Source organism: Protopterus annectens, chromosome 1.part1 (genome assembly GCF_019279795.1).
Source record: "Protopterus annectens isolate FY-2018-M chromosome 1.part1, PAN1.0, whole genome shotgun sequence".
Classification (NCBI taxonomy): Eukaryota; Metazoa; Chordata; order Ceratodontiformes; family Protopteridae; genus Protopterus; species Protopterus annectens.
The window spans coordinates 656,131,774-656,203,862 of NC_056726.1; positions in this window are offsets into that span (position 1 = coordinate 656,131,774).

Consider the following 72,089-nt stretch of genomic DNA (forward strand, 5'->3'; position numbering starts at 1 on the left):
TTCTAGCACCTCAGAGATGCAATAGGTGAACTGGCATCCCTCCAGTTTCCCTGAAGGTGAACATGCAGTGTGTGTGTGTGTGTGTGTGTGTGTGTGTGTGTGTGTGTGTGTGTGTGTGTGTGTGTGTGTGTGTGTGTGTGTGTTTGTGTATGTAAAAGCATCATTGATTTCTATCTGTTCACAAATACACAATAATGATGTGCACATACGTAACTCTTTTCGGTACAAAATGCAGTTAAGTAATTATCTCTCAAAAGTAAGGCTTAAAATATATCAGAAAACATTCAAACCTTTAGAGTTTCTAGGGGTCTGCTGGTCCTTGTGGAAGCATGGAGGGGTTTAGGTGAAGTGGCAGTGGAGTTTTTAACTAGATTGCTTAATGAAATCTTGGAAAGTGAGAGGATGCCTGAGGAATGGAGAAAAAGTGTTTTGGTACCGATTTTTAAGAATAAGGGTGATGTGCAGAGCTGTAGTAACTACAGAGGGATTAAATTGATCAGCCACAGCATGAAGTTATGGGAAAGAGTAGTGGAAGCTAGGATAAGAAGGGAGGGGATGATTAGTGATTAGGCGGTATGGTTTCATGCCAGGAAAGAGCACTACAGATGTGATGTTTGCTCTGAGAGTGTTGATGGAGAAGTACAGAGAAGGTCAGAAGGAGTTGCATTTTGTCTTTGTGAATTTATAGAAAGCATATGACAAGGTGCCTAGAGAGGAGTTGTGGTACTGCATGAGGAAGTCGGGAGTGGCAGAGAAGTATGTAAGAGTGGTACAGGATATGTACGAGGGTAGTGTGACAGCGGTGAGGTCTGCCGTGGGAGTGACGAATGCATTCAAGGTAGAGGTGGGATTACATCAAGGATCAGCTCTGAGCCCTTTCTTATTTGCAATGGTGATGGACAGGTTGACAGACGAGATCAGACAGGAGTCCCCGTGGACTATGATGTTTGCAGATGACATTGTGATCTGTAGTGAGAGTAGGGAACAGGTGGAGGAGACCCTGGAAAGGTGGAGATATGCTCTAGACAGAAGAGGAATGAAGGTCAGCAGGACTAAGACAGAATATATGTTTGTGAATGAGAGGGAGGATAGAGGAATGGTGAGGATGCAGGGAGTAGAGGTGGCAAAGGTGGATGAGTTTAAGTACTTGGGATCAACAGTTCAGAGTAATGGTGAGTGTGGAAGAGAGGGGAAGAAGAGAGTACAGGCAGGATGGAGTGGGTGGAGAAGAGTGTCAGGAGTGATTTGTGATAGACGAGTACCAGTAAAAGTGAAAGGGAAAGTCTACAAGAGGGTAGTGAGACCAGCTATGTTATATGGGTTGGAGACAGTGGCATTGACAAAAAGGCAGGAGTCAGAGCTTGACGTGGCAGAGTTGAAGAAGTTAAGATTTGTACTGGGTGTGACGAGGATGGACAGGATTAGGAATAAGTATATTAGAGGGTCAGCCCAGGTTGGAAGGTTTGGAGCCAAAGCCAGAGAGGCAAGGTTACGTTGGTTTGGACATGTGCTGAGGAGGGATGCAGAGTATATTGGGGAAAAGATGCTAAGGATGAAGCTGCCAGGTAACAAGAAAAGAGGGAGGCCTAAGATAAGGTTTATGGCTGTGGTGAGAGAGGACATGCAGGTGGTTGGTGTAACAGAGCAAGTTGCAGAGGACAGGAAGAAATGGAAACAGTTGATCTGCTGTGGCGATCCCTAACGGGAGCAGCCGAAAGAAGAAGGGGTCTGCTGGCCCTTCATCCTAAATTGCATATGTAGATTTTGACATGGACTTTGTGATGGCCTGTTCCCTCGACCCAACCATTTTTAATCCAGCCCTGATCAGAGGTGTGTATAGAAGGTTGCTGTAGCTTGTGTGAGGGAGCTAGGGATGGTGTGCATTATTTTAATTTTCCTTGCACTCAAACCTCAGAGGTGTGCACAGGTGGTCATTATAATCTATGTCAGGGTTTGGGATAGTGTAGTAACTTTTTATTTTAGTTTTCTCACAGACCTCAGAGGTGTGCACAGGTGGTCACTATAGCTTGTCTGGGGCAGTCTACTGTCTACGAGCAACAAGATGGAATACAATTTTATTTTCCACATTCCTCACATTTACATAGGAGGTACATATACAGATGGTTGCCTCTGGGGTGTGGGGTAAGGAAAGAGGAGACATATGATGCTATATGTATGACAGCAGTCACTTTAAATACATGATTGTTGTCATTTGATCGTCTGCTTTCATCTCAGTCTAACACAACAGGGATCAACAAACATTGATTGTCTTCTCTTCTGTGGGGGGCTAAGGAGGCAGGCAGTATTTGCAGATACATTGTATGCATCCTTTCAAACATTTGTGTTGTTAGTTCATTTTGAGTTACTATTTTGCCTGCTTTTAACATTAAGCCCTGGACACCACATATGTCTTCCTTGAAAGAAAAAAATAAGACTGAAATTATTTTCTCATTCATTTTTTACTCAAACCACCCCTGCATCAAAAGATAGGGAAATGTTCTAAAAGGCACCTCAGAGTATGTATAACCCTATGGCTTCTGGGGGGCTTGGTGGCCTCAAGACCTCTAGCTTATTTGAATTATTTCGTACACAGTTACTACTGAGATATCTTGGCCAGTTAAGGTATGTTGATAGGAGGAATAATAAAGTAAAGCTGATGGTGAATTTCTTTGCTTAATCATAATTTGTGATCAATCCATCATTAGATGAATAAATTGTTAAAAAAACAACTTTAAAATACACTTCCAAGCATACAGGGAGTTGTGGCTCTTTGAAAAAAGTTGAACAGTAAGGCAACCTGTAAGTGGTTCATCTCCCAGTACAGTGTTTGTAAATGTTTAATCTTCTAAGCCCCTGCTTACACTTATCAAGGGTACGAGATCTTGTCAGAGATTTGGGATGCATGGCTAGGCTTAAAAAAGCCCTTGTGGTTGTGAACCTACTAAACACATATGAACCTATGAAAATGTGAGAAAAAAGGGACAAAAAATAATGTGTATGGTGTATGGGGGAGGGAACAGGTGAGAACCATTGAGGATGTGTGTGTGTGTGTGTGTGTGTGTGTGGGGGGGGGGGGTGAAACAGTAAGCTGTCAAGAGTGCCATGGAGCCTTTTGCCTAGTTCACCATTTCAACTAAGGCCGGTCTTGTACATAGGGTTATTGTATTGTATCACCAATGCAGCTAGTTGCCAGCCACTGTCAATGTCCCTCTTTGATATGGGCCAACATAATGAGGAACACAGGCCTGTCAAATTGCAAGAGCATTGTAACTGCAATTCAGTCTGTGCATAGTACTCCAAAAACTGCATGAACTAAACGGTTGCTTAGAAGTGGCAGCAGTGACAGGGTGATACTTAAACTTGAATTGTCCAGGAACCCCTAAGTTGATACTTGCTGGGAACCCCACAATGCTAACACTGGTCCTGAGTATCAGCTTGAAGCACACTTAAGTTACTGGCTATGACGTATTTTAAAAATGTTGCTCAAATGGAATCAGTTATTATTTTAGACATAATTTGCATCACACCAAGAAAAAAATAGTTGCTGTAAAAATGTGGTCTGCTATAAAAGCTTTCTGATTATAAATTTGAACTTTCTCAGTGTGTTTAACAATGACTGTAGTGGAGAAACAACAGGCTATCCTTGGTCAACCAGAGATCCACAGCTCTGCAGTATCCTTATGAGGATGGCTTTCAATAGAACACAGGTTTTTGCTGCTCTGCTACATACAAATCCCTGACTGAGAATAGGGTCATCATATATAGATGTGAATGTGATTATGTATATATATTATTATAGGAATAAGAAGAATGAATATGTGAGAATGGTAGATAAGAATTTATTTATGTAATATGGGTTGTTTGGAATGAAAGACAATGAAAATCATAAATCATACAAAGAACCCCAAACAATTCTGGAACTCTATAAACACCCTTGCCAAGCCTGGTACCACAAATAACCCTTGTCCTGACACTAGAAAATCTGAACAAGAAATTGCCAAACTATTTAATACCTTCTTCACCTCTTCCATTGCTGAGTTGACCAAAACCTTCCCCAATAACATCTCCCTACCCACCTCCTCCCAAGCTTCCACCCCATCTCCTCCCACTCCCCCTATTTTTGAACTAAAACCTGTATCCATCAACCTCATAAAGAAATTTATCTATAAACTTAAATCTTGCACCAATGCTCCTGACAACATTCCATTCTCCTTCTTAAAAATTGCCTCTGACAGTATTGCTCTCCCTATCAGCATCCTGATCAATAGATCACTACTCGAGTCATATGTACCAAAACTATGGCATTCTGCTTTTATTCTTCCACTCCACAAGGGTGGTAAAAACTGTAACTTCTTCTCTCCCTCTACTAGACTGACCCTGGCCACTACATATCTTCTCCCATCTCTTCTATATGGTGATCCTCTGCTTACTAATCTATCGTCCACCCTTACTTCTAAACTAGAAGTATGCTACAACAAAATCTCCAGGTTTGCCACAAAAGCAAAAGCCTCCTCTCACCACTGCTCCTCCCTACTAACTTTAAACTGGCTTGAACTCCCCAATCAACTAGACTTCCTCCAAATTGTCTCAGCCCACAAGTTACTATTTCAACCCACCAGCTGCCCTGCATTATCTAATATCATCCTACCTTATAGCCCCCCCAAGACCCCTTAGATCCACCCACCAAAACCTCATTACCATCCACAAACCTAAGCGCCCTGCTGGTCAACTTTTACCATCCTTCACCCTAGCTAAAAAATGGAATGCCCTGCCCTCCACTTTGAGGGCCTATGACAATCTAAACACCTTCAAAAGACTACTTCGCTCCTACCTGTTTCTTCACAGAAAATGTAACTGCACTCTTCACCCCATACCTCCCAACCTCCCCTCTTCCTTCTCTCCTGGCTAACCTCCTTCCCTTCAGTCCTCTCACTTATACCCAGACTATAATGTATAACCAATCTCCACCCAGCCTCTCGCTCTATGCCTCTCATCCTTTCCTTCATAACTACTTTTTAACATCTTAGCTACTAAGTATTGGATACCTTTTCTTTCTACTACCCGACCTGGTATATAATTGTACGACTACATATTGTATGCAATGTAAATGAATCTTTTTTCCTTTTGTAATTTCAATTTGTTATGTAACTTAGCAATGTGATAATTCTATATGTTATGTAACTTGTTATGCGGAGCTTTGCAGCTTAGAAATGTGAAAATTATATATTCTATGTAACTTGTTATGTGGAGCTTTTCTCCCCAGGCCTCCACTGAAAACGGGCTCTCGAGCCCAGTGGACCTCCCCGGTCACCAAACTGGAATAAATAAATAAATAAATATAAATTTTGTTTTATGGGAAATGGATTTTTGCAGCTATATTGGGTAAATTAGAATATACTTGTGTAAGGAGTGGGGGCCAATTATGGAAGAATAGCTATAAGTATGTTATAAGAAAAATGAAAAAAAGTAAGAAGTAGAATTGTGTATATATATGTGCCTGTAAATATGTACATAAACAATGATTTGATGTTCTGTTAGATAAAGGACACCTATGCTTTTCAGTAGGTGCTGTAGTATCTTTTACAGCCCCCTGAGCTCCCCCAGCTCAAGCAAATGTGACCTAATTTAACCATCTCATCCAAAGGATGGCACACTCAGGAGTATAGCACCCCCACCTCCCCCCATGCTCCACTGCAGTGTCACTGATTGAATCAAATTTGCCTCACTCTTTACATGCCCTTGTGGCAGCCACATATCACAATAACGTAAAACTTTTGGGTCTTTTAACATAACATTTAAGGGCTTACTTATATTCACTTGAGTTACCCTACGGGCTTCATCAGCTGTTAACATCAATAAATCGAATCAGAAAACCATAAAAATAGATGAATATATATCAACTCCACTGTTCCATAACAGTGGAGAAAAGTGAAAAAAAGCATACTACAGTGCACCAGAAAGCACACTACGGATGATCAGATGATCTATTCTTGTTCTTTTGTTCATAGGTAAGTACTTGGCTAGCTGCCCTCATTGACCATTTTAAGCACTGCCAACTTCCTTTAGTGAAAATCAAACCCTGTACCACTTGTCTGTGAAATAAACACCTTAACCATTATGCCAACCGAAACTTGTTGGAATGTATGATAGCCAATTGTAAGACCAGCAATATTTATTTAGACAATATTATGCATATTGTTAGACAACACATTTTCAACTATCCCGTGTTAGATTTAAAAGTATCCAAGGAAATTCTTTAATCTGTTTAATAGTATCTTTTGCATGGAATAACAGTTTTTGTGATGTTCTATAACATATAGCACTGGGTAACTTCTCACAAAATTGGGGAAGAGCACTGAGATATAAATTTGTTCTCTAAAGTCAAAAGATCAGTTTTTCTAGTACTTCACTCTATTCGCAAAACTCAACATATACGCCCACCCTGTATGTGTTGTTAGGCAGCAGATGATGCATCAAATAATTCTTATCAACCATCTTTGGAGTGTTCATGTTTGCCACATACACTAGTGACTCATAATTTAGTGGGATGCCATCTTGGTCACCTAAAATAACAAGTTAAGTCCCATGCCCATTTTGTGTCCTGCTGGAAGAAGAGCCAGTGAGATGAACTTAATGACTTCACCTTAACAGGAACTTAAGGTAACATTGATGCCAGTAGTGAATATGAGCTGTTATACCTTGAAAAACTTGGCTTACTCAGCTGTAAAAGATTATTTCAATGATTTCCTTTGAAAATGTAACACTGCAACTTCATTTAGTGTAGTTTTGTATGTCTCCTGATAATCCTACTTTGGCTTTTATAAAAATACAGATGTTTTCTTTTTTCTCAAATCTTTATTTTATTTTAGTTTCATAAATCATATTTTGATATGCAATAGCAAAATTTATTTTACTATAACAGGTCAGCATTCATAGACAGATAAAGCCATTTAACATTCAAATATCAGGCAAATAGATTTAAAACTTGTTTTCTTAATATGAAAAGAAGATATACACCAACAAAAGAAACATGACATTATTAACTTTATTCATTCTGTATGTTGCAACTGGCACAAAATTGAAAATCAGTGGTTAAATAGACTTCCAGATTCAGCAAGCCCTGCACGGCATGCAGGAATTGTGCAGGAGATCCTGGGGGCAATATGGCCGCCATGCCATCTAGGAATAAGCTCCAGGGATGTGCATGGACACTCCTACACTATTTCTGCATGGACACAGCTTCTGTATGCAAATTACCCCATTTAAAGGTGAAAACCATGGAAATGAGGTGAATTTGTGATCCAGGAAGACGTCAGCCGGCCGTGCAGAACTAGTGTAATTTGCAGAAATGTACTCGCTTAGTAACTGAGTACATTTCTGCAAACTACAAAACGGAGCTGTAACAGCTCCAAATAAAGGGTGTATATAGTATGTGTAAAGCATGCCAATGGCCAAATATATGGCCACTGGCATGGAAAACAGTTGGGAAAAAAAAACTTTTATTTTCTTTTAGCCAATTTCAGCTGTTTAAGCGTAGGGCTGAAAATAAAAAAAAAAAAAAAAAAACCTGAAATAAGCATTCTAGCCATAATCACTATTTTGCCATTATTCTCAATGGCAGGCAGAAGACAACATGGGCACTGAATAGTGGTTGCTAAGGGGGAAGGCTCAGTGTGGGACCTGTAACTATGCATTAGCAGGCAATTCTATGCAAATGAGGGGAATGATACTGAATTCCAGATTTCCCCTCAATGCTAGCCAGCACCCAACCATGTAAGTGCAGGAATAGCATGGTTCAAGCCTAAGAGTTAGCTGACATCATAGGGTGTGTGTCACTCATACTGTAAGCTTACTGGAGCCCTGTGGCTAGGGTTTGCCCTTAGCTTAGCAGAGCTAAGCAAGGAGGTGTGTCTAAGGCTGCCTAGCACTCTTTACATTGCCTAAGCGGGTGTGCGCACTGCGCACCGGGTTTTAAAGGAAAAAAAAAAGTAAATCAGGACATAGCAGCTCTCTGCACATCTGAGCACTGTGTTTGCACGGCGTGCCCCTGGGCTTAAACAGGAAGGCAATGGGAAGGGAAAACAGCAGTAGGAAGGTAATCAAGGAGAACTAGCATAGCTGGCAGGTGAAATGTATCAGAATCAGCCAATTACACAGGCAGCAGCCCAGCCCAGAACACTACTATAAACTATGCATCACCTTTCCCTCTGTTTTTCCCACATACTCTACACCAGCAGTGTATACAAGTGGGGAATTTTTAACAAACAAAAGCAACAAAATGATAGAGGCTGCAGCAGCTATCATACATCAACATGAGGAAGAGGCTGAGGGTGGTGAGTATGAGAATGCTGTCGACCAACCCACAGTGAGGAGACAGAGAAGAGTGTACAGACCCAGGGTAACCTACCAGGGGCTGCATAAGCTGGAGATAGTGGAGTGCTATAGAGTGGACAGGAACCTCCTACAGCAAATTGTTGAACTGTGCCGGCCACACCTGACACACAGAACTAGCAGAGGGGAACCCATCCCAGTGGATACCAAGGTATGTGTAGGCCTAAGAATACTAGCCACAGGTACCTTCCAAAGGCCAATGGGGGATATCATGAGGATCTCACAGGCATCAGCATCCAGGGTACTCCACCAGTTTCAGGATGCCATGTCAGCACATGACGGTGAGCACGTATATTTCCACAACAGTTGTGAGGCATTGGCCAGCAATATGCATCTCTTCCACCAAATAGCAGAATTCCCTGAGGTAGTGGATGCTATAGACTGTACGCACATATGTATCAAAGCACTACCCGGTTAGCAGGGTAGTGTCTACATCAATTGCAAGGGCTTCCCGTCCATCAACTGCCAGGTCATGTGTGATCCCCAAGACATTATAATGAATGTCTGTGCTGGCTGCACTAGAAGCGATCATGACACCCACATCTGGCATCTGATGCAGCTGTACCAGAGATTTGCCAATGGGGACATCCCTTATAGTCACCTAGTGGGGGATGCTGGTTACACACTGGAGCCATGGCTGATGACACCCATCAGAAATGCACACACACCGGAACAAGAACTCCATAATGAGGTACACGCACAGATCTGAATCATAATAAAGCGTGTGTTTGTGATGCTCAAGTCATAGTTCCAGTGCCTGGACACATCCAGTAGAGCCTTGCAGTACTCACCAGCTACATGTACCCAAATTGTCATTGTATATGCTATGCTACACAATATGATCCTGCAGAAACAGCTGCAGCAGAAACAGCATGGGGTAGGGCCACATAGCCCCCTACCATTGCCAAGGCCTGCACAGGCACAGAGTGACTCGGAGGAGGAACAACCTGAGCCTGCAAAGAGTGACTCAGAGGAGGAACAACCTGAGCCTGCCCCAGTAGGCAGAAGAAGGTGTGCCCAGTATGCCCTGGCCTTGGCAAAGAGGCAACACATAGCACATACACTGACACAGTAGGGACCCAGGGAATAACACTTCTCTCTGACTCGCACATACAGTAAAAGGGATGCCAAACATGACAGTACCTGTGCTTAACCATGTATAAGGAGTGTACTATGTGCATCCAACATAGTCAGCCCTCCAGCATCATCCTCAATACTGGCACAGCCACAAGGTAAGTCACTCTTCCTACCAATTGTCGAATGGAGTAGCATATGTTGTTACTTGTATCTATGGTATGGATGTGAGCATACAAGGGAATTGGGTGGCTAAATGGGATGCCAGCAAATAGTAGACACCTATAGAGGCAGCATGGGATCTGTTACAAATACTGGTGTCACGATAGTAGCCAGTATTAGACAAGGTGATGAAACCCACTGCAGGAAATGTGCTGGGCCATAAGTGTGTCCATATGACACACACATGCCAGTCAGGGAGGCTCACATACCCAACAACAGTCTCAGCCAGCAGGACAGGTATAGACAAACATAAACTAAGGCTATGCTATGGCCTTTGATTGATAGTTATGGGTAACCTCCTCCCTCCAGGCCTACACAGACAGACTACAATGGGTCAGGGAGTGGGATGTTAGTTCTGAAGGGTAAGAAGTCAGAAACTGAAATGTAGGTCAATAAAACCTAAGACCTGTGGTACACTGATATGCCTCTAGTCAGCATGATAGGTTAGAATACAGAATGAAATGGAATACCTGACATACCAGTACATTCATAGCAAATGTGTACAAGTGTCAGGTGTGCCCCCACCAATCCTATGTAGAAATGTAGTAACAGTCCAGTGTGCCTCCCCCATACTATGTAGAAATGTAGTAACAGTCCAGTGTACCCCCCAATCCTATGTAGAAATGTAGCAACAGTCAGGTGTGCCCCACCAATCCTATGTAGAAATGTAGTAACAGTCAGGTGTGCCCCCCACACTTATGTATACATGTAGTAACAGCAGGTGTGCCCCCTCAATCCTATGTAGAAATGTAGTAACAGTCAGGTGTGCCCCCCCCCAATCCTATGTAGACACATGCTAACAGCAGGTGTGCCCCCCAATCCTATGTAGAAATGTAGTAACAGTAAGGTGTACTCCCCCCAATCCTATGTAGACATGTAGTAACACACAGGTGTGCCCCTCAATCGTATGTAGAAATGTAGTAACAAGTATGTGTAGGTATAATAACAGTGGAGCACAGTACCTGAGCTGGTCAAGGTAGCAGGATAGATTGTAGCATGTGTACAATATGCAGGTCTGCATGTGTTAGGTTGGTGTGTTGTATATTGTGTGAGAGTGGTCAGTATGTATGCATGGTGAGGTTTGTCCTGGTGGCCATTGCCCAGTACTGCCTATGACACGGCCAAGTTCTCACAACTGCAGTGCCAAACACAATGCTCCCCAGTATAACACATTCCAGCAGTAAGCCATAGTAAATGTTTGTAAGTAGTATGTGCCATCATCTGAAAGATGGACATGGCATGACTGTTAGCCCAGATATACAAGCAGTACACAGGGGGAAGTACCCCAGACAGAATGTGTATGATATGTAACTATCAAATGGACACACCCTTGGAATTGTACATACAGGTTTGCAGCACATTATCTGGGCTTGTAGTAGGGAATACCGATGCCATCTGGCCAAACACTGGCAGACCATAAAGGTCATAGGAATAATGTATTGAGAGACAGCTGATGTCCCTGCACAAGCCAGCATAAGTGGAATGCCCCATGCATATCTGTGAGTCAGATGCAAGTAGTGGCCATAACACACATGCACCCAGCTCACCCCACCACCACCCACAAGTACCTCTCCAGCCTTAACCCTGCTGTTGGGAATGAGTACAATATGACCACCACCTGTGTATGGCAATAGCGAAAGAATGCAGCATGCAGAGCAGGTGTCCCATGCAGGTGTGTCCCCAGCTGTAAGCAGCACCCTGCCAGCATCCACACCACTGGACCAATACTGACAGAAAGTATCGGTATGAACACCTTGCACACCTACCTTGTCACCCCAGGGGAATATAGTGTATCGCAGTCTGGGACTGTAGGACTGACAGAATGCAATGGCCTGTGGAGCTGGCCTGCATCACTACCAAATCGCCTAAAGTCCACTGCCAAAGGCCTGCGTCTCACCCATACTGCCAAAGTATGTTATGTCAAGGACTCCCAAATAACAACATAACACAGTTCACGAGCCCAAATGCAAGGCCTTGTGGACAAATCACCGTAACATGTCCACCATGTCCCACTGCATGAACTGTGGACCAACACCAAATTACTGCTATGATGAGGTGATAACTATAGGGAAAATATCAGAGAATGTCCGCACAATGTATGGAAGAGGAAAGAATAATGGGGGTGGGGTGGGAGCATGGGTGGCATGGAGTACATGAAGTCCAAAACTCAGCCATGTGCACATACTATCCCTGGCTGCAAACACAAGAATGGGTGGCTACAAACCTGCTGGTAAACCACAATGTGTAGTGGTAATGTCTAGAATCATAACCCCTGCATCTGGGTAACCTGTGTGAATCTGTACAGCTGTGAGGTATTGCCACAGCAAGTTATGGCCATACTGTCATGTTGATGGATGTACAAGCATGGGATCCTCTGCCACCACTGTGCCAAGGTGCTAAACCATTTACACAGACCCAGCAGCAAGTGTTTGCAGCTTCCCCTCCAGAATGGCATGAGTGTGCAAGAATATGTAGGCTGCTGACCACAATACTGGACACAGATGCATTCACCCTATGTTCCATAGGACATCACTGCAAGCAAATATGTCTACCTGACAGTACTTGATTACATAAAACATCACAGTGTATAACAGTACATATGTCTGAATATCTCTGCTAACACCAGGACCATGTAGCAGAAGCAGCACAGACACAATTACCTACAGTAACCCACTATCCTTTGCCCATTTTGACCCCATATTGTCAACTGACCTACAGATATCCTTCAGAAACAGTTTGCTTCTTGTAGATGTAGAACACACATGTCTGCACTGGAGTACAATCTACCTGGAATGGATTCACACATTCAATACAGAAGGTCATACTAGGCATGTTCCCACACTCAGAGCAATAAAGGCCATGTCAGACAACAAACTACTGAAAGGTCATACTGGCTATGCTCACACACTTAAAGAAATGAAGCCCATGTCTGGCAACAACAGTGGGCCATACATATCTGACAGTCGCAGACGTTGGTGCATACACTCCTCAATACACACCAGTCATGCTTTGCACACACATTGGATGGGAATACACACATATATTCAAGGACAACACACTATAATAGGCCAAAAGTACACATACAAAGATGTGTGGAAGAGAGTGACAGTGACAAAGAGCTTTCCATCATGAGGCCTGTCCCACCCAGCACACATCCAACTGGCTAAAACCACATGATGTGCAAATGTCAGTCACCGCAGACATATGCCTCTGGAATCCCTCAGCATTTTAGTGTCTGTGGTGCTAGTGCTAACTGTGCAACATGACTGTACAAGTCAGTACCCATCTAACCATCTAACAGCTGTATACACGTACCTGTGGAATATAAACCTGTGTGTGCTGGAGTGTGGTGTGTCTGCCTCTAGATAAATGGGTTATGGCCCAGGCACACACACTGCACTAACCACTGCCTTACTATGGTAAGTACCTACCTATGAACCTATAAATACACCCTGGGGATCACTTCTGTGGCTCTGCTCAACAGGGTCACAGGAAATTAACTTTCTTGGGTTGGCATAAGCCAGGGAACTTTGTTGGCTAGGCTTACTTAGGCCCTTGGGACAATAGCCTAGTACCTACCTATGAACATATGAACCTACCTATGAACCTATGCTGATGTCTTCACCTTGAAATACACCTTTGAGGATGTAGTAGCCCTTTAATCTCCATGGTGCATCCTATAACTGCGTAATACTGTAGTGTGATGTACTAGACAGGCAGGAGTTCTAATCCCAGATGTGGCAACCGTGTGTGCATGTGTGTGTTTGTCTCTGTAGGGATCCATGCTTTTTAGGCCAGTCACACTCACTAAAATATCAAATGCCCTACTTTGGCATGCCTGCTGATGTCATTAACTTTGAAATACACCTTTGGGGACAAAATTGCCCAGTAATCTCTGTGGTGTATCCTATAACTGTGTAATGCTGTAGTGTGATGTACTAGTCAGCTCGGAGTTTTATTCCCAGACATGGCAATTGTGGGTGTTTGTGTGTGTGTGTTTGTTTGTCTGTATAGGGAGCAATGCTTTTGAGGCCATTCACAGTCACCACAACCTCCAGTGCCCTTCTTTGGCAAGCCTGCTGATGTCATTCACTTTAAAATACACTTTTGGGAAAGAAGTTGCCCAGTAATCTGTGTGGCACGTCCTATAACTTCCTAATGCTGTAGTGTGATAAACTAGTTAGGTAGGAGTTCTATTCCCAGACATGGCAAGAGAGTGTGTTTGTCTGTGTAGGGAGCAATACTTTTGAGGCCATGCACATTCACTACAACCTCCATTGCCCTTCTTTGGCAAGCCTGCTGATGTCATTCACTTTGAAATACACCTTTGGGGAAGTAGTCTCTGTGGAGCATCCTATAACAGCATGAATCTGTAGTGTCATATCCTTGTTTGGTAGGGGTTCTATTCCCAGACATGACAAGTGTGGGTGTTTGCGTTTGTTTGTCTATGTAAGGAGCAATGCTTTTGATGCCATTCACAGTCAATACAACCTCCATTGCCCTTCTTTGGCTAGCCTGCTGATGTCATTCACCTTGAAATACACCTTTGGGGAATGAGTAACCCAGAAATCTCGGTGGCGCGTACTATAACTGCATAATGCTGTAGTGTGATGTACTAGTTAGGTAGGAGTTCCAATCCCAGACATGGCAACTGTGAGACACAGTGTTTGTCTGTCTTTGTCATTCGTATTTTGTGTGGAGGTGAGTGTGTAACATCTGGACTCTTTGTGGAGTGGGTTTTGCAAATTTCTTATATGGTGGGCCTATTATATGTCACAATGTCCACCTTACAAGGATAACAGATGTCAAATAGCAGAGAAGCTGGAGTTGACATTCCATACCCCTACGTGTGACATCAAGGCGTGGCGAAAAATTTAGACAATGCTTGTATTACCCAGAGAACGCTCTCAACCCATGTCTCATACACAAACACACTCGGCTAGGCAAAAAACACTTTGCTGGTACTTCCCTGCATATTTCCCACATATAGTAACTATGGTGTGATTGCAGCTGACTACAGAAAGCATGGCACCCTGTCCCATCAGTACAATAGGCACAAAATTGCAGACAGTGTGCCTTCACTACATTTCCCACTGGGCACCCGCAACAACTGCAGTTCTATCAAATGTAACCCACAGAGGACATACCATGCCTTAAACATATGCCCTGTATGGACAGATGCCACTGACACCAGGGAATACCTGTATCATGCTGTCAATGTAGGTGCAGGTTTAACCTGGAGTCCATTGCCAGTTCTCACCCCATGAGGCCAGGAATGGCACATCTAATGATAATCTGTGTACACAACATGGCCCAGACACCCCAGGTACAGTTCCACAGTTCTAAATTTCAAAATGCACTCAATCGAGGCACTCCTTAAAATGGAGAACATCGATATCTGTGCAGTGACTGAGACCTGGTTCAATGCTCCAGAGAGTACCCCTGCACTACCAGGCTGTAACTCATACCACACCTTTCGGCCATGTAACCTGGATGGAAACACCAAAGGTGGAGGTGTGTCCATATTCATTAAGGATATCCACACCTCCAGGCTAGTTGCTCAGCATAATGCATCCGAGGTTATCCAAGTGCAACTAACTCTGGGCAAAACTGCTATCCAAATTGTAGCTTGCTACAGATCCCCCACCATGCCCCAGGACTCCCACTCCACTTTTCTTGATGACCTAGAAAATATTAGGGTTCAACCAAACACCCTAATAATGGGTGACTTTAACTACCCCACCATTAACTGGGAAAACTACTCATATACCAACTCCTTAGCTCAACACTTTCTGGAATTCATAAACTCCAATGCCCTGGATCAACTTATCCACACCTCCACCAGGGGCAACAATATCCTAGACCTAGTCATTACCAACATGAGTGACCAGTGTTCCACACCTGAAGTCAACTCCTCATTGGTCCGATCCGACCATAAGCTAATCACCTTTGATATCCACATCCCACCCCCACCAACCCCCATTAAGGAAACCACGGTAAAAAATGTCTCCAAAGCCAACTTCATGCTTCTTAAGATAGAAGTGGTGAACTTCATGACACCCATGCAGATGGACAATACAGTTACAACTGCTGAATCCTACACAAATGCACTCTATAAGCACTTACACGAGTGCATGGATCGTGCTATCCCAAACAGAACCAAGATGCTATCCTCCAAAAAAAGGAAGCCAATCTGGTGGTCCATTGCCATAAAAAAACTGTACAACAGAAGGAAAAAACTGTTGCAAAAGAGAGTAAAATCCTATGAGTGGAAGAGCTCCCTGGTCAGCCTCAGTAAGAAGCTGAGATCCCTTATAAGATTCTCCAAAGCTAGTTATGAAAACAAAATTGCCACTGATTCTAAAGACAACCACAATGTATTCTATAGCTATGTCAAAAATCTCAATGGCAAAACTCAGATCTGCTCTGAGTTACAGCACAATGACACTAAATATACAGAACCAACTGATATTGCCAACATCCTGGCAGATAGGTTCAGTGCTAACTTTGTCCCCCCCACCCCCTTAAGGGCCCATATCTATACAGGAAGAATGCCGAGTCCCTGTAATCCCAACTACGCAAGTAAAAGCTGCACTCTCTAAAGCCAAAAATACAGCATCCATGGGACTGGACAATATCCCAGTCTGCGTTTTACATGAACTTCAGAACGAACTGGCTCCCCACTTAAGCACTATGTTCAATAATAGCCTTGCATCAGGCTTTGTGCCCACTGAATGGTGCACAGCGACAATTATCCCACTCCACAAAGGGAGAGCCACCACTGATCCTGGGAACTATCGACGTATTAGCCTGACGAGCCTGGTCTGCAAGGCCATGGAACGTATCATCATGGAACCCATAAACAAAGACATTGGTAACCTCCAAATTCTGGATCCCACCCAGTTCGGGTTTGTGAAATGCAGATCATGCCTCCTGAACCTGATCACCTTCTTTGAGGTAGTCACCAAAGGTGTAGATGAGGGTAAGGTGGTTCACACAGCCTATCTTGACCTCGCCAAGGCTTTCAACACCATTCCCTATTCTGGAATTATAGTAAACACACTAAACTAGATATAAATCCCTACGTCACAAGATGGGTTGCCAACTGGCTCACTGACAGAACCCACACTGTAAAAGTTGCAGACTCCAAATCTGACCTCAAAGCAGTGACAAGTGGAGTACCACAGGGTTCCATCCTGGGACCTCTCCTGTTTGGTATCTACTTCACTAAAGTACAGGCTAACACAGAAAGCCTCTGGCTAATGAAGTTCACAGATGACTGCAGACTAGGAGCCATAGTCAAGTCCCCAAATGATGTGGACATCCTACAGAAGGGCCTCGCTGAGACAGATGCCTGGTGTCAGAGCCATGGCCTCAAGCTCAATGCCAAAAAGTGCAGTGCCATCTACTTTGGTAAAAACTCTGTACGCATGAACTACTACATAGGCAGCAACCTACTTAGCATTAAATGTGTGATAAGAGACCTTGGGACCCAGATGGACAGTAGTATCTCCTTTGATAGTCACATCGCCACAGTAGTCAGGAGGTCCTTCTATGTGGCACACCTCATCATAAAAGGGTTTTCATCCAGGAAAAAAGAGGTCATTGTTCCCCTCTACTCGACACTCATTAGACCCATTATAGAGTACAATGCCCCTTTTGGAATGTACCTCACAAGACATCTGCAGCAGCTGGAAAGGCCACAGAAGTACCTCACGAAGAGGATTACTGGCCTCAAACAAATGCCCTACACTGAATGCCTCAAAAAACTCCAGCTTTACTCCATAGCATATCGCCTACTCTGAGGTGATCTCTGCCTAACATACAAAGCTATGTCAAACCCAGAGCTGTTGGACATGCTACATCTAAAGAAATCCCAATCCCTCTGAGCTACATGGTCTAGGGACCTAAACCATGTCACCATAATAAACAGGACATGCTGGAGGGATAGATTCCTGTCCCAGAGACTTCCCATACTCTGGAACAGGCTACCCATCTATGTCATGCAAAGTTATTCATTAGCACTCTTCAAGAAAAAATCTTGATGAGTGGATGGGAAATAGGAAATATACCCCGGGGATCACTTCTGTGTCTCTGCTCAACAGTGGCACAGGAAAATAACGTTCTTGGGTGGCGTAAGCCAGGGAACCTTGTTGGCTAGGCTTACATAGGCCCTTGGGCTGATAGCCTAGTAACTACCTATGAACCTATGAACCTATGAACATGTCACAGAGCATGCATGTGGGATGTGTGCACATCCCAGACACCGTCCATGTCATGGACTATAGAACACATACATGGCAAGCATTGCACAGCACTGGCCACCAACAATAGTAACCCAGATGACTGAATGGTGAATACAATACCCACCTGTGTGGGCCAATCCAGACACTACTCCCCTGTGCCACACTGCAGACCATTGTCATGTGGCCTGAAGCCAAGGTATACCCTTCACCTAGCCTTGCACAGCTTTCTGGCACAGTCAGCCTCTACACATGTGTGAAGCAGTGCACCCATGCCTGTCAGTACTGGCACCCTGTGTCTGTGTGTGTGTGTGGAGTATAATGATTTTGACCCCATTCACACTCACTACACCTCCCATTGGCCTACTGAAGCATGCCATCTGATGTCAGACACTTTCACATACCCTTTGCCCATATATCATCCTGATAACCCCTGTGGTGCATGTCATACCTGCATATTACTGTATTGAGGCAAACTAGCTAGTCAGGAAGTCTATTCCTGACCCGGCCAACTGTGTTAATGTGTGCGAGTCCCTGAGAGAGTGTGCCTGTGTCGACGCTGACATCTGTTCATATGGACAGGCACGTGTACTACACCTAGCTTATCGCTCCTATATCACTGTTGCAGATGTCACTCCCCATCAGATATACCTTTGGACAGCTTCCTAACATGTAAGCTCTGTGGCACATGCAATAATTGCATAAATATGTGATAGCAATACATAGTCAGTCAGGGGGCTTGAAACCCTGTACTGGTAAGTGTGTGGCACAAACATGCTTAGGTTATACTCTCCCACCCCCTCCCTGTCTTACTTTACCTCTGTCTGTCTCACTCTCTCCCTCTCTGGTGGATGTGGAAAAGTAAACCTGCTTTGCTTAGGCAGCAGCTTGTGTTTTATACGTGATGCTCATGATCAGCTGATGGTCTCTGCATGAATTACAGTCCCCCTCTAGCTAACTGCATGTGGAACAGCCGTGGTAACATTCCCATAGCCAATTGCATGGAAACACACTCCAATATCTAGGAACATCATGTAGGTGTTGGGCCTTTTCATTCACTGTTAACAGGACCTCATGTTGGTGTTTGGCAAACAGCATCACAGAAGGTATAAGGATTTACCTCTAACAACCTACACTATGGAGACAGGCCAACAAACAGGAGGGGGATGTGCCAGACATGGCTACAGAATGTAAGTGTTGCTCTTCTGCATTTGGAGTAATGTTGGTTTAACAGGGTGTGTGTGGATATGGCTGGTCTACATGATTTAATACCTGTCATGACAGTGTTATGTGTTTGAGGAAACTCCTACCTGTATGGTTATCTGCAGACTGGGCAGTGTTTGGAGTCTAATGTTTTTTGTGTTACTCGCAGAGCACCCATCTTAGAACTGCAGAAGCATAGTCTGAGGATTGCAGTCATTACATGGTGACAGCCATGAGAGTTACTGACTTCATATCTCCCATAGAACATATGTCACAACAAATCCTGTTACAACAGTAAATGTATGAGGGTATCACAGCAACATGCCAATACTGGCCCAATGTTTGTGGCTCCACCCACAAGTCTGTCAACCTTTATACATATGTCATGCAGTAAGAGGTGAATATGTTCTGTACACCATTATTTATTGACATCATACCTGATAACAAGCCAGTCAGATATCAGACTGCTAGACATGTTATGTATAGTAGGGGTTATTTCTGAGGACATAACCTGGACATTCTGCGGTTGTTTGTACAGTACTGGGGTCTGTGTACTTATGGTGATTGTCAATTGTATGTGTATTGCGAATATGTACCTTGGCCTGTGCACAGACTGTGTTAGATGCCATTGTTCTTGGTCCTGTACTATGTGATGTGACATGCTGTTCCAGTGTATGGTACCCTATCAGCTCACATGTTTGTAGGGCCAAACACACATGTGTCCCATACCACAGACAGGCATTGGACCACACTGTGTCGTGACCCAGTTTATGTAGGGTTAGTGTGTGAGTGGCACATATAAGGATGGTGTTTATCAGACAGTCCATATAGTGTCATATTAAGCTTGCATACCATATGTGGCTGTGGGTGTGTTCACATTGATTGTGGGTATGCACTTTCTCACAGGTGTCTGTTACTCTGTGCTGTGACATGCTTGTAGAGCCTGCTATATTTGCAGGTACATGTGTATTCCCCATGCAAAATGTAGTCCAGTATTGTGGCAGTCTGGCTGTAGTTTGCACAGTGCTTTGTTACATGCCTAGCAGCTTAGTGTAATTACCCAGTGTGATGTTATGTCCTGAGATTTGCAAGACATACTGCTGCCAGGCCACCATAACTGTTGTGTATTTCTGTCAAAGCAGTGGGATTCTGTACATATGTATGTCACTAACTACTGGGTAGTATGTGGCCATGTGACCTCTGCACCACCATTTATTATGTGTCAGGACAGACAGGCATGTGTGAATGCAAAAACTGTGTGGGCATATGTAGTCCAGTATTTACATGATATACCCATGTACATGGCTGTTAACATCCACATTGTCAGACTTGGTCCACATGTCTTGCACAAAGGGGATCTGTGTACACCTCTGGACTGATCAGAGAGTGCCAGACTGTCCACATATATTGGTCATATCCCTGCTGTAGTCCACAGGAACATTACTATGCTATCAGTGGTACTGTACTATGATGTCCTTAGGATGTCTGACAGTAACCGATGGCATACATGTCAAAAGCAGATGTGACCTCCAATACACAACATGTCTGTTAAGACAACCCCTGTTACAGTAGCAACAGTCTACATATATACCTGCAATACATACATGACATCCCCTTGCACTAAGAGGTTGAGACTGTTGATGCTGAGGTAGGACTCCACTCCATGTTCTGGACATATGGTAAACATATATGTATCTAAATATATATATATATATATATATATATATATATATATATATATATATGTATACACTACCTATATAGATATATAAACATATACATATCTACATACATATCTGTATATATATATATATATATATATATATATATATATATATATGTTTACACATATACAGATATATAGATATATATGCACATATAGTTATGGATATCTATATATATATTGACATAAATAGGTATATCTGTTTAGATATGTGTGCACATATAGTTATAGATATCTACATATATATCAACATAAATAGGTATATCTGTACATATATGATGTATATACATATATATATATATATATATATATATATATATATATATATATATATATACAAAGAGATCTATAAACAAAAACCGTAACCTTAATAACCTTTCTTCAGCAATTCTCATTAACATACTCAAATCCCTATCTTTAGATGCACCTACTATAAAATGTTTCTAGTCCTACCTAGACAAAAGACAACAGGGAGTAATTTGGCATAAGACTCTTTCTAGCCTACAACCAGTTACCCTAGGTGTCCCTCAAGGGTCCATACTAGGACCTCTCCTCTTCTCAATATTTATTAACGACCTTCATCTAGCCATCCCCCAAGCCACATGCATACAATATGCTGATGACTCCACACTAATATGCTCAGCCAAATCCACATATGAACTCCTCTCTCTTACCCAGAAGACATTTAAAACAGTTGAACAATGGTTTACACAGCGTTGCCTTCTTTTGAACCCCAAAAAAACTAAACTCCTCCTCTTTAATCCGACTCACAAATCCTCTCCACTTGATTTCTCAGTTGCATCTACCAATGGTATCATTACATCACCCGAGCCAACCACCAAACTATTGGGTATCACCATAGATAACAAGCTGAACTTTGACACTCATATCAACAATACAATAAAAACTATCAACAAAAAACTTGGCTCCCTCTATAGTATTAAACCTTACCTTTCCCATACAGCTAGAACAACCATAGCTCACACTCATCTAATCTCTACTCTACTCTATGCCTCACCTATTTTTACTAACCTTTCAAAAAATAACCTCAGCAAACTGGAAACTTCCTACAATAACATTGCTAGATTTGCAACAGGAAACCCTTACAGAACCCACCACTGCATAAATATAAAGCAGCTAGGATGGCTTGCACTACAAAACATGATTAAATTCCATCAACTAACCATTGCCCATAAAACTCTCTATAAACCATTCAGCACTCCTATTTTATCTACCCTCATCACTCTATATACAAATCTGAAATCACTACGTTCCTCACATAAAAATCTTCTACATACCTCTAAACCTAACAACAAGGCTGATGAATTTTTTTTTCTCTAATGCTGTTGGAAAAACTTGGAATCTTCTCCCTAGTAACCTTTCCTCTCTTCCCTCTCCATCACTCTTCAAAAATAGACTGAAACTCTGCATTACAACCCACTGGTTGTGCCCCAGTACTAAACCTGACTAGGTATCTATCCATCAGTTTAAACTTAGCTCTGCTTATCCCAGACTACTTATAAGCTTCTACATATTCTATTATAGATTTTCGTCTCTTTATCTACTCTGTGTCTAGATTTATTCTCTTAAAATACACTGTCTCTAGTCTCTCCAAATACAAAGTCTTCTCTTATACAAATTTTTATTAGGAAATGTGTTTGAATGGCTAACCATAGCTGAAATGTACCATGATTCCTGTTTTGCTGAAATGCAACAAAATGTAATTGAATGTGATTAGTATATGTCAATTTAGCTGTATTTGTAAATGTCTCATATTGTGGGTTTTTTTCTGTGTTTAGTTGGAGCTTTTCTCCTCAGGCCTCCACTGAAAATGGACATATATCCAGTTGGACTAGCCTGGTCAACAAATGTAAAATAAATAAATAATAAATAAATGGCCATATATATGATACACTCTACAGATGTTTATAAATACATATATATGAATATATGTGTATGTACATGTAGACATATATCTACATATGTATATATCCATATCCTTGTCATGTAAACTTTACTGTTGTGTCTACCTTCCCAGATGTATCACACCATATGTATCTGATATGTGTATATTTAGATATAACAACATATTTAATGCAACAGTAATATCACGAACAAGTACTACACAATTGTGGAAGTCACAGCAATTGTTCAATGCTATTCAATATGTATACTGACAGATATATTGATAAAACAACAACTGTTTTCACAGCTGTCATGGTGTAGTGGTTAACTGTTGTGACTATAGTGTACAGGGTCCTGAGTTCAAGTCATGCAATGGATGTTTATTTTGTTGCTTGTCAGAACAAGGGCTGCTGGATACAGAGTGGCTAAGGCACTTTTGAGCAGCTTTAAATGCGTTTGCGTGGGATTGTGCAAAGCTAAGTGGTGCTAACATATGGTTAAACATATGGGCGCTTACACCATGTAGGCTTTACTTACCAGTACGCAAGTGTGCTTAGCTGTTATATTGCAGCAATGCTGACACCTGCTAACCATGGCTCAACCCTGGAAACCATTGCTACATCCCAGTCTGATAACATAGCAGGGTAATCACATCTGTAATAAGTATAGGTAATGCCATGTACAAAACATGCGTCTATGTGCCGTCATTACAGTAGCAAGGGGTGTGAGTGTCATGTCTGGGACACTCGAGTGTATATGACCAGTACAGCAGCAGCCACACTCTTATCCATTTGAATGTGTTACATACAAGGGTAGTAACCCAGGTTATGTGCCATCACACTGGCATGTAGTATATCATGCCATTACTACTGTTGACAGTGCTTTCCCAAGCAAGAGTAGATTGCTAAATATAGTACTGGCAACAAGCACCCCTGCATGCATAGATGGACTCTGAGGCCTCACTGTTGTGTTCCTGGTGTGTGAGCTGTGTCACAGTATATATTTCCTCCTGGATAATGATCTGACATGTGAAAAGTAAAGGTAGACTACTGTCTGCACAGCATGTCAGTGAGGGCTTCCAACATGTAGTAATGGCATACATATTGGTGTCAGATGTCTATCTGTTGACCCATTCATCCTACTGCATAGCTAGTTGGCAAGATGATATCTGTCAGTCCCTGTACAGATGTGCAGATGGCAGGTATCCAGCATGGATACGTACAGGCAACCTATGCTTGACTGACACTGACATGTCTGCCCTGCTGTGTTATAACTGGCACAGATAGGACACAACAACTTGTAAACAGCACATGCCATGGGTACCTCCACTACACTACCACAGTCAACAAAACATGCTTGGGTACAGGTCACCAGCACAGACACTAACCATGTTTTTTAATACATGTTGTATACATGTCAACTGGATCACCTCAGTGGCCATTTGCAGGAGGCACCCAAAGGACTGGCTGATGCATGTCACTCTCACCCTGAGGGTCACCATAGTGGTGTCTGTAGATAGATTGCCTGTTGGAACATGGCAGGTGGCATGATACCACTATATACACATTCCCTACACTTCCCACCTCTCCATAGACAATAACCAGGTACATACCTATGACCACCTGCAGTGATGCACCCCAGTACTGACAATGTGTATGTGTGCATTACTGAGGATGTCAGTGTCTGTGTGTTAGTACACCTGTAGTTGGGAATGCCATGAGTGCCTTCACACCCACTGCAACACCCATTGTCATACTTAGATGTGGCTGCTGCTGTACCAGACATTACATGTACCCTGTCACGCTCCTCTCCCTAACAGCTACCTGAGCATTGCAGTACCAGCACAACAGTGTTGTACAAATGTGTTTATAGGCATGGGATACCCACTGAGTTCTGGCAAGTGTGTATATGTGTGCATGTGTATATCTGTAGGGTACAGCATTCCAAGGCCACATACTCTTATTACAATACTCATTGCCACACAGTATTACGGATAGTGATGTTTCTGCCCATAGGTGAAGCATTTCAATGCATCACCCTACTATGCCTGTGACATGTGCATTAGATGCATATCCCTGTAGTACCACTGCTGGGATGGACAATTGGTTATATCGCAGTCGTGGTCAATGTGTGATGGTGGGTATGTCAGAGTGTCATCATGGTTTGCAGTGTGTACAATATCCACAGTAGGGTGTGGGTGCTGTGTACACTGTGATTACACTATGGTACCCCGGTACATGCACCATGTACCACTGTATGGTGACCACTGTCATCTTCAACCATACAGGTAACTGATAACACAATCCAGTCCAGTTATGCATGTGCTGTGTGCAGCCTACCTGTAACACAGTAGACACTCTGACAAGTTAGTTAGCACTGATAGGCCCAGGTCCCTCAGATGTGTGTCTGCCTGTTATGTGTCTGTTAATGTGTATATGATGTTATGTCACACTATGTATTATCCATAAACAACCATTACATCCCCCATTACCATACTGTACATGTCTGGGGTTGTTCTGCATGTAACATGTAACCTGGAACACACCTCATCTTAAACGCTGTGTGGTGTGTGCAATGAAATCCACACACATCAGTAGCACTACATACCTAGGTAGGGGTCTAGTCCCAGTGTTGCCAAGTAAGAGTGTGCGTTTATGTGGATGGATCTACATCAGGTTGCTGATTATACATGTCCCAGGGGGTCACCTGTCCATGTGGCACATTTGGTACCTGTTATACAGACCTGTGACATGTGTTCAACTGTAACCCAAATATGTCACAGCCATGGTGTCACCACAGTGCCATACCCCTTGTGGAATATGAATGCAGACCATCTTCCTGCTGACACATGAACACCTACAACACAAATGGATAACATTATGAAGACCATAATCACTCAGTGTTACTAACAGCTATAATGCATCATGGCTGGACAGCTACACTACCTGATATGTAAGCATTAAACATTACAGCTGACAACATGTTACACAGCAGTACATTGGTACACTGTAGTACCATCACTGAGTGCATCAGACCCATATTAGTCTGTCCCTGCATCGATGTTATGGATGACAGGGATAAGGCACAGGTGTCATCATATGCACAGGATGTGTTGTTAGTTTGCCAGAGACCGAGGGTGGGCCATACGTTTGACACCATGTGTGTGGGTGAGGGGTGTAATTAGGAGATATGGGCATGGTGATGTGGCGTGTGTAGGTATTGGGTTGCCCTAGGTGTGTTTGTATAGTGTGTGGGTATGCATGCACACAGTTCTGCCATGTGACTGCCCTATACAAGTGTTTCTTGGACAGCTGCAAACCATACCTGGCAGGGTGTGCAGTTCACCACCTCCGGCTATGGACACGTCCAGGTACAGGCCCCAATGTGCTACTCTCCCCTGATGATGACAGATGTCTTCTGGAAACAGGTCCGTCCTGGGACTGGCCAGGGCCATGTGCATGTGGCCTGCTGTGGTGTGGTGTGGACAGTGTCCCCTGCAGTGCTGGGGCTGGTACTACCACTACGTGAGTGCCTTGTTGTCCTTGCATGTCCACGTTGACCACCAGATGTTGGTGTTGCTGGCCTACAGCCACATGGCCATTGCCCCACTCCCACTACATGTTCGAGCATGGACAGTCCACGGTTGATGAAGCCCATCATCTCACCCAACCATCTATCCATGACCTCGGTATAATCACAGAGGGCACCTGCAAGTTCATGGAAGTTGTCACTTACAGATGAGAGAGCAGCCCTCTGCAGCCTCAGACCCTGTCTGGTGTACAGTTCCATAAGTGCCTGCACCCTAATGACAGTCTGAAACATGCATCTGGTGGTACCAGTTGTGGCAATTCTGCTAGGGGTATGATGACCAGCGTCTATCCCATGATCACCCTGGTACATCTGCCTATGTGGTGCCCTGCCAGACATTCAGCTATGCCTGCTGTGTCCAGACACAGCAGGCATAGATACCACACTCTCCTGTGCACTGCCACCAACCGCCAAATGTCCCTCTGCTATGGCCACTGGTGATGGGGTATCTATAGGCACTGTGACTGTTTGCGGGTTTGGGATGGCAAACAAGGGGATGTCAAACAATGATGCAGTTTCAGCCTCTGACAACCCCACCTGTCCCTCAACAGTTCTATCATCATTTTCGGTGTCTGTATGGACACCAACATCAGATTGCATGCAGGAGGGACCCAGACCCACCTCGCCACCTGTGAGGGGAAAACAAGAAATGCACATTAAGACCTGTAATCCATTGCATAACAGTACACACACACACACACACACACACACACACACACACACACACACACACACACACACACACACACATACACACCCTAAAATTCCACCATAATACCTACCTGTCCCTAAGTTAACAGACAGTCCCAAGTTTATTCACGTAAGTTCCCCATCCTTCATCACACTTAGTGACATACACTCATTAATACCACTCATTAACATATCATTCTTCTAAATGCCTAGATAAGTGATCACAACACATGACCTGTTACTCCATTAACTCTTTGACTTGATTGGAGTAGGTTTTACAAGGCCTCACTGCTGTCATCCAGTGTTCAACCTGAGTATGTCTGGACATCATGAGCATGGCCCCCATATGTGGGCTACTACCTTCACACAATAACGTCATGCACTGGAGTGTCATACATAACTATTGCTCAATAGATGCAAGACCTGTTGCTCAATTGACTTATTATGTGGTCAACAGTAAACAGTAATATATGGATACATTCCCTGGTGTTGTCTAGTAATTCCCCAATGCATCTGTAGTGCTGCATACGTGGGTAGTCGTTTACCGTTCTGCTGATTGCAATTTTAACAGTATATCTGGTGTCTAGTGTCCCTCCCAATGCATGTTCCATGCTACAGACCCTACTATACTATCAGCTGTCCTGAGATTACATATCAGACAAGTTTTCCTCGTTTTTCATGTGTCAGTTCATGTCCATGTACTGCAAAATTCCAAAGGGAAGTACTGACTTATGACCACCCCACAATCACACATGTGCATACATGGACACTCACACAAACACACACATGCACACATACATCCTACATGCATCAACCCCTTCTACTCCACCAGATTGCACTTACAGACAAAATAACTCCCCCACACACACACACACACACTTACAGGTGAGGTTGCACAAGGATAGTACACACAGACCTCCCATTACCCATTTGTCAACATGCATAATATATGGTACTCAACAATATGCAGTGCAGCTATAGTCAATCCATGCTAGCAACAGTATACATGTGTGTGATGCATGGCCTGTGCTAGTAAGTGATGGAACTTCCCCTGGAAAACACTGCACCCATGTACACAGTATTGCTGTGCACCTGTTCTGCACCCTGCCATGTACTGTGCACCATACCTCACAGGTGTACACACCATTGCTGAATGTGTATTACTGTGTCAGTTATGTCTGCTCTAATGCTCACAGCCCCTATGTGTTTGCCCAACACATACCTGGGATGATATGTGGACAGATGTAATTTGTGAATGCCTGATGTCTGATTTACAGATCTCAACATCTGTGGTACATGTATGACCAATTAAATACTATTACACTGACAACCGTCAAACCTTACCATGGCTATGGAGAGTGCACACACCCTTATTGATATGGCACCCTCTTCCTTGATATGCCATGGGTCCACATCACTGCATATGTTAACATTACATGAGCCTGATATGTGATATATGTCCTGTACATTCAAATGCAGTGTCTAACAAATGTGGTAGTTGTGCTGATGTTGACCGCGATGCATACACTTTGTGGGTACATATGTGTGCACGCCCATATCATGACGGTTTGTTGCAGCTACTGTTATGTGTACTACAGCAGCCACTATTCTTGGCAGGGGTATACTAGCATGGGCCATCTGCATTTGCCAGTATATGGTCAGTCTGCCCTACACATGCCCCCCGACTCTGCATGATTGCAAGTTCAACTCATGTGCACATCCCTTGGAGTTCAAACATTGTTGCCACTATTGCTCTGGAGTCAGGGTTACATCCTGAACCTGACTGTGTGCAGATATAGCCATTTGTAGCATCCTTAGTATCCCTGCTGCAGTGCAAGTGTGTCAAGATGACACCCCCTCCCCACCTTCAGCCTATTTGCGGATGCTTGACAACTATGGTCTACACATGTGTCAGTTTGCAGTGTCCCAAACACTGAACACCATGTGTAACAGCCTAGTCCCAGCTAATGAATGGCAAGCATACATGTGTACACTGGCACCAGCACAATACAAATGGGGATGGTGGGTCTGAGGTGGGGTGAGGCAATGGTTGTACAGCACATGTATCGTACATGATACTGTCTGTAGATTTCCAATGTGGTCATGGTACAACAGTAGACATTGCAACGGTGACTGTTGGGAACCACTTCTGTTATGCATATGCTACCTGTAGAGAGGCCTTGCTGATGTTTCCTGTGGTACAACTGTCACATCTGATTACTCTAACCCATAGGCAGCACACTTGCAGAGTCCAGGTAATTGCTGACATGGGTACTGCACGGCCAGTATGTGGACACTCCTGAAACCCCCTCAGTGCCGTGGCAAGTTACTGGGCAGCCTGCATGACCACTTTGCTACATGTGACAGTCTTGGATGGCCATGTGTTTATTTCCTACATCATTCCTGTCTCATACATCCTTGCCACATAAATACTGTCTGCACTGTTTGCCATGGCATATGCAGTGGTGAGGTATGGCTACATGTCCAGCTCATGGGTGCTACCAGTTGGGTATGCGGCCCACGCCATGTCATGTAAGATGTGTACAAGCCATGCCTGCCTCTGTTGCAGGTAGGTGTGCACATTTGATGGCCAAACGTCTTGCACAGCTGACCAATATGTGGTGTGACATTGAGGACGTGTACTTGCTGAAAGGTGCATTTCCTTGACAAATGCATGCAGTCAGTACCTCAACAGCTGTTCCACTATATTTTATCTGGAGTGTGTGCACACATATGCTTCCAGTGTTTGTGAAGGTATGTATTCCCCATATTTGCTGCCCTAACCTACGATTCCATATTACACACTCATTGCTCATGTTGTGACCACAATGCAGGTTTTAAGGGTTGTTGACCACAGTATTATGATATGCCATAGTGTAGATCTGTAACAGTTGCCATTGTAATATTGGTATATACACTGTTGTAGCACTGTATAAGGGTGATGTTTCACACATGTCCCTACTGTAGGCCAGGTGTCCCACCATTATGTTCATCCCTGTGGACACATTTCACAATGACAGGATGTTAGTTATATTGCAGGTGTCTGACATACCCTTCATGGTCACCACTGTGATGCAGTGTAGTTAGCAACAACACGTGAATATGAACGGCATGCATTATAGGTAGGTGTGTTAGATGTGTGCATGGAATATTCCATAGCCATTACATGAGTGGTGTATTGGCAAGCATGAACATAAACCATACTCACCAGCTACAGGCTGATGCCTTGGTGGTATACCAGAGGGGCCTACATAAGTGTGTGAGAGATGTGAGGTCAGTAGCCATAGCTGTGGCATTGCTACAGGGTGAGTGCAACATTACAGTACATCAACAGTACAAGTCCACAATACTACAGTTTATGTGCATCTGTTTATTACTACTATGCAGCAACAGACTATATATATGACATCTCACATATGCATTATCTACCTGTACTGATGTGGATGCATATGCAACAGTGGTCTAGTGATGTGCCCTGTGGCCTTATCTGCATGATCTTCAGCCGGTGCGTGGGTAGCACCCACCTCCACTATGGTCTCCACCAGTTGTTGCATGTGCAGGTGGGCAGGTGCCATGAGGCTGGTGAGGAGCTCCTCAACATGTGTCAGAGGGGGATGGATGGCATGACCCCCACCGTTGCGAGGTTATCTCACTGGAATGCAGCAGCATGCCGATGGGCATTGCGAAGCAGGTCACTGCAATGATGCAGGACCTGTTCCTAACTGCGGTTATGCAGGCCAATATCATTGACCCTGTGGACTAGATCGTTCCACAGGGCGGTCCACTCCTGCTGCTCATGGGTTGCCCTGCCAAAGAGCACCTGGTAGTGCTGTACCAGGTGGTTGACAATGACCTCATTTTTGTCCGCTGAATACACCGGTAACCGGCCGTGTAACATCTTTCCTGAAAGACATAAAGATGGAAAGGTCTGAGCAACTCATACAGCAAGGTTACCATAGTTCTTAATACACATCTCTGTCTCCCACCCACCATATCTGTGACAACAAACTGTTCGCACAACTCAGTAGGTATGGCTACAGCTTACCTACCAGTGGAACATATATCATATTGTACCATGCTATGTCTATGTGTTTGTAGCCATGTTCCCTGTGGGGACACTATCACTGCTGGTATGCTATGGAGAATGTCACCTGCATGCCATTATAAGGGCCAGTATGGTTCCATATATGCATGTGGTCTGTTTGCTATGTGATAGCTGCACATCTGTCATTATGTGTTATTGCAGGGGTCTATATTAAAATAGTGAAACCTCACTTACGCAAATACCTAAACACCGACACATAAATAGTGAACCGCAAAATCACCGAACATCCTGAAGCATGAAATTCGAAATATCGAATTGTCATAGTTGGCCTTTATTTGGTATAGTTATCTAACGTAAATGTTCAATAGTTTCGGACCTTAGGGTTAGGCTGCAGGTTAAGGTAAGTGCATACATAGTAATACATGCAACCTTTACTTTAGGATTAGAAGTAGGGTTATGTTAAGTGTATGTATAGTAATATAGCTGTGTAGCTGAATGTATATGTAAATTATACTTTTCCCGTAGTTGGGTGTTGTTTGTTTATAGTTAGATACATTTGTGTGTAGTGAATGCTTGATTAGGATATGGAAATATGGGTGAAGTGTAGATATGGGGGAATGTGGATTATTTATTTTGTTTGGGTAGGTAGTACGTAGCGGGCGGTGGGGTTGGCCAACTATGGCAATTCGATATTTCGAATTTCATGCTTCAGGATGTTCGGTGTTTTCGTGATTCTCTATTTATGTGTCAGCATTTAGGTATTTGCTTAAGTGAGGTTTCAATATTTTAATATAGACCTGTTACTGCGGATATATATGCATGCTGTTGGACATAATCCAGGATTATGTGGACTATTACCTACATACGTTCTATAACAGTGAAACAATAGCATGGTTAGGGAACAGTTGCCAGCAGAACCACCTCTTCCACCTCATCTGGCCATGTTACCAGGCTCACATCACATGTGGGACCCACCCTGGGGCCTCCTCATCTACTGGTCCAGCACTGCCTTCAGGTGGAACCACCTCAGGGGATGGTGTTCCCCCTGGGGGGCATACAGACATGATCCTGTTACCCGAGGTCAGGTCCAGGGTCTGTTGCATAGGGAGCTCCACAGAGACTTGTTGGATGTGCTTCAGCACCTTGAGGCCATCAATACACAATCACAGGGTCCACATGCTCCTCCTGCCCAGCCTCCAGGCCAGTACTTCAGGGCCATGAAGCTGCTGTTGTGACTAGCAATGGGTGGGGGCCTTGTTCCCATTGTTTCCATATGGGGTCTCATGGGGCTTCCACATCGCAGACCACACCCACCATCCAGGGTGTTTACCCACCACGTGTCATATACCACCCCTGTAGGCTGTCCTCTCTATCTACCAACCCAACCCACCTCCACAAATATACCTGCTATCCTTTACCCAATTCCCATTCCCACCTTCACAGACAAGGGCAATGTGGTCAGAACAAGGGGTTCACATGTGACATAACAGTCCATGTTGCACACACTTACAGCTGTATATATATATATATATATATATATATATATATATATATATATATATATATATATATATGTGTGTGTGTGTGTGTGTGTGTGTGTGTGTGTATTGATATGCGTGATGTTCCCTCATACATAGCATGCAGCACTGTGATGGAAATATAGGGAACGTGTATTTATATACGTGTGTGTGTGTGTGTGTGTGTGTGTGTGTGTGTGTGTGTTTGTATATATGTATTTATATATATATATATATATATATATATATATATATATATATATATATATATATATATATATATATGTGTGTGTGTGTGTGTGTGTGTGTGTGTGTGTGTGTGTGTGTGTGTGTGTGTATATATATGGTTCCCTATCAGAAGCCTGAAACACTATAAGCCTGAAAATCAAAATCCTGAAAACTATAGACTGAAAGACCAAAATCCTGAAAGACCAAAATCCTGAAACTCAAAATCCTGAAAACACAAATAATGCTAATATGTCACTATAAAGACACTAATATTTACCAAATGACCCTGACCCTAACCCTAACCCTAAGGTCCATCACTATCGCACACTCACCTGACCCGAACCCTAACCCTAACTCACTTAAACCGCCCCTAACCCCAATATTTGTCACTATTGCATACATGCCTAACCTGTGCCCTAACCCTAACTCACTTAAACCGCCCCTAACCCTAACATAAAACCAACCGCACACTTACCTGAACCCAACGCATGACCCAACACCACAGGGCTAAAAATAGCAAAGCCACAATGACGTCAGTATGTCCATTTTGTGTTTTCAGGATTTTGAGTTTCAGGATTTTGGTCTTTCAAGATTTTGGTCTTTCAGTCTATAGTTTTCAGGATTTTGATTTTCAGGCTTATAGTGTTTCAAGCTTCTGATAGGGAACCGTATATTATATGGGGTAAATTCAGACATCAGGTCCACAACCTCTAACTCTCCTTCCTGCATAGCTGCAATGTTCTGCCTTGCTACAACACAGACAGGTGCCACATATGGACACAGCCTAACATTAGGGTGATATATATAGGGACAGATTTCAAGTAAGCCTATTACACACTTATGGCATTTCAGCATGCTACATTACATGTTAACTTGAGGGTCCTTCAAGTGGTGGGCTCTGGAACCCACGTGTCCATCATTATGGCATTACTTCCACCACCAGCTATTGGCCACAGTAATATACATGCTTTCCATTACACAGCACACACTATGATGGCTTACATCTTGTCAGTCAGTGCTGCTCTGCACAGTTGACGGGTATGGCCCACTACCCACAGGGACAGACTCTATTGTCCATAGCAGTTGTTCAGCTGAACATCATTACAACAACTGATGGCACATATAAATCATTCCACATCATCTATCCCATTATTATGGACCAAGTACTACAGTCAGTTACATGCATATATACTTTACATACCTGTTGTGGGAATGAGGTCTGTTCTGGATAGTTTCCTTGTAGGAGTTTTTTTTATCTCCTTTGCTTTGGGCTTTAGCCTGCTTTCTTTCTAAGTTTGTTTGTTCGTTTGTTTGTTTGTTTCACTTTCACTCTCACTGTCTCTCTCTCTCTCTCTCTCCAGTAAATTGATTGAGCTGCTTGGAATAGATTGCAGCATGGCTTTTGTAGGTGATGCACATGATTTAGTGATGGCCTCTGCACCGATCAGTGTCCTCCACTTGCTACCCGCATGGCACCATGCTGTGTAATACTTCCAATTACCACTGTCATGGAAACCCACTACTATAAATCCCTACATCATGTGGGCATGGTCCCTTTACCTTTCCTGTATGGTGGACATCCTTCCTGTGTGTGGGCAGCAGTGTTACAGAAAGCAGATAACAATACCTCTTACAAGAGAATTTGCAGTCTCAGGCCAGCTACATATTTGTATATGGTTCCAGAACTGCAGACAGAGTGTGAGTAGTGTTGCTCTATGCAATGTATATCACCAGTGTTACAGGGTTTGTGTGTACATACTAGTTTTAACATGGAATGCAGTCTATCTGCATAGCTCTCAACTGTGGGCATATCCACATGTTGGCCACAGGTGTACCTGTTATGTTTTGTCTGTCCACCACACAGGTCTTGTATCAGATATATCACTGGCAGTGTGTGTGTTGAGTACTATCTGTACATGGCTACATCCATTTGTGTTTCTGACTTTATATTCCTGACTAAGGGTATGTTGCAGACTATCCTGTAACACCAGCAACTTGCTCAGTGTATGACAAAACTATTTCACATATGGGCCTGTTTTCCAGCCTCTGTCCTCCACCTACATACCAGGCTTTGTCTATATGACATGCTGTCAGGGGTTGTTATGTAGTGGCATGTGAGTATGTCATGCTGCCATTCCTGCCATCATTCCAGTGCTGTTGTGGCCCCCACACATATTGTGGGGTTGGGTCCATATATATGTGGGCTTCATCTGCCCAAACCATGTGTGCCCTTCTGCAGTCCAGAGGTCAGTGTATGTAACAGTGTTATATGCCCCTGTAAGTCAGTCCATGGGGGGTATGCACCATAAATAACCTAGGCTGTTACAACATGTGAGGGATATCAGGAGTAAGCTGCCTTAAGGTATATGGATGTACATTACCATATATTTCACCTTGGGAGAATGCTGGCCTACTGCTTACTGCCATACAGACTGTTCTGTTTGTCATTGTAATTGTGATGGTTTCAGTTATGCCTTGTTATGTAACAGATACATCCCATTGTGTCAAATGAAGTCTTTTCTCCCTAGGGATTGTGTACAGAGTGTAGTTAGAGGCTGCTGGACTATACATCTGCATTACTTACTGTTGATTGATTGTTATCCTGTGGCCCAGTCTGTTTTTACTGTTGTGCTACTTGAAGGCCTTGGCCTGGACAGCAACATATGTTATGCTTTCGGATTACTGTATTAAATGATCTGTTTGAGAGTTGCATTAATCTGTATATATTTCAAAGTCTAAACAGCTATATGACGTGGCATATACAACTGTAATAGTACACAAATAAAACTTTCTTCTGTATGCAAACCTCTGTGTGGTGTTATATCCTTTGACGTCTCTGTGGGTATATGTTTCAGGCAACAATTGTGTTTTGTATGGGTGACTCATCCACTGTCCATTTGGTAAGGTGGCAACTGTAGGAATACTGGCTGGTCAGTATGGTGTGCACCCTCTAAATATGTATTTTCCTATACATAGCTCTGTGTGTGTATGTGTAGTTACATATATATGTATATATATATATATATATATATATATATATATATATATATATATATATATATATATATATAAATACATATATATATATATATATATATATATATATATGTATGTATCTGCATATATGTGTGTGTGTAGATGTATCTTTGGAATTTTTATCACTTCCACATTGTGCATTCCCTATGGTAGCCAGACTGTACTGCATGATATGTTATTGATACCAGCCTGACATCATACAGGTGGGATGGATTACTGTTAACGTCTTGTGCCCATATTGTGTTGGGTCCAGGTATGGGACTTGCAACATTTGGTATTGTATTGCAGGGCAGATCTGTTTGGCTGTGGGGGAGGGGGTGTTATCAATACGTACAGGACGTATTTAGCTTGGGCCCTCTCACCCCCATTAATGGTGCCTGTGGTCATATATGTATTTATGTTCTCTATCAATGAATACCAATCTTCTATTGCATTTGCACAGTATTGGAGAAACAAGAACTCTGAACTAACAGATGTCCATCTCTCCCAGGCGATCAAGAATACGATCAGATTTGCACCCTTCAAGAAATTATTATATACCCAACTAATGATAAATAATAATGCATACTATACCCCAGAGCGTCTAAACAGTTTCTTTCCAAATACCTCACCTCTTTGTCCCTTTTGTCCGACAGTAACAGTGATCTCCTACACATTCTATGGTCCTGTAAATATGCACAAAATTTATGGAACTCATTAAGGATTAAAATTGCAAAAATGGGATATGGGAAATCCATGATGTGCTGGGAATTTGCTATATTGCACGTAGGTCAAATTGGCATACCCACTAGTGAATTAAGGATTCTGATTTCTCTCTTTATGTTAATTAAGCTTTATATTATGCAGAACTGGATGAATCATGCTAAATTAGACTGGGAAATTTGGCAAGTATGGCATCCAAATATATCTTATCTCATAAACTAACTACAGACAATATTAACAAATGCTTGAAATACCTTAACTTCTGGAGTATTACTTTAGATTGTATCCTGAGGTAATACAGATTGGTTTTGTATATGTTCTCTTCCACTTGTACTATTGACAGTCCTTCCCTCAAAAAGATTCAACTCAATGTGCTCTTTGATGGTTACCTGTATGGGTTGTCACAGTAACAAATAGAGAAAATACTAAACCTTAATATAATAATATAAAAATGTAGCACTATATGTAAATAGTTGTATTTATGTGGTGTTTATTGCATCTTCTCTCCTGGATTCACTATCCTTCCATGCAGGACTAGCTTAGTCCTGCACGGAGGTGGCCATTTAGGAACAGGATGGCAGCGCACAATGCATATTAATGAAGGCACGCTGCCTGAGCTCCTAAACGGATACGGAGCATGTACGAGTGCACGGGACGTGTCTGAGGGCAGAGATCTCAGAATATACATGCCCCTGCAATCAAGAACAGCAGTTTAGGAATAAGAATGAGTGAGACAGCTCATAGTTGTTTGCATACCCCCAGCAACATCCCCCCAAGTTTATAAGAGCAATAGTTAAAACATGAAATATAAAGAAGCATTTTTTTTTAATGAAACGGATGAAATTTAACCATAGGTGTGTGTTTGCCCATTGCTTAGCTATGTTTAATGTAGCTTAAATGGCATAAGAGGATAAAAAGCAAGATATATGCACATGAAGCAGTACTGCATTAGTGTAGTGGGCAGCGCATTCACCTTACGAGCAGTTATTCCTGGTTCAAGTCCCACTCCAGTACATTCCATTTTCCATGTCAACCTATGAACCTACGAACCTATATTTGTGAACTGGAGTACTGCATTCAATGCAGATGTGAGGTGTCATTGTCATAATGTAAAATCCACAGATAATCACAAGTGCCCCATACAGTATATGTACACAGGAATCAGGGATACAAATTGAAGGTACAATGTGTAATGAATGATAAAGCCATAGAGTTTCCAAATCCACCACCTTCCCAAGAACCATTTTACATTACTGTCTAAATTAGTGCAGTGGTAAGCAGGAGTAAGCACTATTAAGCAAGAATAAGCGTATTTAAGCAGTAGTAAGTGGGTTTAAGCCCGTTTGTGTGGGGGTAAGCAATGCGCACACAGGTTAAGCAATATTGAAGCTAACTCTCTGTAAGCATATTTAACCAAAGGTTAGCATTGCTTACCATCACGCAAGCCTGCTTATAATTGCTTAAAAGTGCCTTAATCACTCTGTATGCAACAGCTGCTGTCCTGGCCAGAAACAAAATAAACAGTATTTGCAGGTTTTGAACCCAGGACCCTGTCCATCATAGTTACAGTAGTTAACCACTAAGTCATCAAAGCAGTACATACGATTGAGGTATCACCAAACAGATCCTCACTATAGGAAAAATCAAACTGAACATGTGAAAGGAATCTATATACAGTTTTATTTTGTATAACCTACTCTCTCTCTCTCACTCTCTTTTGGCTTTTCCCGGCTAGGGGTTGCCACAGCGGATCACCTTGTCTGCTCATGATTGGCAGTGGAGTTTTACATTGTTGAGTTGCTGGCTCGGTGCCCAACCTTCCACAGAAGGCACACATGCATGCACTCATGCTTAAGGCCAATTTTAGCATGTCCAATCCACTTGCAGCATGTCTTTGAGGATGTGGGAGGTAACAGGAGCACCCGGAGGGAACCCACATGACTGCAGGGAGGACATGCACACAGAAGACACCCCAGCTGAAGATTGAACTGGAGACCCTCTTGCTGTGAGGTGACACCGTCACTGCACCATCACGGCTGACCAGGAAATATGTGAACTGGAGTACTGCATTAAAGCCATTTGTGAGGTATCATTGCAATAAAGTGTTGAAATCCCCTAATAAACACAATGACCCCATACAGTGTACATACACGTAAATCATGGATACCAAACACATATATAACATGTGATAAATAATAAATCAATGCCAAACAGCAAATAGAATGCAAATTAAAAATTAAGCTACACTAAGCATTGCACAGCCCAGCTTAGTAGGTGTAAGCAATGTGTAGGCCAGCTAACTCAGTCTGTCCATTGGTATACCCCTTTGAGCAATGCCAACTTTAGGTAAGCAGGATTGCCAATAGCTTAGCATTTTCAAAACTGTCCAATCATGGCAAAGAGTGGGAAATCAGCCCTATTTAAACCCAACAGGCAGGAATACATCTCATTACTGGTTGCAGCTTCCTCCTGTAGGCACTATGACTGGTACTGGAGAGGGTGTGCACTTCTGGGCACAGAGCTGGGGCATTCAGGAGTCCAGAATCATGGCAGGACTCCTTGTGAAAGACCATGACCACAAACTGCTGCAGGGCCTGTATCAGGGTTCCCAATACAAAGTGGAAGCCTGGGACTGTCTCACCCAAGGTCTCACCAGAGCCACTGGCATACCCAAAACTGGTGAGCAGGTCAGACATCACTATGCTGACCTGAAGCGAGAAAGGGGGATCTCTTCGATCAGTGGATCCAAGAGTCTAGGAGGACAGGGGATATCCCAGCCATGTGTAAGTATCAGTCCACTACCTGTTTAATAATTGCCAGCTCATGTATAGTATGTATGGATAGGTATGGCTAAATATTCCTCTTATGTCTTTCACAGTGGCAGATGAGTGGGCTGCGAACCAGGAAGTCCATGTCTGTAGATTGTAGTGGTTGCGGCACGAGGCAGGTTAGAAATACTCTTGCATGTACTGTCATAGGAAATAAATCTAAAAGTAGTAATTACCTGTATTGTTTAAGGTATGCACTGCATACACCAGAAAATATGGCAGGAAGAGTCTCATATAGGTTGTATGTATATAAATGACAATAAAGGTCTAACTGCTGGACTGCTTGTGTTTACTCTGCTATCATATGGTAACGCAGAGTTGCAATCTCTGAATAGTACTGTTGTATTAAGCACTGTTACCCACACTGTGCTACATAAAATGTATAGGAATGTCTGTATATGACTGTTGTAATTCCAAGAGGTCAAATAGTACAACTGAGGGAGACTTAGGCAGAGAACAGTGAAAAGACAGACAGCATAATCCAAATAGCACACTCACCTGAGACGTGAACTGTTGTATTTTTAGCATACACAGCCATGGTTTGAATCCTGGGAGTGGTAGTAGGCTGTATGCAGAATCATACCCCACAACTGTACAGATATGTCCAGAATTTCCAGTAAATTGGCCCATATCTGCTGCCTGTCCCCCTGCAAAGCAGTGGGATGATCCCAGATATTTAGGCAGCAAATAAGAAATACAACTGATTGTCAGACATTTATAGGAACAAACCTGTCACTCTAGCAACTCCCCAAAATGTTATGAGAGTAATAAGCCAAGTATGTCCCATCTCCGCCCCCATGTTGTCAAGCTGTGACTAGAGTGTGTGCAGTAACAGACTGAGACGTATGTGCATAATACTAATGTGGAATCTGGTAATATGTGTTGCAACATTCAGGTAGTGCTAACAAACATTGCCCCCACAGGTCTGTCAGATACGAAAACTGTGCCTAGAAATAAAAGATTGATATCCTGTACTGCTACTGTTTACTCTAGTATTGTATGGCATTGCTAGTGTTGCTGTTGCTCTGAATAATAAGGTATTACTCATCACTGTCACCCACACTGTGCTACATAATGAAACTGTCTAGGAAATCCTATAGAAGAGTGTTGCAATTACAAGGTCAGATTGTAAAACCACAGGAGAATTATAGACAGAAATCAGACAAAAGATGCACAGCAATATCTATATAGCACATTCAACTGTGATGGACACTGTTTTATTTTAGCAGACACAGTCATGGTTCAAATTCTGGAAGTGGTAGTAAGCTGTATGCAGACTCATACCCCACAAGTGTACAGAATTGCCCAGAATGTGCAGCTAATTGGCCAATATCTGCCGGCTGTTACCCTGTCCCCCCTGGCATATCAGTGTGCTAATCTCTGACATGTAGGTAGCATTTCATGTCATATAACTGACTGTCAGGCCTTTACATATTTGGAAAATGTCAATGAAAACAAACCTGTCATTGTACAATTCACCAAAGGTTTAAGAGGGCAATAGTTAAAATATGTCTTGGTTCACCTACATGTGGTCAACCCATGCCCAGAGTGTGTGCAATAAGAGATGGACAGGTATGTGCATAACATCAACCTGGAATCTGGGAATATGTGTAGAAACAGGTAGTGTTAACAAACAATACCTCCACAGTTATACCAGGTAAGAGGTGTATACTGCATGTAAAACTCAGTTCATGTATATAGTTGTCTACATCCATACCACTGTCCAAACTAAGGCCATAGGCTAGTGTACTAACACCTGCAAGGTACAGATCATAGCACTGACTAGGAAAGTAATGAGAACTACAGGAATATACTAGTTGTTAATTGAGATCCCCCCCACACACACCATATCTGCAACAATAAACTAAATACACAACTCAATTGGTATGTGCGGCATTAAATCTACTGTTGGGGCATATGTCCTATTGTTTGATAAATGTTTAAATCTGTTTCTATGCATGTGCCAAGTTGAAATACTCCCACATTGGTGGCATGCTGCCATCAATTTACCTGCATGCTGTTGTATTGGCCACTGTGGTTCCATATATGCATGTGTTCTGTTTACTATGCAACTGTTCCATATCTGGTGTTTTGAGTTAATGGGAATATCTATGCATACTATTATACCTAATCCTGGAATGTGTTAACTATTACTGACCCACATATGTTGTAAAACTGAAACACCATAGCACGTTTGGGAGGGCCAGTCCCGGCGAACCCACCTGTCCCACCTCAGCTGGCCATGGCACCGGGCACCAGCACATCTGGGGCCCACTCTGGGACCTTCTTGTCCGTTGGTCCTGCACCACCTTTGAGTGGAACCACCTCAGGGGATGGGGCTCACCCCACCCCAGGAGCGGGCATGGACAGGACACTGTCACCCGTCACCAGGTCCTGGGCGTGGTGCGTAACGAGCTCGGCAGGGAGATCAGAGATCTGCTATGCCAGCTTGAGGGCCGCATGTCACAACTAGAGGGTTGGTCTGGCCCTCCTGCTCAGCCCCCAGCACAGCCACCTTTGGGGCTGTGAAGGTGCACTGGTGACTGTCCATGGGTGGGGACCTCAGTCCCACTGTTTCTACTAGGGGGCTCTTGGGCTTCTGATTTCCAAACACCCCTCCCCATCAAGGTGTTTACCCCCTACGTGTCATATACCTCCCCAGTATGAGTCCTGTCTGTCTTGTCTGTTAACCTACCCAACCTACCTCTCCAAATATACCTACTATCCCTCCCCAACATCACACTCTCACCTGAAAGAAAAAGGGCAATCTCTTCCCCAAAAAAATCTCACCCCATACATAGCTGTCCATTTCGCAGACATGTTCAATGAACACATGTAATCTGGTCTAATTGGCTTCACAACATATTATTGTTGTCCTCACCCCTCTTTCAGGGGTTTGCGTGTCCAAATCTATCTCAAAATTCAGTGTATATGCACAGCTGTTGCTCTAGAAGAAATGGGCAGGTATGGACCTTCCCTACACCCATCCTGCACATCCCTAGCTATTTTACCTACTGTCTTTCCCTCTTTGTGCCTGTTTTTTACCACTTTCCTATCAGCCCTTTTTCATTTCTTTTAAAGAAATTAGCACGGGGGTAACGGGAAGTAAGTACTTTTAAGCAGCAGTAAGCGGGTTTAAGCTTGTTTGCGCTGGGGTAAGCAATGCCTACACAGGTTAAGCAATTGAGAAGCTAAATCAGTATAAGAAACTGTAACCAGAAGTTAGCATTGCTTACCTCCATGCACACCCAAGCAAACCCGCTTACAACTGCTTAAAAGTGCCTTAATCACTCTGTATCCAGTGGCCCTTGTTATGCCCAGCAACAAAATAAACAGTCTCTGTAAGGCTCAAACGCAGGACCCTGAACACCATAGCCAAAGTGATCTACACTAAGCCATGTCAGATATACATAACCCTAATGTTTTCACAAACATATCATCCAGCACAGTCATTCAACAGTACAGGAAATGTATTTAAGCATGTAGATGTATGTGTGTGTGTGTGTGTATATATATATATATATATATATATATATATATAAATAGCTATCTATATATATATATATATATATATATATATATATATATGCATACATCTGTAGATATATATGTCTACATATATAGGTCTATATGGATTCACTTTATATCCTTGAAATACTGAAATGTTGAAATTCAGTATTTCAAAGCTATAAAGTTGAAAATTTAAAATGACGAAACCTTCTATTACACACATACACACACACACACACACACACACACACACACACACACACACACACACACACACACACACACACACACACATACACACACACACACATATACACATCTTCCCCCCCACACACAAACACAAGCTTTCCCATATCTTATTTTTTGCAAGTTTAATCCTTAATGAGTTCCATAAATTTCGTGCATATTTACAGTACCATAGAATGTGTAAGCAGTTGGCTGTTACTGTGGGACAAAAGGGAAAAAGAGGTGAGGTATTTGGAAAGAAACTGTTTAGATGCTCTGGGGTATAGTATTCATTATTATTTATCATTAGTTGGGTATATAATAATTTTTTGAAGGGTGCAAATTTGATCGTATTCTTGATCGCTTGGGAGAGATGGACATCAGTTAGTTCAGAGTTCTTGTTTTTCCAATACTGTGCAAATGTAATAGAAGATTGGTATTTAGTGATAGAGATTAGGTTATATGAAATTGATCACATCTTCTTTTTCAATTATAGACATTTCAAGAGGGATAGAGCAGTATTAATTTCTTCCTGTATCCCAATCGGGAAATTGCCCAAAGTAGAGACTATCTCTTTGATTTGTCTCAGAACTATTGTATATTTGTTACTAAGTTTAAATTTTTCTTTGATATCCTTTAGAGAGTTATCCTTATTTTCATAGAAATCCTAGACAGTTAAGTTTTTTATTTGAGGGAATTGGTCAAGATTTATCATTTTATTACCTAGATTTAAGTTTGGATTTAAAAGAATGGACTGCATGAGAATAAGTGCGTTTGTTAGGCATAGCGAAGAGAAAAACTTTTGGAATGAGTTCATTTTATATTTGATTAGGGTATCTAGTTTAATGTCTTTCAATACAGATTTGTATAAGAAGGTAATGATTTTGGGTTTATATTAAACAATTTCACGTATGCATGCCAAAGATCAATCCATTGGGGGGAATGAGCTGGGTTAATTGGATTATGATCTGCAATTAACATGATTCTGCTAGCACATATTATGTCATAGTATAATCTGAAGTCTGGTATTCCCAGTCCCCCCTTGTTTTTAGGAAGCATTCATTTTGATAGGGAGATTCTTGGGGTCTTAGGAAACCAGATGAATTTAGTTAAGGTTTTGTTTATTTTTTTTGAGGAAGCTTAAGGGAAAAATACAGATGTTTTCATGAGACACAGCATTTGCTAATAACTTATTTTGCATACATGCATTTAACACCACATTATAAAATTAGACCCTTCAAGATTAAGCCACACAACGTATTTGTATTTGTGTATGGATAACACATACACATTGCTTGTGCTGCACTTTAAAACATGTTATATGTGACATGGCACAGTGCATAGGTTTCTGTGTGAAGACAGATATTTAATTCCTTAACTATTCGAATGTATGTAGCCCGTGTTGCCATATAGAAATAGGGATGGTGCCTTAAACAATCTTTTTCATACTGCAAATGTAACCTGAGCCAGCTTTTTAAATTAAGGAATTAAACGATAGGAGAAAGAAAAGTCTCTCTGTTTCTCTGTAATATTTTGTTTGAAATCAAAAGTATTATGACACTTACAGAAAAGTTTCTTGATGTTTTGGGAAAAGAATTTTAGATATTGTTATAGCTGACTTGTAGAACTGAGTCTCCTGACTTAAAACTGTACCTGCTGACCTGAAATATTTTTGCTGCTGATTTAAGAGACTGTTAATTCATAAAGTAGTGCTGTTAGAAGGAAACAAACTGCATGCACTTCTACTGAGTGTTTTAAAAGAGGGTTGGTGTCCCTCATATGAATGTGAAGCCTCATATGGGGCATTTTAATCAGAATATCATTACAAGGTATTGCAGGCACAATTATTCTGAAAGAAGTAAATGTGGTCCTGTTTTGCTGAAATGAATTGTAGTGTGTTTTTTTATGTTGCTGGTATGCTAAAGTGAAGCATATTTATTTAATTCTGCAACTGAATGCAAGAAAATATTCCAGTGAATGGTTTATAGAGTTACATACTTTCTGTGATAAAGCAAGTTTATTAGCAACACTTTGTTGCATGGTGTTGAGATGATGGGGACTCTCTAAACTACTTTTTATCCTAGTCTACTGTGAAATAACCATTACTGATTAAGATAGCGAAAGCAACATAAACATGATTTCTATTGGATACTAAGTCCTTGCAAGGAAGTATTGTTGTGCAGTTAGAAACTATGCTCTAAATAAATAAATAAATAAAGACATTAAAAAGGGCTCTACAAGAAAGCAGAGTTTTGCAAGTATTATTAAGCTGCCATGAAGGACACCTTAGTACACTTGCAATAACCAAACCACACAAGTTCCAAGAAAGCTGGAACACAGGAATTCTCCTCAAACAAAAAAACACAGAGCACTTCTGTAGCTGCCAATTTTCTTTCTTTATTCAATACATCCTGGTACCTCGGCCTCACAGGCCTTCAATGGAATAACTTCATAAAATTTAAGCAGCTATTTATATTCCATCTAAGCATTAATTCATCTTCATTTAATTAAACAATTGAATCAATTAAACAATTAAATGCTTTCCTTTAAACATTATGCAGCTTAGAACCCAAAGATGTGCCCCTCACATATACACACTTACACATTATGGGCAGGATTCACGAAGGCTTACACGGAGTTTAAGAGTAGTGTAAGCCTCCGTGTAAGCCTCCCGATCCAGGAACAGCCCAAACCTCCGTGTAAGAGACTAGCTAAAACGTCTCTTACATGGACTGGGTGTGGAAATGCTCAATACCTCATTTGCAGCTCAAAGATATGCAAATGAGGTATTTGAGTGATCCAGGAAGCCGAAACCAGTCCGTGTAACGGACGTTTTAGCTGCAGAAATGTACTCAGCTGACAACTGAGTACATTTCTGCAAAATTTACAACGGAGCTATGTCAGCTCCAAATAAAGGTTGCATATGTGTCATCTAGCATGCCAATGGCCAAATATGTGGCCATTGGCATTAAAAAGTGATGCAAAATTATTTAAAATAACATTTTTTTTTTCGAGGGGTTTTGATGTTTAACTGCAGCGCACACCCATGCAAACGGGGTGTGCTGCCTAAAAGTGAAAACCGAAGCTTATAAGCTCACAATTGTGGGTTTTATGTATTACATGGAATGACAATGCAGGGACCAGCAGACCAAAAACAATATGGCCACCGTGTAGTGGTTGCCAAGGGGGGGAAGCTCAGTGTAAGAGATGTAACTAAACATTACTAGGCAATCCTATGTAAATGAGGGTTACAATACTGAATCACACTGCCACATAGCTAATGAGCACTTTTCGAGTAGTGTAAGAGTTACAGAAGGGGGAGGAATAGAGTAAGAGGTAGGTGACATCACGGGGGAGAATGATAGAAATAAATGTATCACATTGGAGAGCAGTGTAACGTGACAGATGACAGACAGACATCAGGGAGAGAGGTGTGTCCCAACAGAACACTAGGAAAGTCAAGAAATAGAGGGTGTACACTATCCCTACACTCAAACTTTCTTGATATACGTGCATCTGCGTGTGCAAAGCGTGTAAGGCAGGCTCACCATGTGGGAGCGTGTTGCAAACCGTTTAAAATGGTTTGCGCAGGCGTGCATGTGTGTAAGGCAATGTAAACATCAGGAAGCCTGTCGCCTGATGTATAAGGCTGTGTGCACGCGTTTTACCATGAATCAGCCAAGTCCAAACCGTGTAAGTATGTGTGCGCGTGTTTAAGTCACTGTGAGCATGCTTATGCTGGTGTGCACATTGCTCCCCCTGAGGAAACAGAGAGGAAAAAGGAAGCAACCAGATTACAAGGAAGCTGTCAGAGAATACTGCTGAAGTTAATTGGTGATAACAATTAGAAGCAGGTAATTACACAGGCAGACTAGAAGCCCAACCCAGCACTTAAAACACTGCAAACAGCAGTGCAGGGTGTTTCTCTCAAGAGATACTGCAAGAAAGGAGTAAGCTATCAGAATTGAAAACTGAAAAAGCTGAACTCAGAGCAGAAATGCTAGGGGCTGCCATAGCTGTTATAATCAGGCATAGGCGAATTGCTGAGGGTGGTGACAATGCAGATGCTGACAGACAACCCAGAGTGAGGAGAAGGAGAAGAGTATACAGGCCCAGGGTCACCTACCATGGGTTACATGAGCTGGAGATAGTAGAGCGCTACAGAGTGGACAGAGACCTTCTGCAGCAAATTGTTGAGCTGTGCAGGCCACGTCTCACACACAGAACCAACAGAGGGGAACCCATCCCAGTGGAAACCAAGGTATGTGTTGGCCTAAGAATACTAGCAACAGGTACCTTCCAGAGACCAACTGGTGATATGATGGGGATATCACAGGCATCAGCCTCCAGGGTACTGCACCAGTTCCTGGATGCCATGTCAGCACATGTCAGTGATCATGTATATTTCCCTAACGCCCGTGAGGTTGTGGCCAGCAATATGCGTCTCTTCCAGCAAATAGCAGGATACCCTGAGGTACTGGGTGCAATAGACTGCATGCACATACACATCAAAGCACCAGCCGGTGAGTGGGGTAGAGCCTATATTAACCGCAAGGGATTCCCCTCCATCAACTGCCAGGTCGTGTGTGATGCCCAGGGCATAATAATGAATGTGTGTGCTGGCTGCCCTGAGAGCTACCACGATTCCCACATCTGGCATCTGACGCAGCTGTACCAATCATTTGCCAGTGGGGACTTCCCACACGGACACCTAGTAGGGGATGCAGGTTATGCATTTGAGCAGTGGCTGATGACACCCATCAGAAATGCACACACACCTGAACAGGAACGCCATAATGAGGCACATGCACAAACACGTAATGTCATAGAGCGTGTGTTTGGGCTGCTCGAGTCACGGTTCCAGTGTCTGTACATATCTGGTGGAGCCTTGCAGTACACACCAACTACATGTACCCAAATGATCATGATATGTGCTATGCTACATAATATGATCCTGCGGAAACAGCTGCAGCAGGACCAGCATAGGGCTGGGCCAAACATACCCCCACCATTGCCAAGGCCACCACAGGCAGAGGGTGACTCGGAGGAGGAACAACCTGACCTTGCCCCAGTAGGCAGAAGGAGGCGTGCCCAGTATGTCCTGGCCTTGGCAAAGAGGCAACGCATAGCACATACACTGGTTCAGTAGGAACAATGGGACTGATACCCCCTCCGACTCACTCATATAGTAACAGGTATGCCTAACATGACACAACCTGCTTCCAAACATGTACAGGGAGTGTAGTATGTGCATCCAACAGAGGCAGCCCTGCAGCACCACCTGAGGCATGAATGCCATGTGTTAAGTAATGTAACACCATGTACCATATGCACACCTGAGGACCTTGACTAACATCCACCCTCACCAATCATGAACCACAAAAACACAAACCCACCTTCATAGGTACCACAAGGGATAGGAACCTAGATGTAATGTTACCCAATGCCAGAAGTATAAACAGCAAGATGCGTGCAGTGTAAACGCACACAGTATAGAGAATGTAGATATCAATGCTGTAATAGAAAACTGGGTCAAAGCCCACATCAGTACCCTAACACTACCAGGTCACACCTCATACAGTGATGTACAGCTGCAAAACATGGAACAAGCTACAAAACGAGGGTGACTAGCAATAAATGTCATGGATAACCACACCCCCATGTTGGTACCACAACAAGAAGCAGCATGGATTAGCCATGGTCAAATACCAATGGATAAAACTGCCTACCACTATATAGCTTGCTGCAGACCACTGTCCTAATAGCAGGAACTGCACCAGGCCTATGTTGGAATACATGAAGATATCAAGCCCCCCAAACCACATTATATTGCTTGACTGAAAATACCTACACATACACCATAGTTTCATAGTTTCATAGTTTACTACTAGGCTATCTGCCCTAGTGCATTTATAAGCCTAGCCATAGTGATGTGGCTATTGCCACCCCTTATAGTGGTAATAAGTGTACAGAATCCGAATATTGTGCCTCTGACTTAGTAGTGACACATTATGACCCCTTTACTTAATCGAATTAATTGACTGTGCCTCTGTCTAGTAGTGACACAGGGAGGACCCCTGGGGTAAACCTATGATCTCACATCCACTTGTCCAGATTTCTCTTGAAGAGAGTCAGTGAGGGACTCTGTCTAACATGAACTTGGATTCTGTGCTAGAGTGTGAGAAGCCTCTGAGTTATGAATCTGTCCCTCCAGCATGTCCTATACATGTATGTGCTGAGGTTCAAATCTTTAGCTCTCATGGTTCTGGTGGATTTGGATTGCTTGCAGTGGAACATGTCCATCAAATCCTGATTGGACATGGTCTTGTATGTCAGGCATGGGTCACCTGTAAGTAGGCGGTATGCTACTGAATAGAGCTGGATTTTCTTTAGTCTGGAAGCATATGACATGTGTTGTAGACCCTTGATCCTCTTGGTAAGGTACTTTTGGGGTCTCTCCAGCTGTTGCAAGTGCTGGGTGAGGTACATACCAAATGGGGCTTTGTATTCAATCATGGGCCTGATAAGGGAGAAGTATAGGGGTACAATGACCTCCTTTGATCTGGATGGAAAACCCTTCATGATAAGGTGGGCAAGATAGAAAGTCTTTATAACCACTTTGGCAACATGGGTGTCAAACGAGAGGTCACTATCTACATGGGTCCCCAGGTGTCTGATTTTTTTTCTGTGCTCAGTGGGTTGCTGTCTATGTGTTAATTTGTGGGTACTTTGTTCCTCCCAAAGGGGATGACTACACATCGGTTGCATTCAGTTTCAGGCCATGATTCTGGCACCAGCTATCTGTTTTTGTGAGGGCATTCTGTAGGATGTGTGTGCCGGATGATGTATTCACTATGGTGCCTAGGTTGCAGTCATCTGCAAACTTTGTCAGCCACAACCCTCCTATGTTTGCTTTCACATCTGAAAAGTAAATGCCAAATAAGAGGGGTCCCAGGACAGATCCTTGTGGGACACCACTTGTGACTGGCTTTGAATCTGACAAGGCACCTGCAATGTCGACTTTATGGGTTCTGTTTTTTAGCCATTTTGCAACCTATCCTGTGACATATGGATTTATATTTCAGCTGTTGAGCTTGTCTATGATGCCTGAGTGGGGTATTGTGTCAAAGGCCTTAGCCAAGTGCAGGTAGGCTGTGTGGACCGCTTAGCCCTCATCAATGGCCCTACTGACAGTTTCAAAATAGTCAACTAGGTTCAAAAGGCAGGATCTGCCCTTTACAAAGCTGAATTGGGTGGGATCAAGAGTCTGTAGGTCACCGATGTCTCTGTTTAAGAGCTCCATAATGACTCTTTCCATAGCTTTGCAGACAAGGCTGGTTAAGCTTGTGTGGTGGTAGTTCCCGGGGTCTGTGGAGGCATCTCCTTTGTGGAGTGGGACCACTGTTGCTGTACGCCAGTGTTCAGGTACATATCCTGTAGCAAGGCTAAGGTTAAATAGCATTTTTATATACTGGTTTAGCTCCTCTTGGAGTTCACGTAGCACGCAACTGGGAATACAATCAGGTCCCATTGATGCTGTGTTTTTGTCTTTGCTGAGTGCGGCTCTCACATGGACATCTGAGATGACAGTGAGGTTACATTCAGCTGTGATAACTATCTTCTTTTTGGGGTGAGGGAGGGAGAAAATTGCACTGAACCTGTCTGCCAGAATGTTGCCAATATCTGTCGGGTCACTGAAATTTATGTTGTTGTGTACCAACTCTGAGCATTTCTGAGGGTTCCCACCCAGGTTTCTGACATAACTGAAGAAGGCATTGTGGTTATCTTTATTGTCTTTGGTGATTTTTGTCTCAAAGTTGACCTTGGATGTCTTTATGAGAGAATGTAGCTTTTTACTAGTGCTGATCACAGCTGCCTTCCCTTTAGGAGATGTAGCTCTGTCTTGCATTAGTATCCTTCATTTGTTATACAGTTTGTTTATGGCTGGGGTCCACCAGACAGGCCACTTTCCCTTGGTGGAGAGGGTCTTGGTTTTATTTGTGATTGCATGGTCCATGCTTTCTTGGAGATGTCCGTAGAAAGCGTTTGTGAAGGAGTCACCATTGTGTGTTGTGGTTTCCACTGGCCCAGTGGGCTTAAAGGATACCATCTCAGTCTGAAGAAGTGTGAAGTCAGCTTTTGAGAAGTTTGTCACTATACTCTTTGTATTATACTAGCACCGACACATTTGTATAAAATTTCCCAGAATCCATCAAACAAAATGGACATGCAAAATGTAACACTTCCACAAGAGGGGTAAGCATACTGGATGTGATAATCAGAAATATGTGTACTGGATGTCAAGATGAGAAGTGTATCCCTCACTGGTAAGACCAGACCATAGAGTAATCACACTGTAGTTACACATCCCGACCCCAGTCCCTGGCCAGAATACCACAGTGAAACACATGTATAAAGCATAGCTTGCACTCCTACAAACCAATGGGGAATCCATGAAAGGCCCTGTGCAAGTCCAGAATATGGGACACACTGCAGAACATGTTATACAGGCATTCCATGAACACAGCCAAGAGTGCTTGGAGTCTGCAATCACAAATAACAACAAGACACAATGCCATACACCCAGGCATCTGGCATGCTGGACTCCAGCAATTACTAAACCATTGAAGAAAATGAGGAAGCTACCACATGATAGATCAAACATAAAAAGTGAAGTAATCAGTGATCACTAGTATGGCAATAAAATGTGTCCACACATACACTCCACTAAGGCCAGGCAAAACAAGTAGAATCTGTGAATCCAGATGCAATGTGACACCTGTCCCAAGTACACACACAACAACAACTCACCCCAATAAATACAAATATATGTGATAGACGCAACCAGGTAGCCAAACCGGAGCCTGAGCACCCCCAAATCAGTACTGTCAAAACTAGTCAGGAGGACAAGGTAACCACATACACCACAAACCCAGTCTCACATAGACCTACAACGACTGCAAACCAAACACATAAACACAAAAACATTCCCAGAGGCCCTAATTACAAACACACAACACCAACACAAGCCTCCAAAGCAGACACCCAATAAAACAACCTCCAGACATAGCACATGTAACACATAGTACACAAAGCTGGTGTGCCAAACAGTCACAGGACAGAAGGAGAAACAACATGCCTGATACAGTTGTAATAGGTGACTCCATAGTCAGACATGCTGCTGTTCCAGGGATGGCTTGCACCTGTTACCCATGGGCGTCTGGATATTGCCTAAGGCTTTTGCAACCTACAGAGATCCTTTTGTAGGCAAGGCAAAAGACTAACCCACCACCATAGAAAACAAAACTGGAAAGAAACAGAAGGGTAATGCTGATCAATGCCAGACATGTAAACCTCAATATGCATGCTCCTGAGGCCCTCCCCAGTATGGAGAACATCGATGTCTGTCCAGTGATAGAAACCTGCTGCAAGCCTCGTGACAGCACACCAGCACTACCAGGTAATACCACATATCATGTGTTATAGCCACAAAACCTGGAACAAAACATAAAAGGAGGGTGAGTATCCATATTCAGCACAGACACCTATATGTCCAGTTAACTGACAATGCTTACGTCATTGCAGTCCACCCATGTGCAACTAACCATAGGCAAGACTGCTGTACAGTCTGTAGCATGCTACAGACCACACTCTCACACACAGGAACCCCACCCCGCTGTCCTGAAGACAGTGGACAGTATGAATGTACCACCAAATACAAAACAAGGTACAGACAAATTACCACATAGGTGGTAAACTATTATGTATGGAAGGAGTAATCAGGGACCTAGTGACACAAGTGGACAGTAACCTGTTATGTGACAGTCACATTGCCAATTTGGCTAGGAAGACTGTCTATATTGGACACTGTATCATGAAAGGATTCACATCTACGTCAACAAAGGTCATTGTGCCCCTATACTGTTCCCTTATCAGACCCATAATGTAGTACAATGCCTCATTTGGGATGTACATTACCTGGCACCTGCAGCAGTTAGAAAGACCTCAAAGGTACCTCACCAAGAGTTAGAAAGGGTCTCAAATATATGTCATATGCTGCCTGGCTGTAGACACCACAGCTGAATGCAGTCATATACTGCCTACACAGAGGCATTGTATGTCTGTTCTACAAGTCCATGTCCAACACAGAAGTAATGGACATGCTCCACCCCAGAAAACTCAAAGCCATCGGAGCTGTGTGAGTCAAAGATGTCAACCTCAACACATAATCAAATAGGATGTGCTGGAGGGACAGATACCTAACCCTGAGGCTCTCCACATCCTGGAACAGAATACCACTACATGTTAGGCAGAGCCCCTCACTGACACTCTTCAACAGGAAGTTTGCAAAATGGATGGATAATTGTAGATGTACACTGGGGGTCTTTACTGTATCATGTCCGGACAGAGGCACAGCTAAGTAAATCATAAATGGCCATAATATTCACATAGCAAGGGGTGACAAAAGCCACACACACTGTGGCTAGGCTTACATATGCCCTAGGGTGGATAGCCTAGTATGAACCTATGGACCTATTATGATACAAATTGTACAGGACACTAAGGATAATCCCAAGGCTGCTGCAACTGATGGTAGGAAGCGTGTTGTGAATTCCCAGATATGCTCTGGATCACACAAATATTACAAACAACATACCAAACACACACACGTATTGCCAACATACATCCTGACAGGTGCAGTGCACCCCCCCCCCCCATAATGCAAAAAATCTTTCCCAGCAGACTGCTGCCTCCCTGACATTATGTCAGCCTTACCACAGGATATGTGCCCAAAGAGCAGTGTACAACAACAGTGGTCGTTCTCAAGGAAGGTGTCGCCTGAATGGATACTAAAAACAACCACCACAGAATCCTGAGAAGCTTGGTCTGCACAGCTATGGAAAGGATCAGCATGTACCGCAGACATAAAGATATTGGGGATCTATTGACACCCGACCCTACCCAGTGTGGGTTTATTAAATGTAGACCCTGCCCCTAAACATGTGTGACTCAGTTGAAACAGTAATTGAGGTCACTGATGAGGGCAATGTGGTCCACACAGCGTAGCTGGACCTTGCAAAGCCTTCCATACAATACCCTACGTGTTCAATATAGATATGCTCACCAGCTTATATATACACCCCTATGTCACTAGAGGGGTTGCAAACCAGACCAACGACAGAACTGACATGGTCAGACATGCTGCAGCCATGTCAGACTACAAACCACATATAACAGGTATCCCACAAAGCTTGGTCCTGGGACCTTCCCCGTCTGGTATATATGCCCCATAGGTACATGCCAACATGTAAGGACTGTGCCTGAACATGTTTGCAGAGGACTACAAACTGCCCAACATATCTGACACTCCAGCTGACACAAGCATCCCACAAAAGGGCCACATAGAAACAGACAACTGGTGCCATAGCCATGTCAGCAAGTTAAATGGTGAAAACTGTATAGTCAACCTCTGTGGATATACAGTAAGTGACCACCAATTACCACATAGGTGTTAACCCATTACATACTTAACATGTAATGACAGACCTGGGTACACAAGGTGATAGATATCCTGCATTGGACAAACATGTGGCTGTAGTGTTAACAGAAACAATCCATATACCAACCTAATCATGAAGGTTATGACATCTAGATAAGGGGGGTCATTGTGGTTCTGCAGTTATCCTTCATCAGCGTTACAATTGACTACAACAGCCCCTGTGGGGTGAACCTCAGCAGACACCTCCATCAACTGTAAAGTCCACAACAGTACCTCACCAGGAGTATCAAAGAGCTTGAACAGATGTAATGTGTTGCCTGATTAAACAGAGTGCAACTCCACACACTGCCATGCTGGCCACCCAGACGCAAGCTGTGCCTGATGTAGAAAGCCATGTCCAAGCTGGAATCAATGAACATGCTGCACCTTGTACAATCTGAATGGCGGTGAGCTATGCACATGAGGGACCTGAACCCCAGCACTAACATACATAGGACAAGCTGTACTGCATTATCCATAACACAGAAGCCACCCCCACGCATGAGTAAACTACCAGTACAGGTTATCCATAGAGTCACTCATTGATTCTCCTCAACAGGAATCTTAATGAGTGGATGGGAGATGGTAGGTTGACCCTGGGTATCACTGTTATGTCACGGGTAGACAAAGGCACAGTATACTAAACATGACATATGTCATGGCAAACTACACTTACAATGTAAGAAGTGACAGAAGAAATACCACCAAACTGAAAATACGTAGAACAGGAACCCTTTTCGCGATAACACAGTTTTATTAACTTGAAGTGCGTTCAATTCCAATACACTTTCGTCAGGACAGAATTCCTAACTTCGTCAGAAGTTGGCAAACCCTTACAATGTGTTGATGGACAAACACACTCTCTGACTAGCATTAGAAATGGCCTAGGGCACATCGGTAGTGTTTGCCAATGTACACCTATGTTGTGGAATACACTACTGATGTTGGACGAGGCTGTTGTAAGTAGTTAATATCTGAACATAATGCAACATGGTCAGATGTGCACAACTGGACCCTAACCAGGCTGTTGTGCTCACTATGGAAATGTAAAGCAGTGATAGGACTAAAGCCCAGGATACTGTCCACCACAGTGGAAGTACTGAACCACTACACTATACAGTACTACAGTGTTAGGTCAGTATGAACGGATGTTGACAATTGTATGCAAAGTATCCCATGCAAACCCTGCAGGCACAGTATAATCCCTGTTGTGTTCACACAAAAGGCATTTGGACAGTAACTACACAACATGACACAGAACACACAACCATAAAGAGGAGATATTTGTTGAAGTTCACACTCATCCACAAATGTGATGGGCTGCAGAGTTCAACATATGGAAAGCTCACACTGGGCATGCTCACACACTTTGATAAATGAGACATCTTTCACACAACATGCCATGGGAAGGCTAAACTGGGCATGCTCACACACTTAGTCCAAATATCAGTTTAGCATTTTGACACATATATCTGGTATATGTATGTGTTATTCCAGTAACCAACAACATTATAGCAATCTGACCAGTGCTCACACTTAAATGACTACAGAGACATACATGATATAGTGGATTTCCCCCATATGCAAACATCTTCCACAGATACACAAGTTGTTCATACAAACAGGAAATGTTATGGCAATAAAGACCTGCAAACACTGCTATCAGCACCAAATAATGTGCATCTGACAGTTAAACATATGGGTGTAGAGGTCAACACTAGGCTGTTTGCCCTAGGGAATGACAGCTTATCCAGAGTGTGTGTGTGTGGGTGATTGTGGTTTGTCTGTGTGCAAGTCTGTGTGAGGGAAATGTTCCTTTTAGCAACTGGGAAAACACACCACAGGATACCCATTCCCCTTTCTAAACACTGATGATGTCAGCACCCTATAAGTATATCAGGAGAAGCAAATCTCTCAGTAATCCAAATAGCGCACTCTGCTAATGTGTCCATCTCTAGTGTCATAACATAGTTAGGTAGGGGTTTAAATCTAGCAAGTGTGTATGAAAGGAACATCCCTTTTGGCAACTGTGAAAACACACCACAGGATGCCCATTCCCCTTTCTAAACAAAGATGATGTGAGCACCCTATAAGTATATCAGGAGTAAAGAAATCTCCCAGTAATGTGAATAACACGCTCTGCTAATGCGTCCATTTCTAGTGTCATAACATAGGTAGGTAGGGGTTTGAACCTAGTAAGTGGCAAGTGTGTGTGAAGGGGGGATTAGTGTGTATGAAAAAAACATCCCTTTTGGCAACTGTGAAAACACACCACAGGATGCCCATTCCCCTTTCTAAACACTGATGATGTCAGCACCCTATAAGTATATCAGGAGAAAAGAAATCTCCCACTAATGCGAATAGCACGCGCTGCTAATGCGTCTGTCTCTAATGTCATAGCATTGTTAGGTAGGGGTTTGAATCCAGCAAGTGTGTGTGAAGGGGGGTTAGTGTGTATATAAGTTTATATGAAAGGAACACCCCTTTTGGCAACTGGGAAAACACACTACAGGATGCACATACCCCTTTCTAAACAATAGCACAATTATTTATGGCTTTTGATTCCAGACATGTCACATGTGTTTTGCTCACACAGAATGCCTATGTGTGCGGGTTGTTTCTCACAATAATGCATGACATCGATTAAACCAGTTATGGCAATGCACACATGATGTATGTGTGTGCCAAATACACATATGTACCTGTGACCTTCAATAGTTACCATGTGTGATGCCTGCCACATGTGAATACATGGTATTTGCACTGGGTAACATTATGACTGTGGTCTTCTGTGCAGGTGCTGCATGTGGGATGTGTATATACAGTGTGAGATGTAGATGCTATAAACCTAGTAGTGAGGGATACACACCTGGTCTGGGGCATATAGTCTACATGTTGTTGATGAACAGGTGCTGCATGTTTTCACCTGTTGTGGGAGTGGTGAGAAGTTGTTCCATAGCAATGCAGTGACTGCATGCTAAGAACCTTTCAGCTAGGGTGTTGTAGCTACAGTAATTCATTAGCATTCAGTAATATGTCAGCATTCCTGGTGAGGGTATGATGCCAACCAAGGCCAGGGTTCTACCAGCCTGTGCCACTTGCTCAGTGAGCCCTTCCATGTTCCCTATCATGTATTCCAGTGAGGAACATCACACGTCAGCTGTAGTGGCATGGACAATGACTGAGTCATATCTGTCCATGCATCTGACTGACCTGTATGCTTGTGTTATGTGGTGGACCATAGTGCCCCATGAGCATATCACTGTGACCTTCACCTTGTCCAGCCTGGTGAGCATGACCTTACTGTACCGGACAATAAAAGTACCTAAAACAACTGCAGCAGGAGTGTTGTATAGCTGTACAGACTGTGCTTGTTTGACACACAGGATTTGTGTGCTATGTGTTATGCATGCTGTGTTCAGATCTAACGTATGCCTGTGTGCCAGCTGCAGAGGTGTCTGCCACTCAGGCAGGATGCCATTCTTAGGCTCCACAAATAGCCCAGTGTGTTCCCGTGCTTGTATTGCTGTCAGTGTAGGTCTACATCAGACTGGTATTGCAGTCACTGTAGTATTTCATGCCACCTGGCAGGTTATGCCAGTACTGGGTTCAGAGTGCTTAGTCCATAGTTTGGCTATGTGTTTCCATCTCATACATGTGTTGTACATCCATGGGTAGGGGATAGGGTTGACTGTGTACATGTGGCAGCTGTGACATTACTACATGACTCACATATTCCACAACTGTACCATAGAGGTGACTGACAACTGACCTTTGCACATGCTACCATAGTAATGAGATTGCATTGGTGATTAACAGCACATAGGGCCAATGGTGAACAAGATACATAGGTTCATAGGTTCATACTAGGCTATCTGCCCTAGGGCATTTATAAATCTAGCCAGAATGTGTGTGGCTTTCACCATGCATTGTAAATCTATCTTGCTATGCCCTTTTCCAAGGTTAGTATACTGTGCCTCTGTCTAACAGTGACACATAAGTGATACCCAGGGTAAACCTACAATGTCCCATCCAGTCATTAATATTCCTCTTGATGACAGTCACTGGGTGACTCTGCCTAACCTGTATTGGGATAATATTCCAGAGTGAAGGGAGCCTCTGAGTTATGAATGTGTCCCTCCAGCATGTCCTATGTATATCACTCCTGAGGTTCAAGTCTTTCCAGCGTGTAGCTTGATGGGATTTGGATATTCTGAGGTGTAGCATGACCATTAAGTCAGGGTTTGACATGGCTTTATATGTCAGGCACAGATTGCCTATGAAGAGGCAGTATGCCACTGAGTAGAGCTGCTGTTTCTTTAACCAGTCAGTATGTGGCATCTGTTTGAGCCCTTTGATCCTCTTGTTGAGGTACTTTTGTGGTCTTTCCAGTTGCTGCAGGTGTCTGGTAAGGTGCATGCCGACAGGGGCATTGTAGTCTATCATGGGCATGATGAGGGATGAGTAAAGAGGCACAATGTCCTCCCCTGATCTACATGTGAATCCCTTCATGATGAGGTGGCCTATATAAAATGTTTTTCTAACCACTTTGGCCATGTGGTTGTCAAATGAGAGAATGCTATCAACTTGTGTACCCCAAGGTCCATAATTCCTTCTTCTGTACTTAATGGATTAACACATATGTGGTACTTTGTGGTCACTTTGTTTTTGCCAAAGGGGATGACTATACACTTTTTGGCATTCAGCTTGAGGCCATGGCTGTGGCACAAGTCATCTGTTTCTAAGAGGCCCTTTTGGAGGATGCGTGTGTTGGCTGGAGAGTTGATTATGGTGTCCAGTTTGCACTCATCTGTGACTTGCTCAGCCACAGTCCTTCCATGTTGGCCTGTACCTCTGATAAATATATACTGAACAAGACAGATCCCAGGGCTGAGCCTTGTGGGACACCACTTGTAACTGGTTTTGAGGCTGACATGGCTCCAGCAATTCTAACCATGTGTGTTCTGCCCTTGAGCCACTGTGCAATATATGTAGTGACATAGGGGTTAATATGTACACTGGTGAGCTTCCCTAGAATGCACAAGTGGGGTATTGTATCAAAGGCTTATGCAAGGTCCAGGTAGGCTGTGTAGACCACCTTCCCCTTGACAGTGGCCTTGGTGACTGTTTCAAAGAAATCAAATAGGTTTGAGAGGCAGGATCTGCCATTAACAAAGCCAAACTGTGTATAATGCAGTGTCTGTAGGTCCCCAATATCTATATTTATGAGGTTCATGATGATCCTTGCCATAGCTTTGCAGACCAAGCTATTCAGACTTATGGGGCGATAGTGTCCAGGATCCGTTAAGGCACCACCTAAATGTAGAGGGACCACTGTTGCTGTACGCCACTCTTTGGCCACATATCATGTAGTAAGGCTGGGATTGAACAGTAGTGTTATGTCTGGGTGTAGCTCTTCTTGGAGTACATGTAGGACACAGCCTGGGACACTGTCTGGTCCCATTGATGCAGTGTTTATTGCTTTGGAGAGGGCAGCTCTTACCTGAGCATCTGAGATGTCAGGGGGGGCAGCACTCTGCTGGGAGAAATATTTGCCCTTTTGGTGTGGAGGGGGGGAGAAGTTAGCAGTGAACCTGTCCACTAGGATGTTGGCAATGTCTGTGTGTTTGGTATTTCTTTTGACATCTTGGACTACCTCTGAGCATATCTGGGAATTACCACCCAGGTTCCTAACATAACTAAAGAAAGCCTTGTGATTATCCTCAGTGTCTTGTGGAATCTTCTCTCAAAGATGGCCTTAGACAATCTTATGAGTGCCTGCAGTTTTCTTCTAATACTCATCAGTGATGCCTTCACATTTTGGGAGTTTGCTGTATCATTTAATAGCTTCATCCTTCTATTGTATAGTTTGTTTATGGCTGGTGTCCACCACACAGGAAGTCTGCCTTTGGAGGATTGGGTCTTACTTTTATTTGGGATTGCATGATCCATGCATTCCTGAATGTGTCCATAGAATGCCTTTATACAGGTATCTGCAGTCTGGTCCATATTTTCAACAGGCCTGGGGGCTTTGAAGGTTTCCACATCATTTATGGGGAGTGTGAACATGCTTTACATGAGTTGTTGACTGTATTCTTCTGTGCAGGGGGTGGCCTTGGGATGTGAATATCCAGTGAGATTAGTTTATGGTCTGATCTTACCAGTGAGGGATACACTTCTGGTCTGGAGCATAGAGTCCCCATGTTGGTGATGATCAGGTTCAGTATGTTTCCCCCTCTTGTGTGAGTGGTAACAAGTTGTTCCATAGCATTTTGGTATATAAATTCTAGTAATCTTTGGGCTAGGGTGTTGGAGCTACAGTCATGCTCCCAGTCTATGTTTGGGTAGTTTAACTCACCCAATATAATGGTGTATGGACAGACCTACATATTTCCAACTGTTTTCAGGAAGGCCAAGTGCGGTTCTTGTGTTTGTGAGGGTGGCCTGTAGCAGGCTATAACCTGGAAGGCAGTTTTACCCATTGTTACTTGCATATGGATAGTCTCGGATGTTTGGTGCTTTGCCACCAACCTGGAGGTGTGGGTATCTTGGATGAATATCAATACACCCCCTCCTTTTGTGGTTTTGTGCAAGTTTTGGGCCTGAAAAGCATGGTATGAGGTATAACTTGGTAGTGCTGGGGTGCTGTTGGTAGCCCTGAATCCGGTATCTGTTACTGCACAGATAGCGATGTTCTCCATGCTGAGGAATGTTTTGAGTGTGTGCATCATCAGGTTTAGAGTCCTGCAGTGGCATATATGACTGCTCACGTGGACAGATGCCAGGTAAGTCATATGCAAAGTGTCACAGGCAACGTACATGTGAACAGGAGAAACAGTGACATTCTGTCAAGTGAGACATGAACATACATATAGTAAGCTATGCAGATATCACTAGGAGTCCACAGAAGCTGTGTAACTCTGCATGGCAGGTCGGATCAGTATTCCAGGGTAACTGCAAGGAAACATGCATGCAAACATAGCTACTGTAAGCAGGGCTGCATGTAGTCCATTGTACAACAAACAAGCTGTACCACTTTCAGTAGGTAACACTGCAAATGCTCACCAGCTGACATATGAATACCTATGTCACCAAAGGTGATACTTACCAGACCACGGACAGAAATGACATGGCCAGACACGCTGCATCCCACATGAACACATATCACAAGCAACACAGACCTCACAAAGTCAGTGTTCTTAACAGGCACAGCCCATAAGGCCAAACACAATGTGTGACACACCTATAATAGGTGATGCCATAGTCAGACACACTGACGTCCCACTCTCCAGACTGAGCAAGGTGAGGGTCACATTTAGCTACCTGTCGGGTGATAGAATGTGCCACATAACACAAGCACTCAGGTCACTCCACAGCAAGTACAAGTATGAGGCAGCAATTGTCCATGCTGGTGTGAACAACCTGAGACGTACCTCCCTGGACCACATGGAAAGAGACACAGAGGAGCTCTTACATCACCCTCTCAAACTCAGGAATCCCACACAGCCTTCATGATGACACAGGAGAGTATAGATTTCTCTGCAAACACCATCATACTGGGTGACTTCAACTACCCAAACATAGACTGTGAACATTACTCAAGCCACAATACCCAAGCTCTAGGGTTCCCATAGTTCAGAAACTCTTTAGCTATGGAACAAGTAGTCAACATTCCCACAAGAGGGGAAAATATACTAGACCTGATCATCACAAACATGAGTATAAAATGCTCACCACTTGAAGTATATCCCTCATTGTTGCAATCGAACCATATACTAATCACACTGGAGTACTGGATCCCCCACATATGCAAACCTCAAACACATCTATGTGTGTGCGGGAAATGCCCCTATTAGCAACTGTGGAAGTACACTACAGGATGCAGATTCCCCTTTTGAAACACTGATGATGTCAGCACTCTATAACTATATTACCTGAATTAAAGCTCCCCAGTAATTCGTATAGTGTGCTCTGCTAAGGCGTCTGTCTCTAGTGTCATAACATAGTTAGGTAGGGGTTTGAATCCTGCAAAGGGAATGTATGTAAGTTAGTGTAAGTGGGGTTTGTGTGTGTGCATAATGCTGTGAAGGAACAGTGCCTTTTGCCAACTGGGAGAACACACTACAGGGTGCACATCCCTCTTCCTAAACACAGATGATGTCAGCACCCTCTAAGTACAGCATTAGAAAAGATTTCTCCCACTAATGCAAATAGCGCACTCTGCTAATGTGTCTGTCTCTAGTGTCATAACACAGTTCGGTAGGGGTTTGAATCTTGCAAATGGAAAGTATGTGTTTTAGTGTGTGTGCACAATGCTGGGGGTGGGATGTGGCTTTTGCCAAATGGGGCTACGCACTGCAGGGTGCACATTCCCCTTAACAAACAGTGATGTTGACAGCACCCTATACAAACAACATGACAACAGACAACTGCCAGTACTCAGTATAGTGCTACATGCTACTGTAACACGCACATGTACCAGAACATACCTAGATAGTGTTTTGAAACCTGAATGTGGCAAGTGTGTGGATGTGGGATGTTTCTGTGTGTGCATTTCCGTATAGAAAACACGTTGGATGTGGCAATCAGGGAACCACAGTACCTGATGCACATTACACTTTTAAACTAATGAGGTTGCCTGCACCCTGTGAGTACAGGTAGAGAAGAGGAAATCGGTAGTAATCCAAACAGTGCACTTTTCAAATGTGTACCTGTCATGTGTCGACAGCTACTCATGTAGGGTAATAAATAATAGAAATGGCAGGTGAGCGTGTGCATGTGTGGGGGTAGCAGGGTGTGTGTAAATGCATGTGTGACAGAACAGATACATATAGCTGAATCTACAATACAGCACATGATGCACATTCCCATAGTCAACGGTAGCATGTGATGGTGTGCAGCTGGTACACTTTGGTAAGTAGTATGGGTGCAGATAACAATTCAGGACATTCATACAGTTACTGCAGCAGGAATGCTGGGATATACACACAATCATAGTGGAACAGTGAACAGTTACCAACATGTTACTACTTATACACATCTATGTAGTCACCCTGTGCATCAGCAATGTGTTTACCTTTTCCTCCACTGATGTTGTAGTATGCAGGAGGTGGCACAGTGTCATCATATGCACAGGGTGTGGGTTAGGTATGCCCAAGCCAGCCACTGGTACCACCAATTGACATGTGTGTGTATGTGTGTTTGTGAGGGGCAGCAGTACAGGGTGGACCAGTGTTGGTGCAGTGTGTGTGTGTATATGTTTGCCCTAGGTGTTAAATTTCTGCATGTGTGTAAGCACGCACACAGTCCCACATAATGGCTGCCATGTACAGGGTTTTGTGGACAGCCACAGACTGCACCTGTCAGGTCATCCAGATCAGTGCCTGTGGGCACGGACACGATACCTGTGCCTGGCAGGGGTGCTACGGACCGTATCCGGTACTAACCCAGACTGGGTACTGTCATCAGAAGTGGGTGTGTGTTGACTGGACACAGTTCCCTGTTGGGACTGTCCAGAGCCACGTGCACATGGTCTCCTGGGGCATCCTAATGACAGCACTAACCAAGCATTGCTGGGGCTGCTGCTGGCACTTGAGGTGCGTGAGTGGGCCTGTTGTCATCCGTGGCGACTGCCAGCTGGTGCTGTTGCCGCCATACGGCCACGTCAATGCCGCAAACGCACACCATCGCCCTGGCCCATGGACATCTGGTTGTGGAGCAGCTGTTGTATGTCCCCACAACGTCTGTCAATGATATCTGTGAAATTACGAATAGCATTCGCAATGTCACACATGCCATCTGTCATGGCTGTGTGACATGCTGTCAGCTCCCTCAGACCCTGTCTGGTGTACCTTTCCATACGCGCCTGTGCCTGCATAACAGTCTGAAACATAGTGGAGGTTGACATACCTCCTTGGGCACGTCGGCCAGAAGCAGAATGGCCACAGATGCGCCCACGAGAACCCATGGGCGACTGTCTGTGTGGTACCATTGGAGGACCCTGCTCATAGCTGCTTTGTGGGGATGCATGTACCACAGGTACCACATTACCCTGATCTATGCCCAATGCATACTGTCCATCACCTAGGGACAATGGTGACAAAGGATGTAACGGCAGGATGACTGTGCGCATTGAAGGGGTTGACAGCTGTGTACTGTCTATTGGCTGACCAATGGCGGACCCAGACACACCTTCCTGCACCATTATAGACATTTCCTCATCAGTACCTGGGGCACAAGATTCAGGTTCCCTGCTGCAGGTCACCAGAGCAGCACCAGAACCTACGGGAGGAAAACAGGGAACACAGATTACAGTCTCAAGACATATTTTACGGTGATGCACTTCAATACAAATGCACACATTCAGAAATGGACACATGCACTCATGGACACACACACACATGCACACATGGGCACAGGCACATTTGCACACATGCACACCCCACAGTACACACACACATCAGTACTGAGTTATACTACTCTTACTAGTATTAACTTGAGTATTGCAGGTATTATTAAACACACTCACCAGCATGTATACTACTGAGTTACACTGCTCTTACTAGTATTATAAATAGTTTTTCAGGTAATGATAAACACACTCACCAGCATGTAGGGCCTGCCTCGTTGCTAGATGGGAGGGACCTGGAAATATGAAGAAAGTAATGTCAGTGGGCACAAGTGTGCCATTGTTTTTGCATATGATACAGTACAGTAGTACACCAGTTCCCTTATACACATCAGCTGCTCATAATGCCAGTATCACACATGCACAATTACATATCATGATGACAGATACATACCATGTGCACACCTTATGCATGCTTGAAGTAACAGTGTACAGAACAGTCATATGTACATATGGCATCTTACCTGCACACTCAGTGTCTTGCTGCTGTGTGGATCCAACCTCCATCATGATGCAAGTCTGATGCTGTTGTTGTTCTGGGGCTGGATCCACGACACTTAGCAGTAGCCCCTCCTGTCTGGTGAGGGGGGGATGTGTGGCCACCCCCCACCTCTGGCAACCTGTTGCCTGCGGATATCTGCAGCACGCTGGCGGACATTTCTAATCAAATCATTGCAGTGATGTCTCACCTGCTCATATGTCCTATCATGCATGCCAACATCATTTATCCTGCTGACAAGGTTTTGCCACAGTGCAGACCTCTCCTGCTGATTCTGGGTGGTGCGTGAAAACAGGATGTCATAGTCACGCACCAGGCTCTGGTGGATCACTTCGTCCTCTGCAGCAGAGTATGCAGGGTTCCTTTTTGGAGCCATATCTCCCTGGAAAAGTACACAAACAGGATATCAGCAGAGTATGTCAGCAATATATGGTACACATTCTATACATGAAGTATTAAATTGTAGTTATTACTGCTTGGTTGTAACTTGATTAAAGTGTAGCTATCATTCCAAGTCTTTTGGATTAAGCACTTGGCCTTCAGACCAGTTGTTTTACATTAGGAAGGTTTGTGGCAAGCACTGTGGTGGCAGGACAGGTAGCTTTCATCCTTCTAAGTTGGGAACTGCTGATTGAGAGCCCAGTGTCCAAGTGTATTAGTTCTGGTATAAGCAGTTGGCCTTCAGGCCAGTTATTTAACATTAACAAGGTTTATGGTCTGCACTCTTGTGTGAGAATAGGCTGTACTCTGCCATTCATAGCTGGGAACTTCTGGTTTAAGGTTTATAGTGCCTGCATATTTGAACTGTATCTTACGGACATTGGTACACCTTGTTTGCTGTAGCATACACTACATCCAAGCCTCCTGAATCTAGCTTTGTTTATATGCTTGTTATTTGTTAGCTTGTTATTTCACTGGTACACTAATTCCACATAATACACAGCTTCTCAGCACTTCTGTGAATCACTACTGATATCTGCATTGCTTACTGTACTTATTTCCTTGTTACACTTGAAAGAAAGTGACTGCTTGTCGTTTTTGCATTTAGTTAATTGTAACACATTGCACTTAAGTTACCTGGCACTTGCTCACTGAAGCTATTATATCAGTCAGCAGTAGAAATTAATATCAGTGCACCCTCACTCCCCACTGGACCTTGTTTTCAATTATTACGGAATTCACAATAGTATTCTAGCATGTCCAAAGGTCAGTTGTCAATCTCCTCTCCAGTCCAGCTGGTGAGTGTGGTAATCCAGAGGCAATGTTATAACAGCCTCATGTACACAGACAACCCCCTCCTCCTAACAACAAATTCAAACACATGTGAGTGATGCAACCATATACCAAACTGGAGGCTAGGCTCTCTACTCAGTACTGCCATAACCAGTCAGGAGGAGAAGGAAACCACACTCACTACAATTCCAGTCTCACATAGACCTACCACAACAGCAAAACAAACACATAATCACACAAAAACATACTTGGAGGCTCAAAATAAAGATCTGCCTAAGCAGCAGAGACCTCCAAAGCAGACACCCAAGCAACCGCTACCCCAAAACAAAACACGTGCAACACATATCTCACAAAGCCAATGCGCTGAACACTCACAGCCCTTAACAGTAAACAACACACCTCATACACTTGTAATAGGTGACTCTATCATCAGGCACAGTGATGTCACTTTCACCAGACTGAACGAGGAGAGGGTCACAGTGAGCAGCCTGTTGGGCACTATGACCCGCCACATAACACAAGCACTCAAGTCACTCCAAGGCAAGTACAAATATGACTCACTCATTGTCCACGCTGGTGTGAATGACCTGACACATACCTCCCTGGACTACATGAAAAGAGACAGAAAGGAGCTCTCTGAGCATGTAGCTCAAGACAGTATGACCCTGACCTTGAGTAGCATCTTACTCTCACCAAGAATGATGCCACAATATCAAGGCAAGATGATCACTTTCAACAATTGACTGAAGTACCGGTGTCATTCAAAGGTGATCCAATGCCTGTCAGCTTGGGATGATATGCTGTACAAGCCACGATGCTTTGCTAGGGACAGCTTGCACCTGTCACCCCTGGGCTTTTGGATTTTGGCAAAGGCTCTTGCTACACCCATAGTGCCTTTATTAGGCAAGGCTCATAAGGCAAACCCACATCCATAGGTATCACAAAGGATGAGGAACTAAGAGTAATGCTACTCAATGCCAGAAGTCTAAACCTCAAGATACACGCACTCAAAACTCTACTTAGCATTATGGACATCGATATCTGTGCAGTAACAGAAACCTGGTTCAGGTTTCCCAAGAGCACACCAGCACTACCAAGTTATACCTGTTACCATTCTTGTCGGCCCCAACACTTGGACCAAACAACAAAAGGAAGGGGAGTATCAATATTCATCAAAGATACCCACACCTCCACATTGGTGGCAAAGTACCACATAGGTGTTAAGCCATTAAGTACAGAAGAAGTAATTGGGGACCTGGGGAACAAACTTGATAGCAATCTGTCATTTGACAACCACGTGGCCAAAGTGGATTGAAAAACATGTTATATAGCCCAGCTAATCATGAAGAGATTCACATGTACATCAGGGGAGGTCATCGTGCCTCTTTACTCATCCATCATCAGGCCTATAATTGAGTACAATGCCCCTTTTGGGATGTACCTAACCAGACACCTACAGCAACTGGAAAAACCCCAACAGTACCTCATCAAGAGGATCAAAGGGCTCAAACAGATGCCATATGCTGTCCGGTTAAAGAAAATCCAGCTGGACTCAGTGGCGTACTGCCTGTTCAGAGGCAATCTGTGCCTGACGTATACAGCCATGTCCAACCCAGAAGTAATGGACATGCTGCACCTCAGGAAATCAAAATCCCATACAGCCACACGATCAAGAGACCTGAACCTTAGCACTGAAATAAATAGGACATGCTGGAGGGACAGATTCATAACCCAGAGGCTCCCTTCACTCTGTAATGAACTCACAGTACAGGTTAGGCAGAGGCCCTCATTGACTCTCTTCCATAGGAATCTGGATGAGTGGATGGGAGATCATAGTTGTACCCCGGGTATCACTTCTATGTCACTGTTAGACAGAGGCACAGTATACTAACCTCGGAAAAGGGCATAGCAAAATAAATTTTAATTGGGTGGCAAAAGACAAACACATTCTGGCTAGGCTTATCAATGCCCTAGGGCAAATAACCTAGTATGAACCTATGAACCTATGTGTACTGCTATACTACTTCTGCCATATGTTGCATGTGTGTGTGTTGTGGGGGATGCACAGGTAATGGCCAGATATTTCTGCACAGGCAACACTTCTGAAACACTCTGGGTGTTCATCCCAACATACTGTATGTGTGTTGCCATCCAACACTGTGATGTGGACACACATTACTCAGCCTGGATATACATATCCCAACAGCACCACAAGCACAGTACACAACCTTGCTATGTATGTATGTAATTACACAGTTATTCACTAGTTAGGACTGTGATGCTATCCATGCAGCCCACTGGGCCAGTGTAAGCCACAACACACACTGCTGGCCCCTTTGCAAAAGCTTACCACAGACATCCCACATAGTGCATGTAATGTGCACACACATATCTAACCCAGACCGTATGCACATCACTTATTTATCCTGTCCAGTGGACTACAGATACAGGCACATTGTATAACAATAGCAGGAGGCTACTGCAGCACAGAGCAGATTCACATGAAGGCAAGGCATCTGTGGTCAGCAGTGGTAAAATGCTTCACATTCACCAAATGAACAGATATTGGCAACATTGTTGCAGACAGTTTAGGTGCAGGTATCCCCCCCCCCCCATTCTCCTACACAAGTGGAATTAGTTATCACAGATGAATGTAACCTCCCTATCATCTCACACGTCCAGGTGAGGGCCACCCTCAACATTGCAGAACACACAGCATCACTGTTACAAAATGGTATCCCTGGATGTGTGATACGTTCACCCCTAGAGGACATAGCACCACATTACAGACTGATATTAAACCCTGGCCATACTACAGGATATGTACCTGAACAGTGCCATACATACACAGTGGTCCCACACCAATGAGGAGGAACCTCTACTGACCCTGGGAACTACTGCATCATATGCATAACTGGCCTTGTGTTCTAAGCTATGGAAGTTTTAAGTATGGAAGACATGTACAGCAATATTACATATGTATATATATCAGGACTATGTACACACAACCTATCTCATGGACATACCTATAGATAGTGAACTATGATACATTTGGAGGTTTCACAGTAAGCACAGTATTAACCTGCTACTTTGCATTACCTGTGTTTGTGTCAGCTGTTGCTGTGTCACTGGTGCTAATTGCTGTTTGCTGCTGCTGCTGCTGGTTTTATTGCTGTGATGATGCAGTTTTTTTATCACTGCCTTTCTTTCTTTCTTTCTTTCTTTTTCTCTCTTTCTCTCTCTCTCTCTCTCTCTCTCTCTCTCTCTCTCTCTCTCTCTCTCTCTCTCTCTCTCTCTCTCTCTCTCCCTCCCTCCCTCCCTCCCTCCTCTCTCTCTCTCTCTCTCTTTCTCCGTCGGTTTGGTGCAATGAATGTATTGCATGTGTGGAGTGTTAGTACTGGATGCTTTTGTAGGTATCTGCATAGGTCCATGTGATGGCCTCTGCACCAATTGTAAGGCAGCATTTGCTAATTGCATGCAGCCAGTTGTGTACTGATTGCATGTCTCAGTGTGATTTCAGGACAGTGCTATAAAAGGGTATGTGAGATAGGCGTTGCCCTTTCAGATTGTAAGGGTGTGGACCATGCTGGTATGCTGTCGACAGTGTTCTGTGAGTGTGAAGGTTAGTAAGTCTCTCATGATTCATACTTTGTTGTAAATTCAGGTTGCTGTATTTCTCTCACCTGTTCCCTGTAGTGAGTGTGTATGCATACTGACACCTACAACTATATTTCCATATGTATTAATATATATATATATATATATATATATATATATATATATATATATGTGTGTGTGTGTACATATACATACTTTCATATATGTACATTAGCTTACATTATCAAGTACAAGCTAACAATTAGCAGGGCTGTTTCTGTTAACACTAAACTAGTATGGGAATCTAGTAATTAGGACAGTAAAAGTCTACCTGACATGCTTTGGGTAGTACACATCCTATAGTGCCTTTATCTTCATTCCTACTATTACATGTTATACTTATTTTAGCACTATATTCCTGTATGAGAGTCATGGCTTAGTGGTAGGTCATACAGACTAGTGTTACAATGGTCTTGTGGTAGGGCCTAATAATATGCTTTTATTTTGCTTTCAAATTGAGTACAGGGCCTGTCAATCAAAGTGCTGAAGGCACCTTTAAGCAGTTAAAAGGGTTAGTAAGTCTCACAGGAGTCAGGCTGTGTTGTAGATTCTGGTTGCTGCATTTATCTTCCCTGTTTCCTGTAGTGAGTGTGTATGAATACTGACACCTACAACTATATTTCATATGTATTAATATATATATATATATATATATATATATATATATATATATATATATATATATATGTGTGTGTACATATACATACTTTCATATATGTACATTACCTTACATTATTATGTACAAGCTAACAATTAGCAGGGCTGTTTCTGTTAACACTAAACTAGTATGGGAATCCAGTAATTCGGACATTAAAAATCTACCTGACATGCTTTGGGTAGTACACATCCTATATTGCCTTTATATTGATTCCTACTATTACATGTTATATTTATTTTAGCACTATGTTTTTGTATGAGAGTCATGGCTTACTGGTAGGTCATGCAGACAAGTGTTACCAAGGTCCTGGGTTCGAGACTGACAGTGGGAATTTATTTTTCTTTCGAAATGAGTACAGGACCTGTCAATCAAACGTTCCAAAGGCACTTTTAAGCACTTATAACCAGGTCTGCGCGTTTGCGGAGCTCACGATGCACTGGCGTTTAGCTCCGTGCACACAAGCGCACACCCGCTTACAACCGCTTAAACGTGCTTACTCTTGCGCACACCCGCGCTATTTTCTTTGAAAGAAAAGAAAAAGGGGTGACAGGAAAGTGGTGAAAAAGGGGTCACAAAGAGGGTAAGACAGTAGGGAAACAAGCTTGGGATTTGCAGGAGGTATGTAGGTGAGGCCCATAGCTGCCCATGCCTTTCTCAGCAACAGCTGTGCATTTGTATGTAATTTGGTGTGACATTTGAAACCTTCCACCCCTGAGAGAGGTGTCAGGACAACATTAATACCTGTTGTACAGCCAATTATAATTAACAGTTTCAATGTCCAGTGGACATGTGTGCAACATGGACAGCTATGTATGGGGCATAATTTTTTTGTGGGTACAGAGTGCCCTTTTTTTTTTTTTTTCAGGTGAGAGTGGTATGTCAGGTGAAGGTAGTCAGTATAGCTGGGGAGGTAGGTTGGGTAGGTTAACAGACAAGACAGACAAGACGCATACAGGGGCGGTGTA